The sequence below is a fragment of the Malaclemys terrapin genome, chromosome 8 (genome assembly GCF_027887155.1).
Source record: "Malaclemys terrapin pileata isolate rMalTer1 chromosome 8, rMalTer1.hap1, whole genome shotgun sequence".
NCBI classification, from domain to species: Eukaryota; Metazoa; Chordata; order Testudines; family Emydidae; genus Malaclemys; species Malaclemys terrapin.
In genome coordinates, this window is record NC_071512.1 from 39,002,111 (window position 1) to 39,072,493 (window position 70,383).

Sequence of the window (70,383 nt, forward strand, 5' to 3'; positions counted from 1 at the left end):
CCATTGCTCACAGGAGGGGAGGAGGAGGAGGGTCCGACTGACCCATTGCTCACAAACGGGAGGGGGAGAAGGGAGCAAACTGACCCATTGCTCACAGGGGGAGGAGGGGTCAGACTCACCCCATTGCTCACAGGAAGGGTGGGGGATGAGGAAGAAACTGACCTATTGCTCACAGGGGGCAGGGGCAGACTGATCCATTGCTCACAGGAGGGGGGAGGCAGAAGAGGCAGGTAGCTAATGATGTCCACCAGTTCTCCTTTATTCCCTAGTTTGCCGACACGTTCCATGAGCTCTACTGGGCGGAGAGACTCCATTTCCCTTGCAGAAGCTGTGTTAGTTTGGTCCCACTGTACCCCTCTGCTTGTTTCACCTGTCTGCCTGGTGCTGATGGGCTTGCTGGTCCGCAGTGTCCTGGAGCACCCGCCCAGGGCCAGCATCCTTTACGGTGAAGACTGGTGCAAAGATCCATTCAGCTCCTGGGGGCTGCCCTTCTCCCCTGCTACGCCGACCTCCCATGGCCCAGCCAGTTTGCTGGCCCCCTGCCCAGGGCACACTGAACCCAGGGATTCTTTGCTCTTCCTGTTGGCTCTTTGCCCTCCCAATTTCCACCTGGGCTGTTTCCTGCCATGATCTGTGCCCTCTTTGTTACCCTTGTGTGGGCAGTTTCCATTTCTAGAAGGAGGCATTTGGCTTGGCTAAGCTGCAGTTACCCACTTCTTACTTTCCTGCTGGCGTCCCTGTCACTAGCCAGGCCTCCTGGGACCTCCCTGCTGCCTGGAAGGATGTTAGCACCTCCCTTTTCACTCTAGACCCCTTAGACAAGCTTCCTAAGTGAATGAAATGTCCCTTTCCAAAATTCACTGTCACCGGGCTAGTTTTTGAAACAATCCCTCTCCTATGCAGTGTGAGCATCTTTCCCAAAGGGAAAACGTGGGACTGGCCCCGCACAGGGCTCTCGTTGGAGCCCAGCCTGCTCCCTGCATGGGGCTGGTGTCGCTCCTCGCCCGACTCCTGTCTGCCCCCCACGTGGCTGTTGCCCGAATCCTGTCTGCCCCCACGTGGCTGTTGCCTGAACCCTGCCTGACCCCCATGTGGCTGGTGTCGCTACTTGCTGGAGTCCTGTTTCCCCTCCCCCAGGCAGGGCTGGTGTCACCGCTTACCCCCGCATGTTCCTCTGCACCCGACTAGGGGTGCATGCCCCATTTTTCTGGCAAAAGTGGCCATTTGTCCCATTTGCTCTTGCCAACTGATGTTGACCAGTTGCCAAGAGCAAATGGGACAAATGCCCACTTTTGCCAAAAAAGTCAGGCTGGCCGGAACACGGCTTAGAAAAGGGACCTTTCTCAGCCCAAACGGGATGCATGGTCACCCTACCGCTAAGGATACTGAACTGAATTCTAATGAGATCACTGTTGCTTAGTGAGTCAATCCTAGTTACTTCTTGAAACGGTTCCTTGCTGTGCCTCAGGATGACGTTGAGCGAAGCCTCTTGCGTGCACTCCAGAACCAGCCATTCCACAATGCAGCCGGGCAAGGGGTCAAGACATTGCTTCCCTAACCCTTGTCCTGAAGTGAACTTGGGCTGGTTTATATGTGGGTTGTCGACATCCCTGTGTGACGTGCTGGTGTGAGCTGAGTGCTCCTCAGTGTCAGCTGCCTTTCCTCCAGCTCCTGGCTGACAAAACCCCAGACCACAGTCATTTTCTGTGCCAGGAGCCTGGTTCTCTCTGGCTAAAGTGGAGTCCGTCCCTCCCATACAAGCTCTCCCTACCCCACAGCACCCCTAGTATCTCATGCATTTAAACACCCCCTCGCTAAACACAGTGAACTGCTGCCGCAGACATCTGGGTGCTGCTTGTGCACCCTGGGGTGTCGCTCCAAAGAAAGCACTCTCACACCCCAATTCCTTTATTGGTTTGGTAGAAATCACAGCAGCAGCAGCAGCAGCAAACACAGGAGGAGGATCTCTGGGAGAAACATTGGTTGGAGCCCAGTGGTTTGGAGAGCAGCCACCCTGCTGGGTCCAACTCCAGGACTCAAAGGAAAGACCAGACCAGCCTCCTCTCCCCCCCACCTCCCCCCACATGTGCTCTCAGGGCCCCAGAATGGAGCTGGGCTGGAGTAGTCCCACTGAGTTCCCAGGGGATGGCCAGATGCCAGGGGTAGGGCTGGGGAGGCATCCCTGAGCTGAACAGGTAACACAGGGCTGGGAGCACTGAGGTCTGGGAGGGGCCATCCTGTCTATGTGAGCTGCTGAGTGGGAGGATGGGAGCAGAGAAGGGAAATACAGGCCCAAGTCATCCCTGTGCTGCTGCAGAGCCTGGCACAGGGACAGATGGTGGCGGCTTGGGCCTGCCCTACTCTGAGCTGCTGGGGCCAGTCCATCCCCCTCAGGGGATATCCAGCTGCCTAGAGCCCCACTACGTCCTGCAGCAGCCAAGGAATAGCCAGGAGTAGGAATGCTGATGCCTACTCCCTGCTCTGCCCTTGCCATCCCCAGTCCCCCGAGAGGCCCTGAAACACCCCTGCACTGGGGCCCCTTCTTACACAGCCAGCTCTGTATCTCTGGCCAGGGCATCCCCAGGGGGGGCTGGGTGGCGGCCCAGAGATACTTTGGTCAGGCAAAGTAGGGGCATTTTCCCCCGAGCAGAGGGCTCTGTGTGCCAGGTGGGTGGGTCGGGGCAGTTCTCTCTCCCCCCAGCAGAGGGCTCTGTGTGCCAGGTGGGTGAGTCAGGGCTGTTCTCTCCCCTGAGCAGAGGGCTCTGTGTGCCAGGTGGGGGGGTCGGGGCTGTTCTCTCTCCTGAGCAAAGCTGTGTGCCAGGTGGGTGGGTCGGGGCTGTTCTCTGCCCTGAGCAGAGGGCTCTGTGTGCCAGGTGGGTGGGTCGGGGCAGTTCTCTCCCCCGAGCAGAGGGCTCTGTGTGCCAGGTGGGTGGGTCGGGGCTGTTCTCTCTCCTGAGCAAAGCTGTGTGCCAGGTGGGTGGGTCAGGGTAGTTCTCTCTCCTGAGCAGAGGGCTCTGTGTGCCAGGTGGGTGGGTCGGGGCTGTTCTCTCTCCTGAGCAAAGCTGTGTGCCAGGTGGGTGGGTCGGGGCTGTTCTCTCCCCTGAGCAGAGGGCTCTGTGTGCCAGGTGGGTGGGTCGGGGCAGTTCTCTCCCCCGAGCAGAGGGCTCTGTGTGCCAGGTGGGTGGGTCGGGGCTGTTCTCTCTCCTGAGCAAAGCTATGTGCCAGGTGGGTGGGTCAGGGTAGTTCTCTCTCCTGAGCAGAGGGCTCTGTGTGCCAGGTGGGTGGGTCTGGGCAGTTCTCTCTCCCAAGCAGAGGGCTCCGTGTACCAGGAGCAGGATGAAAAGATGCTGAAGAATACATTCACACTAAGAACACTGGAGACAAATTTGTAACTATGCCTCCAACCCACTGCCAGGCTCCTGTGGGTGCTGAATGCCCCTGAGCATGCAGTGGAGGGGCAGGGGCATGGCCTCTCCCCAGGCCTGCTGGCAGGCGCGGGGCGGCTGCGGGCCCCGTTCAGGCCTCATCATCGCTGATGTGCGTCCTGTCCTCAGCCAGGCCACTCTCATCAATGTTCTCCAGGGAGTCGGCGTGCTGCAGGGACAGCTCGGCCAGGCTGATGCTGGGTAGCGTGTTCTGCTCTGGGTACACCCAGGGCTTAAAGCCAGGCTCGTGCTTCTGCTTCCACTCCAGGTACTTCAGCCCCGCCTTGTAGATCTTCTTCATGGCCTGGAGGGGCAGAGCAGCCCCAGCCTGTCACCAAGCCCCATTGCCCATCTGCCCATCCCCCTGGGACCCAGGGCTGGAGCCTGCCCTGTAGTCTGTTCCCATTGGCCGGAGCTTGCCAGGCCTGGGCAATGCCCTTGGGTGCTTTTCTCCTGAGCCCCTCTCCAGGCTCCCCTGGCATGCTGAGGGTCCCCTAAAGGGGACTCTGGGGTGGGGGGCGGAGGTGGGAGTGGGAGCCCTCTCCTGCCTGTGGTCTCACAGCCATGCTCACGTGCAGGGTATTGACTTGGCTCCAGCCCCACGCACAAGAGGTGGGATAGGAGCCCTGGGCTGCGTTTGCCGTGGAAGCCCCATCCCCGCTCTCATGCTGCCAGCCAGACTGGCATTGTAGCCACTAGGATTAGAGACCCAGCCCCATCCCAGAGCAGGGGAACACCTCTCTCTGCCCCCACCGCACACCCAGCTGGGAAGGAGAAAGGCCAACACACTGGAGGGTGAGGAGAGGAGACCCTGAGTGCCTCAGGGGAGAGGGATGCCCCTCCCAGCATCACCCATAGGGCACAGCACTCCCCACCCCCTTCCCAGAAACCAGGAGGGAGGGGCCGGGAGGGCTGGTGCCATGGCACCCCAAGGCTGGGTGTGGGGTGACCTGGGGGTGCCCCAGCAGGGGAAATGTTCTGCCTTGAGTCCCTGCTGTTGGTGTGTCAGGCTGGCTCAGCTCCATGCTCCGAGCATGTCCTGACATGTAGTGCATACAGCACCACAGTCTCTGAACTTCCTCCCTGTGCCCACCCCACCTGGGCTGCTGCGGCCACTTAGAGACAACTCAGCTCCATAGGGAGGGGCAAGTCCTGGAGCAGGCCTGAGCGAATCAAAGCTCTGGATGCTCTTAGCTGCAACAAGAGGCCAGTGAACTCGCACCAGCGGGGTGGGGCGGAGGCATGTGCATGGGATTGAGTCACAGATGTGCTGTGCCCACAGTGCTGGGAGCTGCGTGAACTCACAGCCACACTTAGATGGTCCACGGCCCAGGCCTAGGCAGCTGCTCACCACTGACCATGTGTCGCATACAGGGCCGGCTCCAGGGTTTTGGCCGCCCCAAGCAACCAAAAAAAAAAAGCCGCAATCACAATTGTGATCTGCGGTGGCAATTTGGCGGGAGGTCCTTTGCTCCCAGCGGGAGTGAGGGACCGTCTGCCGAATTGCCTCCGAATACCTGGACGTGCCGCCCCTCTCCAGAGCAGCTGCCCCAAGCACCTGCTTGCCAGGCTGGTGCCTAGAGCCGGCCCTGGTCGCATAGAATGCACCTTGACAGGCACTACAGGGCAGTGGCTTGGACACACTGAGGTCTAATTGATCTTCAAGGCTGCAGCAGTGTTGCTGCGTTATATGCATGGGGTGACTGGATCCACCAGGACGGGGAGGGACTTCCCAGAGCAATTCCCTGTTTTCTGCTGCGCTGGTGGGATCTGGTGGACACACCCATGCCATTGGTATACCATGGCTGCACAGGCTGGCCTAGCTTAACCTTGTCTCTTCTTGCTTTGCCCAGCTGTATTTCCCTGTAACTGCCCTGCTCCTCCCTGGGCCCGCAGGCACCTGTGTATAAGGAGACTGTTATCCCCTTAGTAAAACTCAGTGGGGTTTTTTTGGTTGGCTAGCTCCCAGTACTAAAAGTAAAGGGAAGGGTCAATAGGAAATCAGGACTAGTAGGGTCCTGTGCTCCGGGTGATCGGGAGCTGCCCGGGTCACAGAGTGGGGCCAAGTTAAGGAGAGAGCAGGGGCCCAAGATGAGCAGCGGAGCAGAGCTGTGCCAGCCAGAGGGGTTAGAAAAGCAGCCCAGGAAGCAGGTCAGTGCTGGGAGCAGAGCCACAGAAGCAGCCCAGAGAGCAGACCTGTGCTAGGAGGAGAACTGCAACAACCAGGGCCAGAGGTGCCAGAGAAGCAGCCCAGGGAGCTGGAGGCAGAGCAGCAACAGAGCGGAGCTGGAGCTGAGGCAGAGTGGAGCTGGAGCTGGAGTAGTCCGGAGCCAGGTGCGGTGATCAGGCGGGGAGGGCAAGGGGGGACCCTGGGCAGTGGGCCCAGCACAGGGAGATGTCTCCAGCCAAGAGGCCCTGCAGGCCGGACTTGGAGGAGGATCGTAACCTCAACGGGGTGGGGGTGATGCTAGAAAGAAGGGTCCTGCCACCTAGAGCCTGAGGGCGTGTCTGACCCACAGCATCTCTGCAGCACAGCCAGGGCCTGAGCAGGAGGCCTGGGATGTGTGAGGAGCAGACTGTGAGCTGCCCTGACATTCCAGCCATGGCTGGTTGTGTTATTGCTGTTTGCTATGTGCTCCACAATATCTGTGAGAGTAAGGGGGAGACGTTTATGGCGGAGTTGAGGCAAATCGCCTAGCCGCTGCTTATGCACAGCCAGACACTAGGGCAGTTAGAAGAGCACAGCAGGGCGCACTGAGCATCAGAGAAGCTAAGTAGAGTACTGACTCGAGCGGAGAGGCAAAACCATTCACTGGGCCCTGCGGGGCAGATTGGAAATGTTAAAGTGGGCAGAAAACAGAAGACAGTTATTCCTCCTCGGAGAAGGAAGATCCTTGATGAACACTGCTGGGTACCAGGAAATACCAGTAGATATTGAGCTCTTGTAGAGCCTACATCTGGGGCAAGCCTACCTAATGGGCTCCAGCCAGCCAATGTACCAACTGATACCATCAAAGGAAGAGTACCAGTGAGTCTTCTAAACTCAAGTTTGAAGGCTGTGGAGTTGCAGCCTCAAAACAGAATTGCAGAGGTACACTGGCCTGAGGGAGTGGTTCCACAGGTGAAGGTAACATTTGTAGAGAATGAAAATGAGCTGCGGGTGACAAGGAGGGAGAAGGGAGGACAAGTTGCCTTTGAGAAAGATGCGGTGAGGGATTGCCAGTTCCAGTTCAAGTGGCACGCCAAGGGCTGATTCCTGCACAGGTGGCTAACTTAGGGGAGTTGCCAGAGAAGCATCAAGAAGTCTTTTCTAAGGATAAGGTGACTAATTTTGATGACTGGGTTAAAGGTGTCCATGACAGGCCAAAGAAAGCCAGTGAAGTTGCTCTCAGTACAACTAAAGACACAGCCCAAAGTGGGAAAAGGACTTATGATCGCAAGTCCAGTGGGGCTCTCATCAGATCTGGTGACTGTGTACCAGTTCGTAGCCATAGATGCAGGAGGCGTAATAAAATACAGGACAAGTGGGAGTCAAATCTCTGTACTGTGGTCACCCACAACAATCCTGAACTGCCGGTTTACACTATCCAGCCTGAACGAGGAGGTCCTGAGAGAGTGGTATATAGGGACCAGCTAAACATTGGACTTTTAGTCTGACCAGGGCTCGTAGGAGGCATAGAGTAGCATGTCCCGACTCCTGAGGAGACTGAAACCAATGGGGCAAACCCAAACCCTGACGAAAATGGTCAGATCCCTCAAATTGACCTGGTGTTACCCGGGTACAGGGGAATAGAAAAATGGGTAATGAACCATCAGTCTTAAGAAGATCCCAGAGAACTACTAAAGCTGTACTGCCTGTTAAACTTGGAGATGATTGTTACTGGTTCTATATAGTGTTTCAAATAATATTGTCATGTATAGTATGAAGAAGTAGACGTAGAATGTTAAATATGTTAAATATTCTTTTGATAATTATTAATGGGTTTTTTATATGACATGATGTGGGTATATGTTGTTAATATGAAACCAGGATATACTGGTGTGAATATTGTGCCTGTGGCAATATTTTAGCAAGGGGGAATGTAAGGGGACTGTTGTCCCCTCACTAAAACTCAATGAGGGCTTTTTGGTGGGCTAGCTCCCAGTGCCAAAAGGAAGGGGAAGGGTCAATGGGAAATCAGGACCCTGAGACTGACAGTCCCCAGGGGCAATGGGGAGAGGCCAATTCTCCAGGTCAGCCTGATTGACAGGTCAGGCAGGCTAATCAGGGAGTCAGGAGGCCAGTGTGGGTCCCGCCCTCCGGGTGAGCTGGAATTGCCTGGGTAAGAGAGAGTGCGGCCGAGCTAAGGAGAGAGCAGGGGCCCATGCTGAGCTGGGGAGCAGAGCTGTGCTAGCCAGAGAAGCAAAGAAGCAACCCAGAAAGCAGGTCAGTGCTGGGAGAACTGCAGCAACCAGAGCCAGAGGGGCCAGAGAAGCAGCCCAGGGAGCTGGAGGCAGAGCAGCCGCAGTACTGAGGCAGAGTGGAGCTGGAGCTGGATCAGTCCGGAGTTGGGTGCGGTGAGCAGCTAGGGAAAGTGAGGGGGGACCCAGGTTAGGGTGACCAGATGTCCCGATTTTATAGGGACAGTCCTGATTTTAGGGTCTTTTTTTTATATAAGCTCCTATTACCCCCCACCCCCTATGCTGATTTTTCACACTTGCTGTCTGGTCACCCTACCCTGGGTAGCGGGCCCAGCTCAGGGAGATGCCCCCAGCCAAGAGGCCCTACAGGCCAGACTTGGAGGGGGATCGTAACCCTGACAGGGTGGGGGCAATGCTGGGAAGAAGGGTCCTGCCACCTAGAACCTGAGGGCGTGTGGCCACCGCCAGAGCAAGTGTCCGACCTACATCATCCCTGCAGCACAGCCAGGGCCTGAGCAGGAGGCCTGGAACTTGTGAGAAGCAGACTGTGAACTGCCCTGACATTCCAGCCATGGCTGGTTGTGTGTCCTCGTGCCACAGAGTGGGGGTGACATGTTTTGCTTTAACCATTCCCATTTTTCCTTATCTTTTAAATCGGTTGCTGCTTAATAAATTGTTTTTGCTTTGAACTGCATGCAATGATCAGTGGGTCAGGGAAGCATCCAGTGCAGAGAGTGCACCCCAGAGTGGGGACACCCTAGCCCCTGCCCTAAGTGACCATGACAAGGTTGGGGGTCGAGCAGCCCAGGAATCCTGGGCCCTGCCTTGTTGGGGTTACGAGGACTCTGCCAGACAGGAGAGTGGAAGGGGAGTCCTCAAGGGCAGGGAGGCCTCTGGGTAAAGGAAGTGGGAGCGAGGACTCAGATCCTTCCGCTAGCCCATTTCACCAGGGTAGTGTATAAGCCAGGAAAGTTCCTCATAATAACGGGACCATTCCTGCATTTGGTGTCTATTTGCTTATGGGACACTGATGTGAACCTGGTGTGAGTTCTAGACAATGACCTGGGCCAGGTCTATACTGTGAAGTTTTGCTGGCTTTCCAGCTCTGGGGCTGGAGCACCCACGGGGCAAAATTAGTGGGTGCAGCCAAGCTCCCCACCGTGCCCCACCCCACCTCCTCCTCCGTCTCCTCCCCTGAGCACACCCTGTCCCCACTCCTCGTCCTGCCTCCCAGTGCTTGCTGCCACCAAACAGCTGTAGCAAGCTCTGGGAGAGAGGGGGAGGAGCGGGAACATGGCACGCTCAGGAAAGGAGGCGGGGCTGGGGTGGGGATTTGGGGAAAGAGTCGGAATAGGGGCAGGGAGGGGGCGGAGTTGGGGTGGGGACTTTGGGGAAGGGGTTGGAATGGGGGTGGGAGGAGGCGGGGGGCAGAGCACCACTGGCGCCAGTAGAAGTTGGTGCCTATGTGTGTAAATGCAGCTTATATCAGCAAAAGAGTGGCCATACTGGGTCAGAGCAATGGTCTAGCTTGCTCAGTGTCCTATGCCAGGTGCTTCAGGGGGAATGAACAGAACAGACAATCAAGTGATCCATCCCCTGTCTTCCACTCCCAGCTTCTGGCAGTCAGAGGCTAGGGACACCCAGAGCATGGTTTTGCATCCCTGCCCATCTGGCTACTAGCCCTTTGGGCCTATCCTCCATGAACTTACCTCTTTTTTTAACCCAGTTATACTTTTGGTCTTCACAACTTCCCCTAGCAATAAGTTCCACAGGTTAACTGTGTTGTCTGAAGAAATGGAGATATCCCATCTCCTAGAACTGGAAGGGACCTTGAAAGGTCATCATGTCCAGCCCCCTGCCTTTACTAACAAGACCAAGTACTGATTTTGCCCCAGATCCCTAAGTGGCCCCCTCAAGGATTGAACTCACAACCCTAGGTTTAGCAAGCCAATGCTCAAACCACTGAGCTATCTCCCCCCAGTACTGCCTTCTGTTTGTTTTAAACCTGCTGCCTATTAATTTCAGTGGGTGATCCCTGGTTCGTGTGCTATGTGAAGAGGTGAATAGCACTTCCCTAGTCACTGTCTCCACACCAGTCATGATTTTATTGCCCTCTATCATAGTCTCGCTCAGTCGTCTCTTTTCCAGTCTTTGTAATCTCCTTTGCTGGGATAGCTCATGCCCCTCAGGGTGTGACTATGCCGGCAGAACAGCACCTTTCACCAGTCACGCTGCACCCAACGGGGCACACCCCTCGGCTGCACTAGCCAAGCTGGTGCTGAGAAGACAAAAGGCCTTTTTGCCGTTGCAAGCTGTTGTCACTCGGGGCCTGCGGCTGGTGTAGCTGTCCCTGCAAACCCTTTCTAGTGTAGCCAAGGCCTGGGTGAGCAGCCTGGGGGCACGGCCAGGCCAGGTCGGAGGCTGCTCCATTCACCAGGCCTTACTCTGATAACAGCCTCCAGGCGTAGCTGTCACTCTGCTAAAGGGGAGCGGTGCTGCTAGCTGGATGTACCCGCTGGCGCCTGCTGCTCCTGCCAGCATGCAGTAACACAGCCGCCTCCGCACCCAGCTTACCTTTGGCGCCACAAACTGCGACATTTTGTTCACCACCCACTTTGGTAACGAACCTAGAACAAACCCGAGTTACTCAGGACAGCAAGTGAGGCAGCCCCAGCGCTCCTCCGGGGCTGTCTGTCCCTCTCCGTCCTTATGTCTGGAAGTGTAAGGGTGTAAATACCAGAAAGGCAGCTTGGCAGCAGGTAGTGTACACTCTGTGGGGCCCAGTCCCTCCCTGGCGCCGATGCCCCCTCACGAGGGCTCTAAGCTCCTGTCCGCACTTAGTTTCTTGTTAAATCTCCTGTAACAGCAGGGCTGGAGCACTAGTGTAGACAAGGCCAGTGCTCCCCGGGGCTCCTAGGCCTGCCTGCCGCACAGTGGTCTGGCTTGGTCTCTTCCCCCACCCCAGAAAGTCAGTAATGCTGCAGACACCACCAGGAAACCGGCTTATGCATAAAACCGATGGGCAGATTTCCCAGGCGCCACCCCATGGAAACTGCCTGGCCCCCAACAGCAGCCTCCAGAGCTTGGGGGGGCAGGGCTGTGGGGCTGGCAGTACCCTGGGGATGGGGTCAGAGCTTGGGGGGGCAGGGCTGTGGGGCTAGCAGTGCCCTGGGGATGGGCTCAGAGCTTGGGAGGGCAGAGCTGTGTGGCTAGCAGTGCCCTGGGGATGGGCTTGGAGCTCGGGGGGCCGGGCTGTAGAGCTGGCAGTGCCCTGGGGATGGGTTCAGAGCTCGGGGGGCAGGGCTGTGTGGCTGGCGGGTGCTCCAGAGATGAGCTCAGACCTTGTGGGGGGGCAGGGCTGTGGGGCTGGCAGTGCCCTGGAGGTGGGCTCCGGGGCAGGGAGCCAGGGGCTAGTTCTGATGAGACGGCAGGGAAGAGAAGGCTGCAGCACATAGAATCATAGAAGGTTAGGTTTGGAAGAGACCTCAGGAGGTCATCAAGTCCAACCCCCTGCTCAAAGCAGGACCAACACCAACTAAATCATCCCAGCCAGGGCTTTGTCAAGCCAGCCTTAAAAACCTCCAAGGATACAGATTCCACCACCTCTCTAGGTAACCCATCCCAGTGCTTCACCACCCTCCTAGTGAAATAGTGCTTCCTAATAGCCAACCTAGACCTCCCCTGCTGCAACTTGAGACCATTGCTCCTTGTTCTGTCATCTGCCACCACTGAGAACAGCTGAGTTCCATCCTCTTTGGAACCCCCCTTCAAGTAGTTGAAGGCTGCTATCAAATCCCTCCTCACTCTTCTCTTCTGCAGACTAAACCCCAGTTTCCTCAGCCTCTCCGTGTAAGTCATATACCCCAGCCCCCTGATAATTTTTCTTGTCCTCTGCTGGACTTGCTCCAGTTTGTCCACATCCCTTCTGTAGTGGGGGGACCAAAACTAGACACAATACATAACCAGCTTGCGAGCCGGGTGAAGCCAAGCACAGGGCACAGCAGCTGGCAAACACTAACCAATGGGCCAGGCCACCCAAGGTGGGCACAGGAGTGCAGCAGTGTCCGCAAGGGAGCCCCGTGGAGAAAGGGGATGGGGCAGCAGGGGGAGTGGGCAGCAAGCCCCACCAGCCCTGGGGCACTGGACAGACAGGTGGAGCTGGGTGTGTCCATCTGTCTGGCTCTCACATAGTCTACTGCTGTCCTACTGATGTCCCCTGAGCTGCCCTGCCCCAGCTGGGACGGGAAGGGAAGCAAAGGGCTGGCTGCTCCCTTAGGGACAGTCCGTGTTCTTTCCCCACTGTTCATCACCAGCTTTGTATTTGGGGGGTGCTGGGAAATTGGCCCCATCCCTTTGGGGGGGGTGTCCCCCCCCAGGTACAGCATGTCAAGCAATACTTCCCCCTGCACAGGGCTGCCTCTCCCCCAAAAGCTGCCTCTGCCCCGCCAGGAGGAGCTGCAGCATTCCCCTTGGCTCATGTGCCATGCTGGGCACTCACCTCGGGGGTCCACCTGGGTGAGGTAGTAGAGGGTGCAGCCGTGGGGGCCATTGGCCTTGACTAGGTAGCCCGTCTGCAGGGACACGGCCCTCACAAAGTCCTTCCGTGGTGGGTACTTCTGTAGAGACACCACACACAGATCAGTGCCTGCTGTGCACCGGCTCACCGGGCAGCCACGCCACACAGGAGCTGTGCTCCAGCCCGCTCTGCCACAAGTTGTGCCCCCTGTGGCTGGAAGGCCAGGTCCGGAACCAAGGCTTGGCCTGGCTAGGCCTTTCCCACCAGCATTGCCCTGACCCCCACCCCTGAGCCAAAAGGCCAGTGCCTGATGCCAGGCTGGGGAGCTCGGTAGAGGCCTGGCACCTCTGCGTGGTGCCAGGCAGCAGGAGAAGAGCTGCGGTCAGCGGAGTAGGAGCTCACTGGGTGCTTGACGCTGTAGTTGATGATCATGTAGTCGTTGCCCAGGGGCAGCCAGGAGCGCAGGGTGACAAAATCCCTGTTCTTCAAGGGGCTCGGGCACTTCCCTGCAAGGGAGAGAGTCTGTTATCCTGCAAGCACCTGCAGGCACGTCCCCCAATTCCCTCCCAGGGACACCCCGCCCTGGGTTCACTCGCACAGCTAGGACCTTTTGCAGGGCCAGGTACGGTTCCCAATTTTCTAATCACACAAAACCGAATAACCCTGCCCCACTCCTTTTCAGAGGTCACGCCCCCTGACTCGCTCCATTCCCCCCCCTCCATTGCTACTCTTCTCCACCCTCACTCACTTTCACTGGGCTGGGGTTGGGGAGAGGGAGGGGGTATGGGCTCTGGGCTGGGGATGCAAGCTCTAGGGTGGGGCCGGGAATGAGGGGCTTGGGGTGCGGGAGGGGACTCTGGGCTGGGCTAGAGGATTGGAGTGGGGGGTGCAGACTTGGGGTGGGGCTGGGGATAAGGGGTTTGGGGAGCAGGAGGGGGCTCCGGGCTGGGGCAGGGGGGTTGGGAGGGGGTGCGGGGTCCTAGCAGCACTTACCATGGCTCCAAGGGAGCGGCTGCCAGGTCCCTGTGGCCTCTAGGCGCATGGGTGGCAGGCACGTCTGCGCGGTGCCTTCACACCCTCAGGCACCGCCCCCCACAGCTCCCATTGGTCACGGTTCCTGGAACAATGGGAGCTGTGGAGCTGGCACTTGGGCGGGGGCAGTGCGTGGAGCCTCCCTGGCCGCGTATGAGCCACAGGGACCTGGTGGCTGCTTCCCAGAGCAGCGCGGAGCCAGGGCAAGCAGGGAGCCTGCCTTAGCCACGCTGCGCTGCCGACCGGACTTTCAACGGCCCGGTCACTGGTGCCGATCGGAGGCTCCAGGGTCCTTTTTGTGGTCGAAAACCATATGCCTGGCAACACTAGGCCCTGCCTGACGTGAAGGGTGGCAGGTGAGGGGCCCAGGGGAGGGTAGGAGTGTTGCACTATCTCCCCAGCCCCCCGCTGCCCCCACTCACAGGCATAGTATCCCACATCGGCATTGGCTGTCAGGCGCCCAATGTCATAGGTCTCAATGACGTTGGAGTCCCATTTCTTGCGGTAATGGGTGTCGTGCAGCACGTCATAGAGTGTCGCGGCCGGTACGTCCTTGCAGGCGATGCGCAGCTGCAAGGGGAGGATGGAGGGAGGGCTTGCAGTCAGCGAGGCTCTGACAGGAGCCCAGCATGCCCACACGGGCCTGGGGGCATGGGCAGGGCGCGCCAGAGGCAAGTGTGAGAGAGGGGCACATGTGTGTGACAGCAGCTGTCTGCCCATGAATGTCAGGTACATCGGCACAAAGGAGTAGTGTGGCTCATCGCGGTTAGTGTGTGGATATGTATGGGGGGTGGCCCAGCAGAGTGCGTGCTAGGATAACAGCAACCTAGGGCTGGAAGAGCCCTCCAGAGGGCATCTAGTCCAGCACCCGGCACTGAGGCAGGACTAACTATTGTGACAGACCCAGACCAGTGGGGTACAGGAGTCTGGTAGAGGACAAATATACTGGTCACTGGATGAATAGTTTTCTGTTCCCTGAGTGACCAAAGCAGGGGCTGCACTAGAGTAATCAGGAACCTGCTAGAACCAGTTAAGGCAGGCAGGCTAATTAGGACACCTGGGTTTTAAAAAGGAGCTCACTTCAGTTTGTGGTGCGAGTGTGAGGAGCTGGGAGCAAGAGGCGCAAGGAGCTGAGAGTGAGAGGGTGTGCTGCTGGAGGACTGAGGAGCACAAGCGTTATCAGACACCAGAAGGAAGGTGTTTGGAGGAGGCCATGGGGAAGTAGCCCAGGGAGTTGTAGCTGTCATGCAACTGTTACAGGAGGCACTATAAACAGCTGCAGTCCACAGGGCCCTGGGCTGGAACCTGGAGTAGAGGGCGGGCCCAGGTTCCCCCCAGACCTCCCAATTGACCTGGACTGTGGGTTCTCCCAGAGGGGAAGGTCTCTGGGCTGTTCCCCAACCCACATGGTGAATCTCTGAGGCAAGAAAATCCGCCAAATAGCGCAGGACCCACCAAGATAGAGGATGAACTTTGTCACACTGGTGTCAGGGGTGGGATCTTGGTGTGCACAGTGCGGCGGAAGAAGGAGGGTGATTTAAAAAAAAAAAAAAAAAAGGGGGAGAGGGTTTATTTATTTATTTTTATCACAATGGATGACGTAGTGCAGGCACTGATACAAGCCACAGTGGCCCAGCAGGAGGCTACCCGTGTCCAGGCAGCTGCCCAACAGGAGGCAGTGCGGCTGCAGCAAGAGACTAATCACCTGCTGATGGACCAGGCTGGCCAAGACCGAGCTATGTTGCGGGAACTGGTAAACCAGGTAAAGACCCTTACAGAGCTGAACCGCGGCCATGATGGGACGCGGCTCATACAGGCCAGCCATTGGCTGCAGAAAATGATGCGAGAGGATGATGTAGAGGCATACCTTCTGGCCTTTGAGAAGACAGCTCTTCGGGAGGCCTGGCCTCGAGATCAGTGGTCTGGCATCCTTGCCCCATTCCTGTGTGGAGAGGCCCAAAAGGCCTACCATGATCTGCCTGAAGAGGCTGCAGCAGACTACCCCCAGCTGAAAGCAGAGATACTGGCCAGATCTGGGGTAACGACCGCAGTGCAGGCCCAGCGGTATCACGGTTGGAGGTACCAGGAAGACAAAACCTCGCGGTCCCAATTGTATAACCTCATCCATCTCACACGAAAGTGGTTGCAAACAGAGTCCCAGAGTCCGGAAGAGATACTAGAGGTTCTGGTCATTGACCGATACATGAGGGGACTACCGCCAGACCTTCGTGCCTGGGTAAGCCAGAATGAACCCGCCACCTATGCCGAGGTTGTTGCCCTGGTAGAGAGGCAAAGGACAGCAAGGGAGCTGACCCGACCAGTTAAGGAAGAGGCACCCCGGGTTAAACTAGCAGCACCAAGCCCTAAAGTTCGGGTGACTGGGCCACCAGGAGGGCCCAGGTGGAAAAAGAGAGGCTGAAGGCCCATCAGAGGCCATAAAGAGTCAGAGCACTGAGGGAGAAGAGGATCGTGATGTTAGACTGCCCAAACCAAGAGACTGGGGAATGCCTAGGGCTCCATACAGATGTTATGCCTGCGGGGAGTGGCGACACAAAGCTGCACAGTGTCCCAATGCTGAGGAGCCTATGCAGTCTAACCTGGGGAACTGGGCAGATCCATGCTCCCTAACCCCACATATGTATACCAGACCAGTGAAACTAAATGGGGTAGGGACCACGGCACTGGTTGATTCAGGGAGTGCTATCACGCTTATCTCAGGGAAGCTCGTGAAGCGTAGTCAGCTGCTGCAGGCTAAACGTACGGGGATAACGTGTGTCCATGGGACAGTTAGTTACTACCCCCCCATCCCAGTAAAAATCGAGATCCAAGGGAACACTACTGAGGTAGCAGCAGGTGTAGTCCCTAAACTCCCATACCCGGTGCTCATAGGGAGGGACTTCCCAGGGTTTGGAAACTTACTCCCAGTAGGGGAATTGGAGAAAGATGGGGACCCTAAAATTGATGAGGCATCCACAGCAGACTGTCAACCCCCAATCTTCTCTGAAATATCCCCAGATTTGTTCTTCACTCCCAGACAGGGTAGAAAGACAAAAAGGGAAAGAAGGGCAGCTAAGGTGTTGGGAACCCGAATACTGACCCAAAGCCAGAGGGTCGCTCTTGTAGGTAGGCGGACCCACGCAGCTGAAAAGGAGACCACGCAGGAGGGAGAAGCACCTGAGTCTGACCCCCACCCTAATGCTTCTGAAACAGTAGAGGCAACAGAGACTTGGCCCATAGATCTTGGGCAGATTAGCCCCGGGAGAGGAAATTTTGGACGGGATCAGGCAGAAGACCCAAGGTATGACAACATTAGGAAGGAGGTGACTGAAATAGATGGGGTCCCCGTGGAAGGAAAAACCCAGGGACCAGGACCCTACTTCATAATGAAGAAGGATCTCTTATACCGGGTTGCACCAGTACAGGGGCAGAAGATACAGCAGATCCTAGTACCTCAAAAACACTAGAACGCTGTATTAAGTCTTGCTCATAGTCATCTTTTTGGGGGGCATTTGGGGGTAGAGAAGACCCTGGCACGAGTCCTACGATGGTTCTTCTGGCCTGGAGTACATGAAGAAGTACGGAGGTATTGTGCCTCCTGCCTGGGGTGTCAGCTGCACAGTCCCCGTCCCCACTTGAGGGCACCTTTAGTACCCCTTCCCATCATAGAGGTCCCCTTCGAGCGAATAGCCATGGACCTAGTGGGACCCCTGGAGAAGACGGCTCGGGGCCACCAATATATACTTGTTGTTTTGGACTATGCTACTCACTACCCAGAAGCCGTCCCCCTTCGGAACACGGCCTCTAAAACTATAGCCAAAGAGCTGGTGGGGATCTTTGCCCGAATGGGGCTACTGAAGGAGATATTAACCTACCAAGGAACCCCATTTATGTCGAAGCTAATGAAGGACCGCTGTATGCTGCTCCATATACATACCCTGAGAACTTCGGTCTACCATCCACAGACTGATGGGTTGGTAGAAAGGTTTAACCGAACCCTCAAGGCTATGATAAGGAAGGTGGTAAGTCGGGGTGGAAAGGATTGGGACACCCTACTACCCTACCTTATGTTCGCTATCCGGGAGGTACCACAGGCCTCAACTGGGTTTTCCCCCTTCGAGTTATTATACGGGCGTCACTCCCGTGGCATACTAGATATCGCCAAAGAGATGTGGGAAGAGTAACCCAATGAGGGGAGAAATATAATAGAGCATGTAATGCAGATGCAAGACCGGATAGCCCGGGTTACCCCTATTGTATGGGAACATTTGGAGAAGGCACAGGAGGCCCAGCGAACCCATTACAATCACCAGGCAAAAGTGTGACAGTTCCAACCAGGGGATCGGGTTATGGTGTTGGTACCCACGGCAGAAAGCTTCTGTCCCAATGGCAGGGGCCCTATGAGGTGGTTGAACCCATGGGGGAAGTAACCTACAAGGTGCGGCAGCCAGGACGCAGAAAACAAGAACAGATTTATCACGTTAACCTTCTGAAACCCTGGCATGCACAACGGTCCAAAAAGACCTAACCCAGGAAAACAAGCCTTCCAAACAGGTGAGAGTGTCTCCCGATTTAACACCAGACCAGAAGAATGAGGTGTCTGAGATGATCTTCCGGAATCAAGATGTGTTCTCAACAAAACCGGGTTGAACAACCGAGACATATCACCACATCGTCACGAACCCTGGGGCCAGAGTAACAATGAGGCCCTATCGGGTGCCAGCGGCAAAAAGGGAGGAAATAAAAGCAGAAGTAAAAAAAATGCTGGAGTTGGGGATCACCGAAGAATCCCACAGTCAGTGGTCCAGCCCAATCGTGCTGGTGCCCAAACCTGATGGCACCACAAGATTTTGCAATGACTTCTGGCGACTAAACGAAGTATCCCAGTTCAACACGTACCCCATACCTCGCATAGATGAGCTAGTGGACCGTCTGAGTAATGCCCGGTACTTGACTACCCTAGACTTGACAAAGGGGTACTGGCAGATTCCCCTTGCAGAAGACGCAAAGGAAAAGACTGTGTTCTCTACACCAGAGGGTCTTTTTCAATATACTGTCCTCCCTTTTGGACTACATGGGGCCCCAGCTACCTTCCAGCGTCTCATGGACAAGCTATTACGCCCGCATAACAGTTATGCTGCTGCCTACTTGGACGATGTGATCATTCATACCCCAGACTGGGAAACCCACCTGGAGAAGGTGGAGGTGGTCCTCGATACCTTCAGGTGAGCTGGCCTTATAGCAAACCCTGCTAAGTGCACTGTAGGGTTTACAGAGGCCAAATATCTTGGCTACCTTGTGGGAAAAGGTCTGGTAAAACCCCAAGTGAACAAGTTAGAGGCCATCCAAAATTGGCCCCGACCAAGTCGCAAGAAACAAGTCCGGGCGTTCCTAGGTGTGGTGGGGTATGACCAACGATTTATCCCCCACTTTGCCACAAGGGCAAGCCCCCTGACAGACCTAGTGAAAGCCCATGGACCTGACCTGGTGAGATGGTCTGACACAGCAGAGGAAGCATTCACAGACCTACGGACTGCCCTCTGCAATAACCCCGTACTGATAGCCCCTGATTTCACCAAGGAGTTTATCCTGCAGACGGATGCATCGGAAGTAGGGTTGGGGGCCGTTCTATCACAGATGGTCGGGGAGGAGGAACACCCAATTTTATACCTCAGTCGGAAACTCCTTCCAAGGGAACAAAAATATGCAGTGGTGGAGAGAGAATGCCTCGCTGTAAAATGGGCCATGGAAACATTGCGCTACTACCTGCTCAGGCGCAGATTTGTCCTCGTGACTGACCATGCCCCTCTTCAATGGATGCAGTGGAACAAGGAGAAGAACACAAGGGTGACCAGATGGTTCTTATCCTTCCAACCTTTCCAGTTCCGTGTGCAACACAGAGCAGGGAGCCGTCATGGCAACGCCGATGGCTTGTCATGTGTGCACTGTCTGGCGTCCCAAGCTGCCCAACCCCTTGGCGTTGAGCAGTGGGAGGGATATGTGACAGACCCAGACCAGTGGGGTACAGGAGTCTGGTAGAGGACAAATATACTGGTCACCGGATGAGTAGTTTTCTGTTCCCTGAGTGACCAAAGCAGGGGCTGCACTAGAGTAATCAGGAACCTGCTAGAACCAGTTAAGGCAGGCAGGCTAATTAGGACACCTGGGTTTTTAAAAGGAGCTCACTTCAGTTTGTGGTGCGAGTGTGAGGAGCTGGGAGTGAGAGGGTGTGCTGCTGGAGGACTGAGGAGCACAAGCGTTATCAGACACCAGAAGGAAGGTCCTGTGGTGAGAATAACGAAGGTGTTTGGAGGAGGCCATGGGGAAGTAGCCCAGGGAGTTGTAGCTGTCATGCAGCTGTTACAGGAGGCACTATAAACAGCTGCAGTCCACAGGGCCCTGGGCTGGAACCCGGAGTAGAGGGCGGGCCCAGACCTCCCAATTGACCTGGACTGTGGGTTCTCCCAGAGGGGAAGGTCTCTGGGCTGTTCCCCAACCCACATGGTGAATCTCTGAGGCAAGAAAATCCGCCAAATAGCGCAGGACCCACCAAGATAGAGGAGGAACTTTGTCACACTATACATATAAAAGATGGGGTCTAAATTAGCTGTTACCACTCAAGAAAGCGATCTTGGAGTCATTGTGGATAGTTCTCTGAAAACATCCACTCAACGTGCAGCGTCAGTCAAAAAAGCGAACAGAATTTTTGGAAATATCAAGAAAGGGATAGATAATAAGAGAAAATATCATATTGCCTCTATATAAATCCATGGTACGCCCACACCTTGAATACTGTGTGCAGATGTGGTCACCCCATCTCGAAAAAGATATATTAGAATTAGAAAAGGTTCAGAAAATGGCAACAAAAATGATTAGGGGTATGGAACGGCTTCTGTATGAGGAGAGATTAATAAGACTGGGACTTTTCAGTCTGGAAACGAGACAACTACAGGGGGATATGATAGAGGTCTATAAAATCATGACTGGTGTGCAGAAAGTAAATAAGGAAGTATTATTTACTCATAAAACAAGAACTAGGAGTCACCAAATGAAATTAATAGGCAGCAGGTTTAAAACAAACAAAAGGAAGTATTTCTTCATACAACGCACAGTCAACCTGTGGAACTTCTTGCCAGAGGATGTTGTGAAGGCCAAGAATATAACAGGGTTCAAAAAAGAACTAGATAAGTTCATGGAGGATAGGTCCATCAATGGCTATTAGCCAGGATGGGTAGGTGTGCTGTCCCTAGCCTCTGTTTGCCAGAAGCTGGGAATAGGTGACAGGGAATGAATGACTTGATGATTACCTGTTCTGTTCTTTCCCTCTGGGGCACGTGCCATTGGCCACTGTGAGAAGACAGGATACTGGGCTAGATGGACCTTTGGTCTGACCCAGTATGTCTGTTCTTATGACCATCCCTGATGAGTGTTTGTCTAACCTGCTCTTTAAAATCTCCATTGGCAGAGTCCACAACCTCCCTGGGCAATTTATTCCAATGCTTAACTACCCTGACTGGTAGAGAATGTTTCCTAATGTCCAACCTGAACCACACAGCCTGCAATGGAAGCCGATTGCTTCTTGTCCTTTCCTGGGGCTAAGGAGAACAACCGATCGCCCCTCCTCTAGGTAATGGATTTCTAAAGCAGGATTTTCAAACATCCGACTTTCCAGGACAGCCGAGGGGACCCTCCCAGTAGCCACACTGCCATTAACACTTCCCTGAGTCTGGGTGCTCGCCTGCCCAGCTCTGCCTCAGCTCCCAAACCCGCTCTTCAGTCACACAGAGCCAGGCTGGGGTGGATTCTGCTGGGTGTGCAGCCAGCTGGCAGTGCAGTGGGCTTATGGGAGCCTGAGATCGGGGGGGGGAGGGGTTGGCCTGGGGAATTAATGTGTGACACCCAGGGATGCTGGCTTTGTTCCCTTGCCCCAGTCACATGACCTGGGCCAGGGATCCCAAGGGGCTGCCTCTGGCACCTGGCAGAGGCTGGAATTAAATGCATATTAAGAATGCCAAGCCAAGCCAAATGCCACAACTGAGCCCAGCCCCAGCCGCAGAGGGCACTCAGGGAATCATAGAATATCAGGGTTGTAAGCGACCTCAGGAGGTCATCTAGTCCAACCCCCTGCTCGAAGCAGGACCAACCCCAACTAAATCATCCCAGCCAAGGCTTTGTCAAGCCTGATCTTAAAAACTTTTAAGGAAGGAGATTCCACCACCTCCCTAGGTAACCCATTCCAGTGCTTCACCACCCTCCAAAATTCATTCATATGTAACCCTTCTGCCTGTCTGAGTTGGCAGCAACAAGGGCTGGGTTCAGTTTCTAGGTGTTCCGTTTCAATAACACAATGCAAAACCAGCTTGAGCCCCCACCCAGTGACCTGGGACAATTACATACCACCCCCGGGCGCCTCTAAGAGGTAATACTTCTCATCTCGCAAGCACGGAGTCTGAGTGTAGCAAAATGCTTTTAATAAAGGAGGGAAACAATGCAGTATTACATTGGGGAAACACCACAAACAGGATTCATAACACAAACCATGAGCAAAAGACCCATTCCCAAGTAAGTTTGGCAGTGTCCTTTTCCACTCAGGGTCTTAAGTCCAGCAACCCAAAAAAATCACCCAAAAGTCTCTGTCCCTGGTCAGTGCAGCCCCAGAGTTCAAAAGTTTATCTGCAAAGTTTTACCTTCCAGCCTAGGTGGAAATGGGTGGGGGGGGCACCGAGGTGTTAAGGGGCACCTTACGTGGTCCGAGACTGACTGCCTCGCCTCTCCATGGGGCCATGCTGCAGCCTTCACCGCAAGCCACTCCACCAGCCATTCTGTGAGCCGCTCCAGCTATCCTACAAACATACTCCACTCCACCGGCTGCTCAGCAATATATCTTCAGCCCTTTCCCACAAGCACCCAGCAATTTTAGCTTTTAGTAGTAGGGGAGCCTCAGTGGTGGTGCACTATTAGCACAAAGTGACTTCAGCTTAACAGCCTATAACTACACTCTTAATAGAATCAAAATTAGCTCTGATATTCCACAACAGAGACAGTGCAAATAGTGTTTCACACCCACAAACAGCTCCCCTACTATCAGATACACATCCCTAGCCCCAGCCTCTCTTAATTCACTGGGTTTTAGAACCCATGTCCCTTGTCTAGCGAGTGCTACTTAGTTGATGGCGAGTCCCTCTGTCATAAAACAGTTCCACTGTCCTTGATTCACATAATCAGGGTAACTACACTTTATTCTTCCTGCCCCAATAACAGTGAAACTGGGGATCCCACAGCAGCCAAAGTGATCATTTGGGCTGCTGTGGACTCATGCTAGGCTGGGTGGGTATGCCTATGCAAATAAGATCAGCCCCTGAAGTTCTCTTGCACAACTCGCCACAATTCACCACCAGATGTCAGGGTAGAGCTCATCCTGACTCTGCTTACACATATGTAACTGTAAGCATCTTCGCCTCAGTCACCAGCAGAGTTTGAACTCAGAATTTCTGGGTGCAGTGCAAACCTCTACCACTTGAGCTAACAGAGGAACTGTTTTGAGCTTTGGTCTCTCCTTGGACATCTGACCATTCCATCTGGGCTCTGAGCAGTGCCCCTCATCGAGGTCTCTGGCAGAAACAACCATCCCTGCCCTCTGTGGGTCTGATCATGTGGCTCCCACTTGTGCTGGGATCAGGTCCTGCTGCTGCGGCCTGGTCAGCGGCCGTGCTGGGTCTTCCAGGGCTGGCGCTTCCACTAAGTGACCCTAGGCGGTCGCCTAGGGCGGCAGGATTTCGGGGGGCAGTATTTTGCTGCCTGCGGCAGAAATTCAGCGGCGGGAGGTGTCACAGAGTCCCCGGGCGATGCTCTGGAACTGCTCGCCACAAAGCCAGTCAGGACTTTGGGGAGCCTCCTCTCCCTCGGAGTAGACCGTCTTCAGGGCAAGAAGCTCCCACGGCTTCACCTCCTGGGTCTCTCCTGGGAGCATTCAGCATATGTCCCTCCGTGCGCTTCCCACAGCGAGTCTGCCCCGGAGGCGTCCTGGGGAAGCCAAAGGGTTCTGCACCCTCCACTTCGCAGTCAGACATGACTCTCAGCCAGCCAGTAAAAACAGAGGTTTATTAGATGACAGGAACATGGTCTAAAACAGAGCTTGTAGGTCCAGCAAACGGGACCCCTCCGCCGGGTCCATTTCGGGGCCCAGCGAGGCAGACCCCCGTCTGCCCTCCCTTCCAGTCCCCAGCTAGTTCCAAACTCCAACCCCCGTCCAGCCCCTCCTTCTCTGGGCTTTGTTTCTTTCCCGGGCCAGGAGGTCACCTGATCCCCTTGTCTCCAACACCTTCAGTTGGCACCTTTGCAGAGGAGGGGCCCGGCCATCAGTTGCTAGGAGACAGAGTGTCGGGCATTTATGTGCCCTTTGCTCTGTAGCAACCATACACCCTTATCCCACCACCTAGATACTTAAGAACTGCATAGGGGAAACTGAGGAAAACATTAAGAACAGCCCCACTTCGTCACAGGAGGTCCTACTCCGGATCTTTGGCAGAAATTCGGCGGCGGGTCCTTCAATCACTCCGGGACCCGCCGCCAAAGTGCCCCGAAGATGCGGAGCGGAAGGACCTCCGCCGCCGAAGACCCCAGGCCCTCTCAATGCTCAGAGGAGGAGTGCTGCTTCCCCCAGAGCCTGTGTTTGCTGTTTCTGGTGCGTCTCACTGTCAGCGGCAGGGTGGGCAGGATGGAGGGAGGTGATTGGCAGGAAGTTCATGGGATCCCAGTCCTGCTGAGGCTCTGCTGCCTGCCTTGAGGTTGTGGGTTTCTGCTCTGTTCTCTGGGCTGGGGCTCTCTGTCCCCCTCCAGGGGCTGATGCACAGAGCACTCCACTGGGTAGGAGCTCATAGTGGGTCTGGTAGCTCAGACAGGCGAGGCTCATGTGCCAGGTCCAGAGAGGGTGGGTCCATTCCTACTGCTGCTGGCAGGGCAGGAAGCCAGCTGGTGGCTCCAGCTCCTGACCTAGCTGAATGGGGGGCTTTTTGGGAGAGTCCTGGAGCCATCCCACCCACCTTCACTGCAGGGGGACAGGCCCCTGAGGCCCTGCAGGGGCTGGGGTATTTGGGAGACTCGCTACTCTCTCCCCCAGGAAGGTGTGGGCAACGAGCACTGGCCCAGCTCCCGGGAGATAGAATCTATGCACATAGGCTGGCACTGGTGCTGGGATGGCCCGGAACTGTCAGAGCGCTTGCCTGGGCATGCCTTGTTTTGCCCAATGGCTTGGCCTCTCACTCCCTGAGACAAGGGGCAGCTGCATGCTGGACGGGAGATCTCTGCCACCAGGTGAGGGTGTGAGAGGCGAGCATCTCCTGGGCCCTGGGGCCGTGAATGCTGCAGGCAGCCAATCTCCCCCCGCCCCCCACACCCCACCAAACCCTCTCATCTGAAAACAGATCCGGCCATCCCCGTGCATTGTCCCATCCAAATCACACTCCAGAGCAAGCAGGGTTGGGTTTCTCTCCCTGGCCCCTGGCTGGGCGCTGTGAGATCAGCGGTAACCAAAGCTATTAACTGGTAACCCAAGCTGCAGCGCGGTATCAAATCCTCAAGAGAGCGGGTGCATTATTGATGAGCCCACCCAGCCTGGGTGCACCTCAATGCTGTGTGGCTGCAGCACCGGGTGGGCTGATGGAGACGTCTATGACCCCTCATTAGAGGCCCTGCATTTTTGATGAGGTGCTCAGCAGCCGCCAGGTAACTAGAGACAGTCCTTTGTATAGGCTGCCATTGTCACCCCCCCATTAATCTCCAACAGCCTGCCCAGCTCCCCTCAGCAGTCCCCCACAGGCACCTCGTGGCCCGGTTTGTTTGCAGAACAGATGCCCCGTAACAGCGCTGGTGAAACATTATTGTCTCTTTCCTCTCCTCCTGTGGGCAGGCGCTGGGATGTCTGGCAGCCTGCTGACTGCCCCCATCGCACATCCACCTCCTAGGCCTGCCGCCTTTGACCCCTGCCCTGATGGGCACTGCTGGGTGCATGGTGAAGCTGTACCTAGGACAGAGAGGCCCGGGCCCCCTCTTCTGCTGTACTGCCTGTGCAAGGCCAGTGAGGATACGCCCAAAGTGCACTTGGCCAACTGCGCAATGCTGAAAAGTATCTGAGCAACAGTGTGGTGGGGTGGGCAGGTTCCAAGCCCCCAGCTCTGCAGCTTGACTCAGCTAACTGGAGGTGTTGAGAGGTGGGCTTAGCAGAGCTCAGCCATAAAGATGCTTACAAGAACTCCATGCATTAAAGCATCCCTAGCTCACTGGGGTTAAAGTTTCACAGCTGGGAAATTGGGGCATACGTCTCTGCAGCTTCCCCCTGTGTCAGCTCCCCTTTCCCCGCCCACCAGGAACACCCCAGCTCCCAGCCAGTGGATCTCCACGGCTTTTCCAACAGAGGCCAAAGTCCCCAATTCAGCCCCTCTGCAACCCAGCCCCTCTGCAAAACACCATCCTGTTCCACAGAAACAGGTCCCTCCCCAGCCCCCGGCGATCCAGGGACCCCCAGACTGTGCCACATAGATGTGAAACCCCACTTGGCCTGCACCCCCTTGTTCCCAAGCCGTTCACAGGCTCCATTGCAATCCCCCGTCCTGGCGAGCACCGGGGTCCGACAGTCACAGACACACTGAAGCCCATGGCCAGAATCGGGAGGGGGAGCAGCTGCCCCACATCCCACAGACTGGGCAATCAGTGTATATAGAGGCAGCTCAAGAAGTCAATATTGAATCTCAATGAATCTCCCCAGCTAGCACTGGCCCATAATGCACTGGGCCAGACACCGTGGGAGCCCATGGCTGATGTATTTTTTTCTGCCCTCTGACACCCTGCCTGATGGATGCACATCACACATGAGCAGTGCAGGAGAGCTAGCCCAGCAGGCTGGAGAGATGGTAAAAGCATTCATAGTTAGGAATGACCCCTGTGGGGCAGGTACCCCCATGCAGAGATACTCAGGCCCCAGTGGGGCAGATATCCTGTACGGAGATACCCAGGCACCCTGTGGAGGGTATCCCCATGCGGCAATACCCAGGCCCCTGTGGGGTGGGTATCCCCGTGCGGGGATACCTAGGGCCCCTATGGGGCAGGTAACCCCTTGCTGTGATACCCGGGGCTCCTGTGGGGCAGATGCCCCTGTGTGGTGATACCCAGGACATCTGTGGGGCAGGTACCTCAATGCGGGAATACCCAGGGCCCCTGTGTGGGGAATACCCCTGTGCGGTGATACCCAGGGCCCTGTGGGGAGGGAACCCCCGTGTTGTGACACTCGGTGCGGGGTGGGGTGTGGAGGAATGAGTAACAGATGGAAGATGAAGAATTTGGTTTGCACCATTAATAAGCAAGTAGCAATTTTTAAATTCCCTTTCCCTTCCTACCCACTAGTATGTTACTGCTATCCCCCCGCTCCACCCATGGGACCTGTGCTGCCCACAGTGCCAGGTATATCGACCCTTCTGCTGCTCCTGGCCGTGTGCCCGTCTGCCCATGTCGGTCTCCCCAGGTGATGTCCTGGTGCCTTTGACAGTCCCTGTGTCACAGACATGGCATGGCAGCTGTGCCATGGGGCCAGCTCTGTCCTGGTGACCTCACCAATGGCAGGGCCACTCTCCTCCTGCCCTGCGATCACTGGCTGGAGAAGATGCAGAACAGCTGCTCGTCTACAGGACTCAATGCATTTTCTGTTATTACCCTGAATAGCCCCCGGGAGCGTCACCAGATTCCCCCTTGAGCCTTTGCTGACCACAAGGCAGGCTGCGAAATCCGTGCAGCCTCAACTGGAGCAGAGCAGTCCAAGGGATCCTCTCCCTGGGGATAAACATGCTTCTGGGAACACCCTGCCCCTGCTGGCTAGTTAACCCCCGGGAGCCTTCCCAGCTACTCTAAGGTGCTTGCGCTCCATACTAGTTCCCACATCCAGGGCTTGCTGCGGTTGGGCTCAGGCCAGTCCCACAGGAGGGAAATGCCGCCAGTGGGGATCTGACTATGGCAGCCTGCTGTGGGCTCCAAGCATCCATGTGACTCTTGGAATGCTGGCAGCCCCCGAGCATGCCATGGGTGGTGTGTATGCCCATGTGTGGCTAGTGCCTCAGCCAGCGCAGCATTAGAGCGCCCCCTGCTGCACTGGGGCCAGCTCAGATTTGGAAGCACAGCATAGAACCCTGGACAGCACCTCACTCTCCTCTCAGAGCATGAGCCCTTCTCCCCTTCGTGCCTAGCAGAGCCTGCACGGGGCCATGGCACTGACTAGGGATCATGGGCTGGGGGAGGGCGGTGGAAATCAGCAGCTGCTCCCCTGGGCTGCACTATGTGGGCACCATCCATGAAAGTGCTTTGGTGTTCCAGCAGGACAGGCCTTGTATCTCAGCAGCTCAGTATCACTAATGCATAACTCATGGACTCCTTTGCAAAGCCAGACAGAGCCCTGCCATGCAAAAAAAACGCACTTGCGATGACATGTTTTCTGAGCTCATGCAGTCCTCCCGCACTGATAGGGCACAGCTTAATGCATGGAGGCATTCAGTGGCAGAGGCCAGGAAAGAATTAAGTGAGCGCGAAGAGTGGAGGCAGGATGTGATGCTGAGGCTAATGGGGAAGCAAACGGACGTGATAAAGCATCTGTTGGGGCTGCAGGAAAGCCAACAAGAGCACAGATCCCCGCTGCATCCACTGTATAACCGCCTCCCCTCCTCCCTGTGTTCCATAGCCTCCTCACCCAGATGCCCAAAAAGGCGGGGGTGGGGGGTGGGGGCGGAATTAATAAAGAAAGAATGCATGGTTTCAAAACAATAGTTACTTTATTTTGAAGAGGGGAGGGTGGTTGGCTTACAGGGAATTAAAATCAACAAAGGGGGTGGGTTTGCATCAAGGAGAAACATACACAACTGTCACACCGAAGCCTGGCCAGTCATGAAACTGGTTTTCAAAGCCTCTCTGATGCACAGTGCACCTTGCTGTGCTCTTCTAATTGTCCTGGTGTCTGGCTGCTCAAAATCGGACGCCAGGCGATTTGCCTTAACCTCCGACCCCGCCATAAATGTCTCCTCCTTACTCTCACAGATATTATGGAGCACACAGCTAGCAGCAATAACAATGAGAATGTTGGTTGCACTGAGGTCTGACCAACAGTGCCAGCGAGCTTTTAAACGTCCAAAGGCACATTTTACCACCATTCTGCACTTGCGCAGCCTAAAGTTGAACTGCTCCTTACTACTGTCCAGGCTTCCTGAACGGATCCCCTGAGCAGGAGAGCAGAGTTACAACGGAAACGTTGGACAAGGACAGTTAGCAGTCCTACTGCACAGTCTGCTGCCAGCAGCACCCAGGAGGACCAGAACGGATCCCCTGAGCTCATCGCTGGGGAGCAGGAGAGCAGAGTTGCAGCGGAAGCGGTGAAGCCATCAGAGCCGCCTGGGGGGGGGAGGGGGGGCGGGCGGAAGTGGGGCAATTTGCCCCAAGGCGCCACGAGAATGTCAGAGGCTCCCCCACACCTTTGGCTTCCCCCATCCCCCAGCGCCTCAGCACATCATGTCCAGGAGCAACCCTGGACAGCGCTGCAGCGGCGTGGCTTGGGCGGGGCCCGAGGTCCTCCTGCTTGGAGCCATGTGGTAAGGGGGTGGGGCTGCAAGCTCCGGCGGGCTGAGTGGCAGGAGCTCCTGGATGCGGCTTGCTGAGGCTCTGGGAGAGGCGGGGGTAAGCAGCATGGTAAGCCCCTCTGAGCCGGGCACTCCCCTGACCCCATCCCCCCACAGCCCTGACCCCAGCTCCGAGCCCAGCCCCTCTGAGCCGGGCACTCCCCTGACCCCATCCCCCCACAGCCCTGACCCCAGCTCCGAGCCCAGCCCCTCTGAACCGGACACTCCCCTGACCCCATCCCCCCCACAGCCCTGACCCCCAGCTCTGAGCCCAGCACCTCTGAGCTGAATACCCCCCGAACCCAGCCCCCCCAGCCCTGACCCCCAGCTCCTCTGAGCCAGACACCCCCGACTCCATCCCCCCACAGCCCTGACCCCCAGCTCCAAGGCCAGCCCCTCTGAGCCGGGCACCCCCCAACCCAGAGCCCAGCTCTCCACCCAGCCCTGGGCAACAGTAGCCCCACCCCCAGGCAGCAACAGCCCATTGGCACCAACCATCACCATCACCCAGCAACAGCCCATTATGTAATTGCAAATGTATACATACCATTAAGGCATTTAATGTTTCTAAATAATGTATTTTAAATAATGTATTTTCAATTTATTAAAAATTAACTTTTGAATGTATTTCACTGGTTATTTTTTACATTTCCAAATACATGTTACTATAGTATTGCAACTTTTTTTATGGAAGGGGCCCCCAAAATTGCTTTGCCTCAGGCCCCCGTAATCCTCTGGGTGGCCCTGGGAGCCGTACACCATGCCCTGGAGGTTGCTAGGAGCTGGGCAGGGAAGACGTTCCCAGAACCCCCGGCCAAGCTACATGTCTGATGAGGATGGTTAGCAGACCTACTGCACCGTCTGCTGTGAAGCCAAGGGGCTGCTGCTGTGTAACAATACCAGCTGCTGCAGGTGCTTCTGTGTTGAATGCTTGGAGGTCCGGGTAGGGCAAGGTACCTCGGCTAAGGCAAAAGAGCAAGAGCCCTGGAGCTGTTACATGTGTCAACCACAGAAGTGCTACGGGGTGTTACAGCGCTGACCGGACTGGAATGTACGGCTGCAAGACTTCTTCACAAGCAACAAAGGACAGGAATATGATGCACCTAAAATCTAAAAAGGCCCGCACATTTCCCAGAGTCACTACCCTTGATGACAGAACGTCAATGATTGCATTGGCTACTTGGATCACAGCAGCCCCCACAGTAGACTTGCCCACAACAGCAGCAGTGACGGTGAGCTGAGTGGACTCCATGCCTGATAAACAACTAGTGGGGCCACTGGATGATCGAGATGCTAACGGAGCATTCAAGGACAATAAGACCATTACAGAGAAACGAAATGAATTCTTTGCATCTGTCTTCACTTCTGAGGATGTGAGGGAGATTCCCAAACCTGAGTCATTCTTTTTGGGTGACAAATCTCAGGAACTGTTCCAGATTGAGGCATCATTAGAGGAGATTTTGCAACCAATTGATAAACTAAACAGTAATAAGTCACCAGGACTAGATGGTATTCTCCCGAGAGTTCTGAAGGAACTCTGTAGCAAGGAGATGCGGTCTCCTGCCCTGTCAGAAGGAGAAAGACCCGAGATTGCCCCCTGGTGGGCAGAACCAGCCCATCTGCAGCTGCCCCGCTGGAAGCAGAGGTGTAGGACAGGAAGCAGGACTATAAAAGGCCAGCCTCCTAGCTCAGGCGGGAGAGGGCTGCCAGAGGAGTAGGATATCTCTTCCTTGCTGCTGGGGCCCAGAGCTGAAGGAGATGGCTGCCCAACCAGAGGAGTTACCTGAATTGCTGGAGACCAGCAATGCTGACAAACTGCTGGGGCTGCCATTGGCTGTTTACCCCAGAGAGACCCAGGATGACCCCAGAACCCAGGTGCCCCAAACTGGGGAGGGTAGGAAGGAGCCCAGGGACACCAAATAGGGTTTGGCTGTGGAACTATTGTGAACTGGCCAGCATGTTGTGGGCAGATCCCCGCTGACCTAGCGGCGAACTACCCTGCCACTAATAGGGCCCTGGGTTGGGACGCAGTGGAGTGGGAGGGCCTGCGTCCCACTACCAGTGAAGGGTGGCCACCTCCCCACTAATAAGCCAGGAGGCCTGAATTGGTCTGGCCCCCACTGAAGCTAGGGCGCCAGGAGCATTTGCTGTCACTCTGAGTTGAGAGCTAATTCCCAACCCTGAACTGCTGGGCTGTATCATAGGGACTCAGCCTGAGCTATAAACTGTGAATTGCCCTGATTGAGGGACTGGGCAGAGAGACTAACTAAGGCCTGGGTTGATTGTTGGCCAGGCCTGCTAACTGCTTACTGCCCTGATTGAGGGATTGGGCAGAGGGACCAACTGCTACTTGGATTAATCACCAGGTGGACTCACCAGCTGGGAGCTGCGCCCTAATTGAAAAACAGCGAGGCGGCCTAGCCTCCCGCCCTGTCAGAAGGGGAGAGACACACGCCCCTCCTTACAAACTCAAATGTGAAATTGAAGAACTACTAACTGTGGTATATAACATCATTTAAATCAGCTTCTGTACCAAATGACTGGACGATAGCAAATGTGACGCCAATTTTTTAAAAAGGCTCCAGAGGTGACCCCGGCAATTACAGGCCAGTAAACCTAACTTCAGTACCGGGCAAACTAGAAAAGAATTATCAGACACATAGATGAACATAATTTGTTGGGGAAGAGTCAACATGATTTTTGTAAAGGGAAATAATGCTTCACCAATCTACTAGACTTCTTTGAGGGGATCAACAAGCATGTGGACAAGGGGGATCCAGTGGATATAGCGAACTTAGATTTTCAGAAAGCCTTTCACAAGGTCCCTCACCAAAGGCTCTTAAGCAAAGTAAGCAGTCATAGGATAAGAGGGAAGGTCCTCTCATGGATCAGTAACTGGTTAAAAGACAGGAAACAAAGGATAGAAATAAATGGTCAGTTTTCAGAATGGAGAGAGGTAAATATTTCCCCCGGGGGTCTGTACTGGGCCCAGTCCTATTTAACATATTTATAAATGATCTGGAAAAAGGGGTAAACAGTGAGGTGGCAAAATTTGCAGATGATACAAAACTACTTAAGATAGTTAAGTCCAAAGCAGACTGTGAAGAGCTACAAAGGGATCTCACAAAACTGGGTGACTGGGCAACAAAATGGCAGATGAAATTCAATGTTGATAAATGCAAAGTATTGCACACTGAAAAACATAATCCCAACCAGTGTTCCCTCTAATCACCTTCATATTGGTGCACATAACAAAATTCATGTGGTGGCGGTGGGGCCGAGGGGTTCGGAGGGTGGGAGGGGGTTCAGGGGTGGGGCAGAGGGTTGGGGATGAGGGGCTCAGGACTGGGGCAGAGGGTTGGGATGCAGGGGTGTGAGGACTCCGGCTGGGGGTGCGGGCTCTGAGATGGGGGCAGGGATGAGGGGTTTGGGGTGCAGTAAGGTGTTCTGGGCTACAGCAGGGAGAGAGGACACCCCCAGCTCTCTCTCCCCTCAGCAGCAGCTGGGCTAGGGGAGAGAGGTGCCTCTCCCCGCTGGGGCAGCTCTGGGGTTGGAGCTACAGGATAGGCACCCCACCCTCGGCCCCGCAGGTCTGGCCAGGGCTGACTTCAGGGACGGGTGCCCCGGACGCAACAGGTCCAGGCCGTGCCGTGCTGCCACGGTCCAGGCTGTGCCGCCCGGGTTCGGGCCGGGCAACCATGGCTGGGTCTGGGCCTGAAGCACACTGCCCTGGCTGCGGCTGGGTCCAGGCCATGCCGCACCGCCCCAGCCGGGTTCGGGCCAGGGTAGGGGCACCCCGGGCGTGGCAGGTCCGGGTTGTGGCATAGTTGGGGCCGGGAGGCCACCCCGGCTGTGGCAGGTTGGGGACCGGGCTAGTGTGAAAGTTACTAGTGACCCCCACTTAACAGCTAGTAGCCGTTATGTCAGCCAGTGGCCATTAGGGGGAAGCAGACACCTTAAGTACACAGTAGCCTGAACTTTTCAACTGTTTTCCCTTTCAAGGCCTTAAGGTAGTTGGAGCTGGTCCCAAGCCGGTTTTCACTGACCAGATAGCAAAAGCACGGGTCTGACAACCACCAATCAAGTGTTAACACGGCAAGGGCCTTTGTCTAAATGTGTATAAAGGATCTGTAAAATGTGCAAATCTCTCCTTTCTTCTGCAGAATAAAGCAACTCTTCCTTATCCCTGTCTGGCTGTTGTTGGCTCTCAGCTAGGTGGACCCGATATTTCAGTGACAGTTTCTGGCGACTCCGCCGGGACTCTCCTAGCTCGGACATTGGACTCCGGATGGCTGAGGTGAACTGGGAACGGCGCCAACGGGGTGTTTTGCCCCTTTTCTCTGCTTCACCACGGCCCTGGGGTTCGTGTTCCGATAAGGTGAGTCCTAATAGGATAAGGAGACACTATTTGGTTCTGGTTCTGGTCTGGTTCTGTTCTGGTTAACCGGTTAATGAATTTCTGTCTTATACATTTGGGCGTTAGGTGTGTGGACTGAACTGAGCCTCTCATTCATAATTCCTCAGAGTGGAAGCCATCGCGTGCGATGAAGCTCTGAGGTCGAATTGGGATCCTTCTGTCTCGTCCCCTGTAGCGGTCAGTATTAGTAGAAATTCCTGTAATAGGATCCTATTAGGCCATAATTCCCTCTGTTCTCTGTGTAATTCTCTGTTAGAGTGTCAGCAGGCAGATGGGTGGGTCTCTGGTAAAACCCTCTAAGGATAACCCTTTGAATTATATGTTAAGTAAATGGCCTTTACCCGGTGTTCAAAAAAAGAAATAGTTACACCTTGTGTAAAAATTGATGTGACTCGTGTTGTGGAAATTGAATTGTGGAGAGGATGTGCATTTTCCCCAGAACATGTGCAATGTATATTGTAGTAGAGGTAAAAGAAATGCAAACCTACTAATATAGGTTGTGTTGTCTTTTTCAAATCACTGTATGTTTGAAAGCAGAAGTTAGAAGTAAAAGGCAATCAAAAGTCTGGAAAAGTTAATTGTGTCCCTTTTTAAGTAAAAATCTTTAAGCTGTGGATAGCTTTGAATCTGAAAGCAAGCCAGAAAGCATCTGTATTAATGCAATTTTCTAACTAATAAGGTAGAAACCACTGAAACCTGGGCTGCCTATAAAACACATACAAGGAAATATGGGGTAATTCCTCTGTTTTGCCTAAAATCAACAAAAGTATGTGTATATAAAAAAAATATTTTAAGCAATGACTGACTGCCCAGAAGGGGTAGACCTCTGTTCTTTTGTCTTTCAGATCATCAGAGAAAATGGATGCCAGCTGAATAGCATTCAACGTACCATGCATTTACTAGCACAATAGAAATTATTTTTGTGTTCTATGGCCAAAATTGTTATTAAAATTTGCATACCAACAGTCTTTAGAAGCAAGGACATGGAAGGTTAACCCACTCCCCATATTGCCCATGGGATCCTTCTGGCTACCTCAGATTTCTAGCCAAAGGGCTGGGAAGGGAGGAAAGCTATTGGACACCAGAGGTTGTACCGAGCGGACTCCTCAAAAGTATGTGTGCTTGTCCTGGTTTGTTGCTCCAAAGCTCTGTAATAAAGTTATTTTACTAGAAGGGTGTACATGGCATACATTAAGTAATAAAACTAATGTACTGTATAATGGCAATGTGTATGTGTTCATTGTTAAAAAAAGGTGTATAAGTAAAAAGTGAAAGTTTCCTTTGTAGGTTAAAACAAGCCAAAAAGAAGGAGAAGAAAAAAGAACAGAACGAGTTAACTAACAAAAAAATATAGCTAGCAAGCTCAGTCCAAAAATAAGATGCTGGCCCCATCCAAGGACATTGCCCACAGCTAAGACTTGGCTAACAGCCAAGAAAAGGGGGGCCTGAATGTGCCCAAGCAACTATAAAATCTGCAAAACACTGCCTGGCATTAATGAAATGTGTTAGGTTTCTTTTCTCACAAATAAAAGAAGTGCTACCCAAAGACCCTAGCAGCCCTGCAGTTCATTGAAACAAGGAGACTAAGTCTATGTAAAGATCCACCGACGAAAGACTGCTTTGGCTCCATGCTGGAAAGGCCCTTTCCAAGTCCTGTTAACCACCAACACCGCTGTGAAGTGCCAAGGACTGCCTACCTGGACCCATGCTTCTCACTGTAAAAAGACCCCTCCACCTCAGGAGGACTCTCCGACTGATAAGCCTATTTCTCCTTCTAGCTCTGCTGTGCCTTCTGGACAGCAGGAAAAAAAAAAAAAAAAAGAAAGAAAGGTAAAGTGCTAGTAACCTCTCCCTTATCCACTAACAGACCTACTGTGCCTTTAAATTTAAAAAAAAAAAAAAAAAAACTCAAAACCATTACAGGGTAATGTGCTAGTAACCTCTTCCCTGTATAATGCTAAACCATAACTGTTTCAAAAAATAAACAAACAAACAAAAAAAAAAACAAAACAAACAAACAAAAAAACCACATTTGCTTCATTGGAACCACCAAAGTCCAGGAATTCCTGCCTACAAAAAACATTAAAAACTGACCCTGGTAAAAAAACAAAAAATTATACACTGGTAGGAAGAAACTTGTGGAACCCATACTTAAAAATGTGGTATAGTACTACACCAAAAAAAAAAAAAGTATTAAAATATCAATAAACTGTAATTAACACTACACTAGGAACTGTTAAATTTTCATTACCCTTATCCAGTTTCCAGATCACCTCTACATACCCAAATTGCTCACAGGGGGCTGCCATTAAATTAGCACAACAAAGGGCTTGGGTTATTTCCTCTTAAAAAAAAAAAACTTAACCAGATCCCTTTGGGATGGGGCCAATAGTGCAGCAGCAGTTTAAAATATTTTTAAAAGCCAAAAACATAATAAAAAATTAAAGCAATTAGAAAAGGCCACTAGCCTTATTTTTGGAGCACAGCTAATCCAGGTACAGGCTGAAATTGGTGAGTTACATGTTATCTTCGCCCTTAGTTCTATAACCCAGAAGTTGCTAACAAAAATGGTATTAAATATCACTAAGGCTGAAAAGGCATTGCTGTAAAATCTAGCATGTTCAGGCTTGGCCCACTGCCCTTACAAACACATCAGGAGTACTATCTAATCTGTAGCCATAAAAACATACTTGGAAACTTTCTGGGTAAAAGTGCAAAAGTTCTCAATGCTCCTTCCAAGCATATGGACCAATTAGGAAAGTGTGGGCTCCCACATACCGAAACCCGCCAGGTCCATAAAAAAAATGCATGTAAAATTAAGTAATTCACCAAAACATCTAAAAAACGGAACTACCGCCGATGCCCTGGTGGACTTGGCAACTGCACAAAAAAAACCTAAGGCAAACGGTTCTCCAGAACCACTTGGCTCTAGATATCTTTCCCTCCAGCTTAATCACAAATTGCGTAACGGGCCTGACAATTTGGATTTGTCAGGCCCGAAGGGGGAACTGTAAAAGTTACTAGTGACTACCCTTAACAGCTAGTAGCCATTATGTCAGCCAGCGGCCATTAGGGGGAAGCAGACACCTTAAGTACACAGTAGCCTGAACTTTTCAACTGTTTTCCCTTTCAAGGCCTTAAGGTAGTTGGAGCTGGTCCCAAGCCGGTTTTCACTGACCAGATAGCAAAAGCACGGGTCTAACAACCACCAATCAAATGTTAACACGGCAAGGGCCTTTGTCTAAATGTGTATAAAAAAATCTGTAAAATGTGTGTAAAACAAAGTTTTTGTACCAAGGTGCAAAGCTCTCCTTTCTTCTGCAGAATAAAGCAACTCTTCCTTATCCTTGTCTGGCTGTTATTGGCTCTCAGCTAGGTGAACCCGATATTTCGGTAACAGGCGAGGTTGGGGCTGGGGGAAGGCCACCCCTCCCCTGGCCACGGTAGGTCCCTGGGCGGGTTCCCTGAATGCCCGCACAACACTAAATAGGCTGCTGCATGGCTGCACAACTGGGCAGCTTACAGGAAACTTAGATCCCAACTATACGTATAAAATGATGGGGTCTAAATTAGCTGTTACCACTCAAGAAAGATCTTGGAGTCATTGTGGCTAGTTCTCTGAAAACATCCACTCAATGTGCAGGGGCAGTCAAAAAAGCTAACAGAATGTTGGGAATCATTAAGAAAGGGATAGATAAGAAGACAGAAAATATCATATTGCCTCTATATAAATCCATGATACACCCACATCTTGAATACTGCATGCAGATGAGGTCTCCCCATCTCAAAAAAGATGTATTGGATTTGGAAAAGGTTCAGAAAAGGGCAACAAAAATGATTAGGGCTATGGAACAGCTTCGTATAAGAAGAGATTAATAAGACTGGGACTTTGCAGCTTGGAAATGGGGGGATATGATAGAGGTCTATAAAACCATGACTGGTGTGGAGAAAGTAAATAAGGAAGTGTTATTTACTCCTTCTCATAACACAAGAACTAGGGGTCACCAAATGAAAATAATAGGCAGCAGGTTTAAAACAAACAAAAGGAAGTATTTCTTCATACAATGCACAGTCAACCTATGGAACTCTTTGCCAGAGGATGTTGTGAAGGCCAAGACTATAACAGGGTTCAAAAAAGAACTAGATAAGTCCATAGAGGATAGGTCCATCAATGGCTATTAGCCAGGATGGGCAGGGATGGTGTCCCTAGCCTCTGTTTGCCAGAAGCTGGTAATGAGTGACAGGGGATGGATCACTTGATGATTACCTGTTCTGTTCAGTCCCTCTGGGGCACCAAGCATTGGCCACTGTTGGAAGACAGGATACTGGGCTAGATGGACCTTTGGTCTGACCCAGTATGGCCATTCTTATGTTCTTATCTACAAGACAATGGACAACTCCAGACACATCGCCAAACTCATCCCTTTCATCCTCACCCATAACAATTTTACATTCAACAACAAACTGTCCAAACCATGGGAACTGTCCAAACCTGGGTACTAGGATGAATCCCCAATATGCCAACCTCTTCCTGGTCTCTCAAGGAAGAATTTCTGGACAAACACACCACAAAGCCAATGATATACCTGAGATACATCAACGATATTTTCATCCTCTGGACAGATGCCCTAAACTCCTTCACAGACTTCTACCACAACTTCAGCAACCACCAGCAATCCATTAAAATCTCTCTAAAACACTCCTGCATCAGCATTAATTTCCTGGACACTAGAACCAGCTTCAGCAATAGAATCCTACAGACATCTATATACAAGAAACCCATGAATCATCACTCTTACCGTCACAGATCCAGTAACCACCCCTCACACTCCAAGAAATCTGTTATCTACAGCCAGGCAGATCCCACAGAATATGTGCTGAGGAGGAAATCTTAACACAGTGAAAACCACCTTCACCAAACAAGGATAAGCCACCAGAGAAGTAGATCGCATCATGGACTGGGCCACCCAAATATGTTAAGAGAGTCTGCTGCAATATGGAAAAAAAACAACCCTCTCCAGCAGCACAGCCCTCATTGTCATCTACCACCCCACAATGGAACCCATACAAGATATCATTAAACAATTACAACCCATACTCAATAGCAAAGAATTTTAATGAATCTGTAAACTTGGGGGTCATACCCTATGACTGGAGAATTGCTAATATAGTGCCTACTTTTAAGAAAGGCAAAAAAGGTGATCTGGGAAATTACAGGCCTGTTAGTTTGAGCTCAACTGTATGCAAGGTCTTGGAACAAATTTTGAAATAGAAGGAAGTTAAGGACATAGAGGTTAACAATAACTGGGATAAAATACAACATGGTTTTACAAAAGGTAGCTCATGCCAGACCAACCAGATTTATTTTTTGAGAAGATAACTGATTTTTTAGACAAAGGAAATGCAGTAGATCTAATGTACCTGGATTTCAGTACGGTATTTGATACAGTTCCACATAGAAAATTAGTAATTAAATCTGAGAAGATGGGGATTCATACGAGAATTGCAAGGTGGATAAGTAACTGCTTATAGGGGAGAGACTACAATGGGTCATACTGAAAGGTGAACTGTCAGGCTGGAGGGAGGTTACTAGTGGAGTTCCTCAGTGATCGGTCTTGGGACCAATCTTATTTAACAGTTTATTACTGATCTTGGCACAAAAAGTGAGAGTGTGCTAATAAAATCTGTGGATGACACAAAGTTGGGAGGTATTGCCAATATGGAGGAGGATTGGAATATCATACACAGATCTGGACAACCTTGTAAACTGGAGTAGTAGAAATGGGATGAGATTTAATAGTGAAAAGTGGAAGGTCATGCACTTAGGGACTAACAACAAGAATTTTTGCTATAAATAAAAAATATAAATATCTGAGAATCCATCTTAATAAATAAATTAAAGACACAATAACAACATTTGCATGGAAAACTTATGTCAGAACATTCAGATCACCTCGACAACACACGATCAGTACAGTTACAATGTACATTGATGTAGGAGAACTACAGTACATGGATATAGCTACTTATCTCTATCTACTAGAAAATAAGATATAGTCTCTTATCCCAGTTAAGATGGGTCATTGCTAAAGTCATCAGAACACGATATTGCCAGGAACACAGTAGTTATTGTTAAATCAGCTGCACTAGATACGAGTTGGAGATACCCAGCTGGGGATGTATCAGTTGGAAGTGACAGAGGAAGAGAAAGACCAGGATGTATTGGTTGATCACAGGATGCGTATGAGCCACCCACATGATGCAGCCATGAAAAAGGCTAATGCAATCCTGGGATGCATCAGGCGAGGTATTTCCAGTAAAGACAGGGAAGTGTTAGTACCATTATACAAGGCACTGGTGAGACCTCATCTGGAATACTGTGTGCAGTTCTGGTCTCCCATGTTTAAGAAAGATGAATTCAAACTGGAACATGAGCAGAGAAGGGCTACTAGGTGATCAGGGGAATGGAAAACCTACCTCATGAGAGGAGACTCAGACTTTAAGGTCAGAAGGAACCATCATGATCGTCTAGTCTGATCTCCTGCACATCGCAGGCCACAGAACCTCACCCACCCACTCCTGTAATAGACCTCTAACCCCAGGCTGAGTTACTGAAGTCCTCAAATTATGGTTTAAAGACTTCAAGTTACAGAGAATCCACCAAACCTGCAAGTGACCCGTGGTGAAACCAAACATTACTATGCTCTCAAATTAACTTATACAAAAAAAAATGATAAAAGACAAAAACACCCTATCACCTGTGGGTGAACCCTCTTCACAAAGCGACCACTCTACATCTGACTTGCCCCTCCTTGTCCTCAAAGGAAACCTGCACAAGACCTTCAAAAGACAAGCCTGGGATTTTAAATTCATAACTTTGCTAGACACTAAGGCTATGTCTACACTACACAGCTTTTAGTGACATGGCTGTGTCGCTACAGCCATTCCGCTAAAAGTCGTGCAGTGTAGCCGCTGACATAAAACTTCCACCCACAATGAGCGGGGTTTGCATTGTCAGCAGGAGAGCATTTCTGATCACAAAGCGCTGTTCACACTGGCACTTGTCATCGGCAAAACTTTTGTCTTTCGGGAGGGGGAGGATTAACACCTCTGAATGAGAAGTTTTGTCATTCAATTGCCAGTGTAGACATAGCTTACAAATCATGGTCTTGCAGAGACACTGGATTTATGGCTTATTACAACAAGCTGTAACCCACTAACCCCCTTTTTGCCCTATGACTACAGAGGTGTGAACTGGCCACTTCACCTTGAAAGGTCCATTACAATATGAGTAATCTACTTATGCTAAACAATCTGTTCCACCTTATATTTAGCTGTGAGACTCTGAGTACCTTTCCCAGCCCTGAAGAATTCTGTTTAAGCTCGAAAGCTTGTCTCTCTCCCCAACAGACATTGGTCCAATAAAAGCTATTCCCTCCTGCACCTAGTATCTCTAATATCCTGGGACCAATGCAGCTCCAACGGAAGAGATTTATTTATTAGCCACAGTGGAACAGCTTTCATGGAGAGACCGAGGAAACCCTAGCAGAATATGCCACAGCTCAGTGCTTAGAGCACGCTCCTAAGCAGTGGGAGACCTCTGACCTGGAGGTGGAGAGGAACTGAACCCAGGTATCCCATATCCAGGTGAGTGCGCTACCCATTGGGCACCACTACTTCCTCCTCTAGCCAGATTCTGAACGGGGCACACTCCAACCGTGAATAAGCACGCTTACTGACACAAGACAGGCAGGTGAAACCTTGTCTCCATAGGCATGGGAACCAAGGCCGTTGAGAGCGGGTTTGGGCCCCGGTGAAAATTTTTTTTGGGCCCCCCAGCAAGGGCGGATCGGCTAAACAGGGCCGACGAGAGGGGGGGGGAAGCCGGGCCCCCGGCCCCATTCTGGACCGCCAGGCCCTGGTAATTTGTACTGGCTTCCCTCCCTCTCGTTGGCCCTGGTGAGAACTAGGGTGTGGGGGATGCTGCAGCATTCCCAGTTTTGTGTGGGGTCCTGGCCCCGTGCCCTGGGGTCCACTACTGGCCCTACATGTAGGGTTCCGGCTGCCGCTGGACCCGTGCCCGGGGCTCTGCTCCCAGACCTGAGCTGTCAGAGTGCCTCCATTCCCTACCACTATACTATCAAGGAACCCGTGAAAGTTATGTATCACAGTTCAGCCTCTTGCATATTTTGTTTCCCCTCAGAGTTAGCAAAATATGCTTGCCATGGGTACTGGAAATGCTTGTGGGAAGCATGAGGATAGTAGCTTCTCTTGCAAGGCAAATCTGAACAAACCTGGTCAGTGATCTCCCCACTGCCAAACTTTCTCCTACCGCCCTGCAATGCAGGCTGGGTCATTCAGGCTGACTGAGTGGGTGGCACAAAGAATGTGCCAAAAACTGCCCTGTGCAATGTGGTGGTTGGGAACTGGAGGGGTGGGGTTTGCGGGGAGAGGTGGGCACTAGTGCATAGAGGTTTCCTGTTAAATTCGGAGATAGTGGAACCTACAAGATGACTTATACACGGTCTAGATGAGGGGCCTCAACTGTCCTTTCACTATTTGTTGTGCTTTAAGAGCTTTCTTCTCAACATATATGGAAAGTGGAAGTGTCTTACAGCTATAAACCTGCTCCCTCTAATATGCAAGTTGTCTGGTGATTTTGGAAAGAGGACTTTTCCTGTCAAAAGCTGAAGTGGCAGCTCAGTCCCGGACCTGCACTCGGGGTCAAGAACGGCGCCAGAGTTTTTGGCGCCCTAGGCGGGGGTCCTTCCGTGCTCCCGGTCGTCGTCAGCGATTCTGTGGCGGGGGGGTCCTTCCGCGCTCCCGGTCTTCGGGGCACTTCGGCGGCGGGTCCCGAAGCGAGTGAAGGACCCACCGCAGAATTGCCACCGAAGACCTGGAGCATGGAAGGACCCCCTGCCGCCGAATTGCTGCCGAGGGCGGCAGAATGCCGCCCCGCCAAATCCTGGTGCCCTAGGCCACTGCTTAGGTCGCCTAAATGGAAGCGCCGGCCCTGCTCGGGGTTCCAGCTGCTGGCCCCATACCCGGGGTCCTGGCTGCTGCTGGTCCCTCACTCAGGGCTCTTTTCCTGGCCCCGTACCCGGGGTCCTGGCTACCGCCGGCCCCTCACTCAGGGCTCTTTTCCTGGCCCCGCACCCAGGGTCCTGGCTGCAAGGCCCACACCTGGGGCTCTGCTCCCACCCCCAGCTGTGGTCCCAGTCTCAGCCCCCTTACCCCTGTCCGTGTCCCCCTCCTCCCGGAGCCAGCTCTGGGGAGAGGGGGCACAAACAGGGTAGGGGGGGCAAGGTAAAAAGATTGGGGACCACTGGCTTTCAGAATCCCCACTGTAAAAATTGTTCTAGCGCCACTGCTTGTCTTTCTCTGGTTTGTGAATCACTCAGAGCTTGCGGGGAGCAGAGTGGCAGCAGGGCTCATGCGCCAAGACAGACACTTAGGCACTGAGTGAGTTTAGGGGCCTACAGGGTTGAGGCTAATGTTGTGCAGTGGAGAAGCACATCTGAGATTTAGGTGCCTAAGTCGGGAGTGTAGGCACCTGAGTACCTTCAGGGCTCAGGGTCCGGGCCATTGTAACTGTAACAAGAGAACCGCAGGCACTTGAACTTGATTAATCTACATCGTTCAGCAACAGCAGCTCTCCCTGCTTCCCAGCAGAGTGTTCCAAGCCTTCACTATTCTTAGCAAGGCTTCTCCTGAACATGTCCCAGGACATCCCAAAGTGTGAGTTTAAACAATGAACAGGACACAGCCAGCTCCAGCTTGGCTCAGAAAGCATATGGCTCATTCTCAGGCCAGCAGGACAGGGGCGTGTTATGTTTGATTCTAAAGGAAATAACTATTTTTGTCCCAAAGCCATTCCCTGCATGTGTGACCCCAACATCATAGCCTTCAGAACCCTGGAATGAAACTGACGATGAACAAGAGGGAAACTGACTCCCACTGTGCAGCATCAACCCAGAGAAGACAAAGGCAAAGCCAAGAAGCAAACAAACAGCAGGCACCCGGGTGGGTGTTTAGACAATCTTAGCATGTGAATAGGCTACAATGCTCTTAGGGATGAAGGCAAAGAAACATGTTTGTTTCAAGCAGGATTTTTCACCTGACAATGTCGCTTTAAGACAACACCACAGAGGGGTGCCAGTGTAAATGAGCGAGTCTACTTTGCACCACAGTCCTCATGCCTTGGTTGTGTGGGCTCCAAGAGTGCCCAGATTGCCAACCCTTACTCCCCGAGGAACACCACTGGAGTCTATAGGGCATTGCGCTGAACAGCGACCCAGGCTTGCTCAGTTGCAGATTCCTTTATTTGCACTTGCTTCAGTTCTAACGTGGGGACGGGTGAGTTGGTAGGCAACAGCAGTCCCAAATGCCCACCAGCGTTTAATTTGTAATGAAAGAGATGCTGGGGCTCAAGCCATTTTTTTACATTCATAACTGATGCAGGAAGCCCAGAAGTACCAGCGCTCTGAACGGCCAAGCCTAGAGGTGCCAGTGCTCAGGCCTGGCACAGATAAAGCACAGTTGCCCGTAAATGGGTACTCATCAGAAAATGAGGCTGAACTACTTTCTGGGCGCTGTAGTGCTTCAGTGTAGCCATTCACTGCTGCAGATGGGAAGGGTTCTCCCATTGCTGTAGTTAATCTGCCACCCTGAGGGGTGGTAACTGAGTTGACAGAAGTCTTCCCTCAACCTAGTGCTTTCTGCACCAGGGGTCAGGTTGGCTTAACTGCGTCGCTCAAGGGGGCGGATTTTTCACACACCTGAGTGACGTAGCTGGATTGACCTAGCTTGTTAGTGTAGCCCAGGCCTAAGTGACACCAAGGCTTCCAGGAGTCTAGAACTAGCTATGCTGCAAACACATCTGTGTGTGCAGATGTTCGTATATGTGGGTGTGCATGCGTGTGTACATGTGTTTTCATGTGTGTACACACATGTAGAAACTTGGCACTAAGCAGCTTTAGTGAAACACGTCAAGGCAGATTTGTACCCTCCAAACACACAAGGAGATTGAAAGTGGCAGAGAGACCCCTGGCCACAGCGGGGATTTGCCCCAGCAGCACTGTGTCCAGTGAAGGGAGGGGATGAGAGTGGGTGCTGGTGGGGAGTCCCAGCACCGGGGGACAAAGCATGCTGTTGCTGTGGCACTGACTGCACCTGCACTGGGCTCTTACCTTGATTTTCTGCACTGTCCGGCTCTCCCCTGGTGTCTGGCTCCACACCATCACCCCACCCTTGTTGTACTGGCTATGCCAGCCCTCCAGGCTCTCGCACTGGTCCCTGAATGAGCTGAAGTCAGAGTCGTCCGGGATATAAACCATCTCCCCTCCTCTCGACATGGAAATGAGCTTTGCCAGATCCAGAGTGCTGTGGGCAGTGTGCGCCAACCTCCAGGGCCTGGAAAGTGGCTTTGCAGTACCAGGCACAGGACACGTCTCTGCCTGGCCTGCTCAGAAACTTCCAGCTGCTGTCCTGGCTCTGCTCAGCTTTGCCTTGAGCTGGCTTCTCCGCTGTGCTGTGTCCCTGCCCTACTCACGCTGCCGCCCTCGCCCCCAGAGCCTGGAGTCCATCCCTCTGCTCTCCCCAAACCTCCCCTTGCCAGGAGCTGTGCGCTGTGTCCTCCAGCAGACTCCTACTCTCTCCGTTCCATAAACTGCACTGTGCAGAGTAATTATTAGGAAGGTTCTTTCTCTGTAATTGTTAATGCAGCTGCTGGAAGCTCAGATATCAGATAAGCTCTGCCGACTGGTATCCCATTTCCTGGCCAGCAGGATCTCTGCTCCTCTATTATTCAGCAGGTAACATCATACAGGTGTCTCAGATTTCTGCCCCCCCCCCCTTCCTTCCCTTCACCGGCTTCTGTCTCACAGTCTCTGGGATTGACTTTGCAGCACTGAGTTACAGAATCAGCTGATCACCTGCTGGGAACAGCAGCCACCGAGTCTGATGGGACTCGCTGACTGCAGGGCATGGGTCAGAGGGGTCAGAGAGGGGACAGGCCTGCCTCGGCCAGCCTGCAGAATCACACCTGTCCAGGACAAACCACAAGGCTCTGGCAGTGGGTTCAAAGGCCAGGCTGTCTTTTGCCGGCACTGCCTGTGGCTGAGGGGCAGGGCAGTGCTGTGTTGTGACCCCGAGAACCCCTCAGCGCCAATTACAAAGGGTTCAAACCCTCTCAGCAGGGCCGGCTCTAGGCACCAGCAAACCAAGCTGGTGCTTGGGGCGGCACATTTTTAGGGGCGGCATGGCCGGCGCCAGAATGCCGCCCCTAAAAATGTGCCCCGGCTGCCCTAGCTCACCTCCGCTGCTGCTGCTCACGCGCCACAGCGCTGCTGCTCCCTCTCAGGCTTGAGAGCCTGGGAGGGAGGAGGAGATCCCGAGCGGCTGCGGTGTGCGAAACAGCTGATTCGCATGCCGGTGCTCCCCCTCCCTTCCAGGCTCTCAAACCTGGGGGGAGGAGGCAGGGCTGGGGATTTGGAGAAGGGGCGGAGCTGAGGCGGGGCCGGGGGTGGGGTAAGAAAAAAACGAGGGGGGGGGATGGCCAAAATTGTTTCTGCTTGGGGCGGCAAAAATCCTAGAGCCGGCCCTGCCTCTCGGGAGCTGCCACCTGATGTGCCAAGACTACCTCTGCTCCTGCCTTCCTGCCCTGTCAGCTTAGGACTTCAGTGCCCTGCTTGGTTTGAGCCAAACTCATTAGCCTGCTGCAAACCCAGACCCAGGTCTGAATCACGTCCCCTAACAGCAGTAGATTTACCTGAAAGCAGCTAACAGAAGTGTTCCTGTCTTTAACACTTAGATGCCCAACTCCCATTGGGGTCTAAACCCAAATAAATCCATTTTACCCTGTATAAAGCTTATGCAGGGTAAACTCTATCAGTGTTATAGAGGGCAAACAATTTGAGAGATATGCACAGCTGTTTGCCCCCCCGCCCCCCAGTATTAACACATACTCTGGGTTAATTAATAAGTAAAAAGTGATTTTATTAAATACAGAAAGTAGGATTTAAGTGGTTCCAAGTAGTAACAGACAGAACAAAGTAAGTCACCAAGCAAAATAAAATAAAACACGCAAATCTATGTGTAATCAAACTGAATATAGATAATCTCACCCTTAGAGATACTTCAGTAAGTTTTTTCCTCAGACTGGACACCTTCCAGGCTTGGGCACAATTCTTTCCCCTGGTACAGCTCTTGTTCTAGCTCAGGGGTAGCTAGGGGATTCTTCATGATGGCTCTCCTTTGTTCTCTTCCACCCATTTATATATCTTTTGCATAAGGAGGGAATCCTTTGTCCCTCTGGGTTCCCACTCCCCCCCTTCTCAATGGAAAAGCACTAGGTTAAAAATGGATTCCAGTTCAGGTGACATGATCACATGTCACTGTAAGACTCCAAGCCTTCATTCCGCCCAGCCTGACTAACAGGAAGGCCTGCAAGCAAACAGAGCAATCCACAGTCAATTGTCCTGGTTGATGGAAGCCACCAAGATTTCATTACCATTAATGGCCCACACTTTGCATAATTACAATAGGCCCTCAGAGTTATATTTCATATTTCTAGTTTCAGATACAAGACTGATACATTTATACAAATAGGATGACCACACTCAGTAGATTATAAACTTTGTAATGATACCTTACAAGAGACCTTTTGCATGAAGCATATTCCAGTTACATTATATTCACTCATTAGCATATTTTTATAAAATCATATAAAGTGCAACGTCACAGTCATGTAACCGCAGCACCTAACACACCTGACAAACTCGCTACACCTAACACATTGCTGTCATGGTATTTATCTACAAGGAATGTTGTGTAAGGCCAGACCTGCGACTGGTCGTCAATATCACTGTGAAATGTACGTACTGACACTTGCATGAGGAATTATGAATACTCACTGATATTATGCTTTATAGTCTGTAACCAAACAAAGGGAGAACCAGGTTTTCCCCCAGACAAGAGGGCGGAGGGTTACCGCCCTGTCTAGTGAATGTTTTTTAGCTGCTGCCTGTGTTAATCTCACTTATAACATCTGTATCCCATACTGTAAGGGAATATTTAAGCAGTTGTGTTGTGAATCCCTGTGATTGTGTAAATCCACCAGAGAGACATTAACTAGTGTGAAGGGCTGGTCTCCAACAGACAGATTAAAAAAAACATACATAAATAAATACAAATATCTTTTATTGGGTCACCTTCTGTGATCTCTCTCACCAGCAGTAGTTGGTCCAATAAAAGATATTACCTCACCCACCTTGTCTCTCCAACATCTCAAAGGTGTCATGTAAAGTATTGTGTGTAAACTGGTGACACAATGGTCTTGAAAATCATTGTGTGATATATGTCTGGGTTGAGTACAAAGAGTTACAGACGTGGGCTGAAAATATGTTCTTAAAATGTGTTTGGGAGGCAGAGCATAAAACGCAGCCTGCCCTAAACAAAGGAATGTATATTTACTCTCTGACCAACTTAGTCACTGGCAGAGGCCAATGGGAGTACATTTACATATAAGGTAAACAAAGCCATCAAGCTGAACAAGCAGGGAAGAACATTATTTAACAATCAGACCGGAGGACAGAATCTGCACCCCAGGAAGCCCTCCCAGTTCCTGAGGCAGAGACAATGGACTTTGAGTAACATAAGGGCAGCAAAAAAATCTTTCAGTGATTCATCACTGAGGAGGCATAGGGTACAGCTCCCTGAGAGCCCGGGAAAGTGGCTTCCTAGTCTGGAGGGCTGGGGATGCTGGCAACTTGGTGTAAAGAAGAAAACTGCAGAGGCAAAGATTATAACTTGCTAACATTAAGCGGTAGTCACTAGAAAGCCTGGTTTGTTTGGTTTGTAAACAGACCTGTCTTTTCTTCTCTTGCTTAGTATCACTTAAAGCTCTGCTCTTTGATAATAAACTTATTCTTGTTTTATTTCAAAACTGTCTCAGTGCTGGGGGTTAGAGTGAACTGTGAATCTTCAGCTCGCCTGGCAGGCTGATGTGTGCCCTGTCTCTTTGCAGGCTGTGAACCTATTCATTTCTGTAAGTGTCCAGAGAGAGGGACTGGACACTGCAGGATGATGTCTGTGGGGAACTTGGGAGCTGGGGTTCACTTAGACTGGCAGAGTGCAGCAGAGTTTGCTGGCAAGGTGACAGGCTGGCATGGCTGGGAGCTGACACAGCTTAGCCGCAGCAAAGCTCTCCCTTGCAGAGGCTAAGAGTGGTAACACCAGGGCTCACAGCTCTGGGTGTCCAGAACATGATGTCACACCCCTTCTATTGGAGACACTCCGTATTGCTACACTGACCAGACCCTCCTGTCCTTCTCTCCGGCCCCTTCCCTGTCTAAGGGCTCCTCAGAGCCTGGAGAAGCCACGGCCCTGGCACTGTGTGAGGGTGGAGGATTGAATGTGCACTGCCCAGCTGGGCTTTAATAATTGGTTTCACACTAATGTATCTCCAGTACAGTGTAGGGTGCTTCATGTGTCCTTCCCATGTAGGAGTTGCACCCTCCTGGCCTGGGGGGTGATTTATGTGCAGAGATATGGCAGCTCTGCCTAGTGATTCTGGGCTAACTAGACCCATAGGCCCAGGCAAGGGTGGGGAGTGGCTGTGCCCCATGTGCTTGGACTGACCAGAAGTCTGAACTACCAGCAGGTCTATTCCTGTGGCCTGAGCATTCCCACTGTAAACTGAACAGGGCCTGGCATGTTTCCATCCCACACAGAGCTGAGCGTCTGGACACACCAGTCCCCAGCCAAGCTGCAGAGATGAGCACGGACCCTCCACGCGTCCCTGGATGCTCTGCCCTCAGCCCAGCTGCGGAGACAAACATGGACCCTCCCCAGGTCCCTGGATGCTCCGCCCCCAGCCCAGACATGGAGATTAGCACGGACCCTCCCCACATCCCTGGATGTCTGTCCCCAGCCCAGCCACAGAGACAAACAGCCTCCCTGGGCAGACTGCCAAGCCTATTACAGTATTTGTGCTTTGGTTATTATGCAAAAATGGCCTCATGTTGGCACCTCCCCGTTGTTTCCGTTGAGGAGCAGCTGGTATATTTTGTGAGGGCTTCTTTCATTGTTGGACATTTGCAGTCCAATGCACAAAGACCTTTCCCTTCATCACTCCTTTCTTTGATCTTGTGCCACTCCCACCCAAGCAGCGCCCGCCTGCTTCGTCAGCGCATTTCTCCCCTAGCCATGATGCCCTCTGCATCCTGTTCAGTCCAGGGGACACTCATCTAAAGCCTTCTAGGGCCATCTTTCATCTGACCCCTCGCTTTGTGGTGCCTTTGCTGGGCATGGTTGGGGTCATCAGCTGTGCTGAGTCCATAAGGGGATTCTACTGTCCTCTGATGTGATCCCTGCTCCACTCATCTTGGCTCGCCTTCAGGTCATTCCCTATGGTCTCTGCCAGTGGCCAGGTCTGAGCACCACAGGAGGGTGTTTGTGTGTTGATGGGTGGGGCAGGAGATTGCAAGGGTTCAGAGGGTTGAAAAGGGCTGTTTGAACCCATGGAATCCCTTCTTTGACCCCAATGCCCTGACCCTGCAATGCGGATGGTGTGAGTGCACCCAACACCTGCACAGACCTCAGTGACGGCCGTAGTGGCCCAGGTAGGTTGAGGTTCCCCAGGGCACAGCCTGTGCAGGAGCCAGGCCAGACATTGTAAAATTCAACTTTGAAAAGACTAAAATGAAATTCTGGAACAAGTATTCAATTCCCCCCAATCTTCGCAATCAGGGAGTGGGCCTGAGGTTGGGACAAACCTGCAAGGTTTATAAAGATCTTCCTTGCCCCCCGACGATTCGCAGTGTTCAAAGCTGCCCCTTCGCAGCTGCTGCCACTGATGTCTGGGTCATGTTTCCCCAGAGTATTGCACTTGCATGGACATCCCGTAACTCTGAGCTCCAGCTGCAGTGTCGTGTCCCTTGGGAACTTTCAATGCATCTCTGCACAAGAAGAAGCAGGAGCCGGGTTCTGTCGTGTGGCCTCTTGCAATCTAGCATTTGACCACTGGGTGCCTCCCAAACTCCACCAAGAAAAAATCCTGATTTAGCTCCTCAACGGGTGCAGAAATGGGTCGCTCCCCTGGAGCCTGGGAGGAAAATGGCTGATTTATACCCTATGGCCTGGCCCTGGAACATTGGCCCCACTCAGTGCCAGCCCATCCCCTACAGGAGCTGGGTTCACAGGCCCCGTAAAGTGAGACAATCCCAGTACACTGCTGTCTGCAGGGCCCTTCTCCCACACTTCGGCTGCTGTGTCTATGCTGATTGGGTATGGTCTGTTTGTATAGCACCTGGCACAGCATAAACCTGATTCCAGCGTGAGCGTCTAGGTGCTACCACAGTAATGATACAGTCCTTTTCATTGGGTGATCTCAAAGGAAGTCAGTATCACTATCCCTAGTCATCAATGGGGAAACTGAGGCAGACTGGCCTATGATCACAGAACAGGCCTGCCCCAGAGTTGGGAATAGAACCAAAGTCCCCTTAGTCCCAGGCCAGCAAACCATGCACTAGGCAACACTGCCCCCTAGCAGTAAGTGACTGTACCTGCACAACACCCCTGTGAGGTAGGGCAGGTGTTATTTAGGTTCCAGTGCTCACCACAGCCCCGTGGGACAATTTCTGTGACAAGAGCCCCGTATTTTGCTGCAGTGTTAATTCCCTCAGGCCTGCAGTTGGTGGCTGCAAATTCTCACAATGCAGGTGTCACGGACTCATTCTCTCTCGGCTACGTATGGCCCCTGGGAGTAACCATCCTTCGGTTTGACAGCCTTCCATGAAGGTTGCATTCTCTTGCCGGGGTTAGGCCCTCTGGCCTCACTGTCCCTGGGACCGTACCTCTGAGCTTTCTGGACACCTGTCTCTCGCCGTGCAACCCCTCAGGGAGTCCATTCGCTTTGAATCCCCAGGGCCTCCACACCCACAAGGAACAATGCTACCCCGATCTCTAGCCTGTGCCAGCATAAAACAGAAGGGTTTATTGAACGTCTGAACCTAGCACAGGCGCTTCTCAGGGCCCTCAGGCCTAGAAACCCTCAGCACAGTACATCTAGGTCTTTCCCTCCTCAGTGCAGAAGCCCCCTTCTTCCAGCCAATCATCCTATAGCATAGGGTTACCATACGTCCGGATTTTCCCGGACATGTCCGGCTTTTGGGGGCTCAAATCCCCGTCCGGGGGGAAATCCCCCAAAGCCGGACATGTCCGGGAAAATCGGGAGGGAGGGAGGGACGGAGGGCTCGGCGGTGCTCGGCCGGGGCCTCTGGGGCTGGGGTCGGCGGTGTGGGGCTGGGCCGGGGCCGGCGGTGCTCGGCAGGAGCTGGGGGTGCGGGGCCGGGACCGGTGCGGTGCTGGGCCGCGGTCGCGGGGCCGGGCGCGCGGGGCCGGGCCGGGGGCCAGGCCGGCCCGGGAGCCGGGGTCGCGGTGCCGAGCGGGGGTCGCGGTGCCGTGCCGGGAGCCGGGGTCGCGGTGCCATGCCGGGAGCCGGGGTCGCGGCCGGGCCAGGAGCCGGGCCCGCTGGGCCGGGAGTCGGGCTCGCGGGGTCGGGCCGGGAGCCGGGCCTGCGGGGCCGGGGGTGCGGTGCCAAGCTGGGCGGGGCCGGGAGCCGGGGTCGCAGTACCGGGCCGGGCCCGCGGGGCCGGGAGCCGGGGTCGCGGGGCCGGGCCAGGCCGGGAGCCGGGGTCGCAGGGCCGGGCCAGGCCGGGAGCCGGGGTCGCAGGGCCGGGCCAGGCCGGGAGCCGGGGTCGCAGGGCCGGGCCAGGCCGGGAGCCGGGGTCGCAGGGCCAGGCCGGGAGCCGGGGTCGCGGGGCCAGGCCGGGAGCCGGGGTCGCGGGGCCAGGCCGGGAGCCGGGGTCGCGGGGCCAGGCCGGGAGCCGGGGTCGCGGGGCCAGGCCGGGAGCCGGGGTCGCGGGGCCCGAGCCAAGCCCGGCGGGAGGCGCTGGGGCCAGAGCCTCTTGGCCTGGGCAGGCCAGTGGCCGAAGGGAGCCACTCGGACAGGAGGGCCGGACTGAGCCGCGCCGCACCCCGCCCCAGTCTACCTGCTGCCTCCCTGTTTCAGGCTTCCCGCGAACATTTGATTCGCGGGAAGCAGGGGAGGGGGAGGAGCAGGGGGCGGAGCGTTCAGGGGAGGGGGCAGAGTTGGGGTGGGGCTGAGGGTGGGGAAGGGGCGGGGTTGGGGCGGGGCTGGGTCCCCATGGAGTGTCCTCCTTTTTAAAAACTAAAAGATGGTAACCCTACTATAGCACTTCCCCCAACAGCTCCTCCCCAGTCCTTTGTCTTCTATCCCAGGTAAACATTTTTGTTCCCCCTGGCTGGTCAGGTCGCCAGGGTCCTCTCTCCTCAGCTCTTTGTCCTCCCACTGGCCAGAACCAAGAGGATCCTGAGCTGGGCTGGGCCTCTCGGTCACCAGTCGCTAGGGTACCCCATCTCCAGGCCATTGTCTAGGGTCCCGGCTGCTAGGTGAGGTCACACCTTGCAACAACAAGTCCTCTCCCACCACCTTGTTAAATGTAAGCAGAGTCAGGATACGCTCTACCCTGACATCTGGTGGTGAATTATGGTGAGGGTTGAAAAGAACTTCAGGGGCTGATCTTGTTTGCATAGGCACAGCCACCCGCCTAGCCTGGGACAACAACAACTGAAAGTGGTTACTTTGGCTGGTGTGGGATCCCCAGTTTCTCTGTTATTTAGGGCAGGAAGAATAAAGTGTTGTTACCCTGATTCGGTGAATCAAGGCCAGTGGAACTGTTGTATGAAAAGTATCGGGGGTAGCCGTGTTAGTCTGGATCTACAAAAACAACAAGGAGTCTGGTGGCACCTTAAAGACTAACAGATGTATTTGGGCATAAGCTTTCGTGGGTAAAAACCTCACTTCTTCGGATGCATAGAGTGAAATTTACAGAAGCAGGCATTATATACTGACACATGGAGAGCAGGGAGTTACTTCGCAAGTGGAGAAACAGTGTTGACAGGGCCAATTCAGTCAGGGTGGATGTAGTCCACTCCCAATAATAGATGAGGAGGTGTCAATTCCAGGAGAGGAAAAGCTGCTTCTGTAATGAGCCAGCCACTCCCAGTCCCTATTCAAGCCCAGATTAATGGTGTTAAATTTGCAAATGAATTTTAGTTCTGCTGTTTCTCTTTGAATTCTGTTTCTGAAGTTTTTTTGTTCAATGATAGTGACTTTTAAATCTGTAATAGAATGACCAGGGAGATTGAAGTGTTCACTTACTGGCTTATGTATATTACCATTCCTGATGTCCCATTTGTGTCCATTAATTCTTTTGCGGAGAGTCTGTCCGGTTTGGCCAATGTACATAGCAGAGGGGCGTTGCTGGCACATGATGGCATATATAACATTAGTGGATGTGCAGGTGAATGAGCCCTTGATGGTGTGGCTGATGTGGTTGGGTCCTCAGATGGTGTCGCCAGAGTAGATATGGAGACAGTAGGCAACGAGGTTTGCTACAGGGATTGGTTCCTGGGTTGGTGTTTCTGTGGTGTGGTGTATAGTTGCTGGTGAGTATTTGCTTCAGGTTGGGGGGTTGTCTGTAAGCGAGGACTGGCCTGCCTCCCAAGGTCTGTGAGAGTGAGGGATCATTTTCCAGGATAGGTTGTAGATCGTGGATAATGCGCTGGAGAGGTTTTAGCTGGAGGCTGTATGTGGTGACCAGTGGTGTTCTGTTATTGTCCTTGTTGGTCCTGTCCTGTAGTAGGTGATTTCTGGGTACCCGTCTTGCTCTATCAATCTGTTTCCTCACTTCCCCAGGTGGGTATTGTAGTTTTATGAATGCTTGATAAAGATCTTGTAGGTGTTTGTCTCTGTCTGAGGGGTTGGAGCAAATTCGGTTGTATCTTAGGGCTTGGCTGTAGACAATGGATCGTATGATGTGTCTTGGATGGAAGCTGGAGGCATGTAGGTACGTATAGCGGTCAGTAGGTTTCTGGTATAGGGTGGTGTTTATGTGACCATCACTTATTTGCACTGTAGTGTCCAGGAAGTGGATCTCTTGTGTGGACTGGTCCAGGCTGAGATTGATGGTGGGGTGGAAATTGTTGAAGTCCAGGTGGAATTCTTCAAGGGCCTCCTTTCCGTGGGTCCATATGATGAAGATGTCATCAATGTAGCGCAAGTAGAGGAGGGGCACTAGGGGACGAGAGCTGAGGAAGCGTTGTTCTAAGTCAGCCATATAAATGTTGGCATACTGTGGGGCCATGCGGATACCCATAGCAGTACCACTGACTTGAAGGTATAAGTTGTCCCCAAATCTGAAGTGGTTGTGGGTGAGGACAAAGTCACAAAGCTCAGCCACCAGGTGTGTTGTGGCCTCATCAGGGATACTGTTCCTGACAGCTTGTAGTCCATCCTCATGTGGAATATTGGTGTAAAATGCTTCTACATCCATGGTGGCCAGGACGGTGTTTTCAGGAAGAACACCAATGCATTGTAGTTTCCTCAGGAAGTCAGTGGTGTGTCGAAGATAGCTGGGAGTGCTGGTAGTGTAGGGTCTGAGGAGAGAGTCCAAATAGCCAGATAATCCTGCTGTAAGAGTGCCAATGCCTGAGATGATGGGTTGTCTAGGGTTTCCGGGTTTATGGATCTTGGGTAGCAGATAGAATACCCCTGTGTAATAGGTCCTTGCCGGGGCTCGACCCTTCCGGCGGGAGGGGAGCCACACCGACTCACTACAGTTGGGGGTAAATAGACAGTTACTTCAGCAGCTCCGGCCCTCCGGTGCAGGGACGGAGCAAAACCGACAGCTAGCTAGGGAGCCCAGGCCCTAGATCAGGGCGGGGCAAACACAGTTCAAGCTCAGGCCCTTAGTTGCAGGGGCTGAGCAAGCAAGCAGTTCAGGAGCCCAGGCCCTGGATCAGGGCGGGGCAAACACAGTTTAAGCTCAGGCTCTTGTTTGCAGGGGCTGAGCGGGCAAGCAGATAGGTAGGGTACGCCTAGGCTTCTGTAGCCGAGCGTTGGGTGAGGGGGAAGCCTGCCACCCGTGAGCGGGGTGGTGGCAGGGGGGGACGCAGGCCCACCCACTCCACTGCGTTCCAGCCCGGGGTCCTAGCAGCGGTTACTGCTGCTGCTGGTCAGTGGGGTATCCAGACCGCAACACACTGACATTGGCTCACACTCGGTTGCAGCCGGACCGGGGTCGGCTACCCCCGGGCTACTTCCATGATCCCCCTCAGAGCCTACCTCGTTCGTCGCGCCGGGCTCGGGCCAGTCCATCTGCATGGGCTCCTCTCGGCCAGGGCTCGGTGGCAGGTCTGGTAGCTCTGCCGGGAAGTCAGGCCAACGGTTCTCGGGCGGCTCCTCCGGGTAGCAGCAGGGGCGGAGGGGTTCGGGTGCAGTCTCACCCTCAGGGTTGGTGGGGTGGGGCTCCCAGGGATTCTCCCAGTGACGGGCGCGGACGGGCTCCGGCGGCTCCTCCTCATAGCGTGCCCGGGGTAGCTCAGGCCAGTTAGGGCCCGGGCCTCGGAGGTCTCCTGGTCGGGAGCTCCCGGCCACACATCTGCTCCCTGTGGTGGCTGGCCGCCGACTGAGCTCTGGCGGCCGGTCTTTATACTTCCTGTCCCGCCCCTTGACTTCCGGGGGGCGGGGACAGGCAGCGGTGGCTCCACCCACTCTGGTGCCTGCATGTGGGCTCCCTCTTCTGGGCAGGAGGGGAGCCACACCGACTCACTACACCCTGGTCGGGGTTCTGGGGATGTGTCCATGTAGATTTGTTCCCGTTCTGTAGCTGGGAATTTCTTGAGCAGATGGTGTAGTTTCTTTTGGTATTCCTCAGTGGGATCAGAGGATAGTGGCCTGTAGAATGTGGTCTTGGAGAGTTGCCTGGCAGCCTCCCGTTCATAATCCGACCTGTTCATTATGACTACAGCACCTCCCTTTGTCAGCCCCTGATCATCAAAGGAAGTGGAATGGGGGCGGAGTGAGGGTGGGAAGAGGCGGGGAATGGGCGAGCACCCACCCGGCAGAGGGGAAGTTGGTGCTGTAGGGGTGAGTGGCAGGCGGGGTGTGTGTGAAGAGGCGAGCGAGCAAGCGGTGGGCGGGCGGGCTGGGGGTCAGGAGGGGAGCGGTGGGTGTGTGACGAAGTGGGGGGTTTTCTTGTTTTCTGTGGAGTTTCAATGGTTTGCATGCAGAGGGGGTGGGACTCAGTTTCCCTGGGTGTTACTGGTTTAACGAGGTGAGGGGAGAGGGAGTGTGTTTTGCAGAGGACCGGAGAGAGGACGTGGGGACCCAGCCAATGGCCGGGAGGATGGATACTCCAGCGACCGGTGACCTGGCGACCCGGAGGCCCAGCTGAGGAGACGCAGCCGGTTCTGGCCAGTGGGAGGACAATGGGCTGCAGAGTGAGGACCCAGTGACCTAACCAGCCGGTTCCAGCCAGAGGACAGAAGCAGGAGACGAGGCCCCGGTTTACGACCCTGTTTACATGGAGAGAAGACAATGGACAGAGGTGGGGCCTGGGGCCGGTGATCTCAGATGCCCAGCTGCAAGCAGGGGGGCTCTGGGCTGGAAAGGGGAAGCAGGCAGAGCCCACCTGGATGCAGGGAGACTGGGATGTGCTGTGCTGAGGGAGGCCAGGCCTGAGGGTCAGAGAGTTTCCTGTGCTGTGTTCAACTCTCAATAAACCCTCCTGTTTCATGCTGGCTGAGTGTCACTCCGGTCTAGAGAACAGGGTTGCATCAACCCCTTCGGGGGTGGAGGCCCCGGGGATCCAGAGCGAGTGGACTCCCTGAGGGGGCCCACAGCAGAGACAGACGTGCTAAGGCTCAGAGAGGTGTGGATCCAGGAGGTGGAGGGGCCTGACCCCGAGAGAGAGTGGACCCCCGAGAAGGGCTGTCTCACTAAAAGGGGCACCCCCCACGGACCGCACGGGGCCAAGAGTGGGCACAATCTGTGAGTCTGTGACAGGGTGGGGGACTGAGGAGGGATGCAGCAAGTCAGCGGCGGGCCGGGAAATAAGGAAGGGCGCGGTGGGGGAGGGCAAGTGGGGAGGGGGTGGAGCCTGGGGCAGAGTGGGGGCGGAGCCTGGGAGGATTGGGGGTGGACTGTGGGCGGGGCTGATGGCACCCCAATGTTACCCAATATTTTAGTGTGGTGATCTGGTCACCCTATTTTGGGCTGGGGGGTGGAGCCGAGGGGTTCAGATTATGGTAGGGGCCCTCAAGCTGAGGCAGGAGGTTGGGAGGGGGTATGGGCTCTGGACTGGGGGTGCAGGTTCCGGGGCGTGACCAGAAATGAGGGGTTCAGGGTGTGGGAGGAGGCTCTGGGCTGGGGTGGGGGTTGGAGTGAGGGAGTTGTGAGGGTTCTGGCTGGGTGTGCAGACTCTGGGGTAGGTCTGGGGTGAGGGGTTTGGGGTGCAGGAGGGTGCTCCGGGCAGGGGCTGAGGGGTTAAGAGGGCAGGAGGCGGATCAGGGCTTTCCCTGCCCCCTGCTCCGCCCCTCCTCCAAGGCCCCGCCCCTGCTCACTCCAATTTCCCACCCCCTGTTGCTTGCTCTCCCCACCCTCACTCACTCCCTCATTTTCACCGGGCTGGGGCAGGGGGTTGGAGTGCGGGGGCTCCGGCTGGGGGTGTGGGCTCTGGTGTGGGGCTGGGGACAAGGGATTTGGGGTGCAGAAGGGGGCTCTGGGCTGAGGAGTTCAGAGGGCAGGAAGGGGTTCAGGGCTGGGACAGGGGGTTGGGACATGGCGGGGGGATTAGGGCTCCAGCTTGGAGTGCAGGCTCTGGGGTGGGGCTGGGGATGAGGGTTTGGGGTGCAGGAGGGTGCTCTGGGCTGGGACTGAGGGGTTCAGAGGGCAGCAGGGGGATGAGGGCTGGGGCAGGGGGTTGGGGTATGGGAGGGGGCAGGAGTGCAGGGTCTGGGGGGTGATTACCTTAAGTGGATCCCCACTCCGATTCCTATGTGGAGGCATGGCCAGGGAGCTCTGCGTGCTGCTCTGTCTGCAGGCACTTCCCCCGCAGCTCCCATTGGCTCAGGTTCCCGGCCAATGGGAGCTGCAGAATTGGCGCTTGGGGCAGGGGCAGCATGCAGAGCCCCTGGCTGCCCCTACGTGTAGGAGCCGGAGCGGGGACATGCCACTGCTTCTGGGAGCTGTGTGCAGCCATGGCATGCAGGGAGCCTGCCTTAGCCCCGCTGTGCCCGCGACTGGAGGTTTAATGGTCTGGTCAGCAGTGCTGACCAGAGCCACCAGGGTCCCTTTCTGACTGGGCGTTCCAGTTGAAAACTGGACACCTGGCAACCCTAAGCCCAGCAGATGGCTCTGGTGTGGTTGGCCCAAGTGGGGGTGGGCCTGTGGCACAGCCAGAGGTAGAGCTGTGGGGTGTCCATGTCATGGTGTGTCTACGGTGCAGACGGCCATATTCGAAGCCTGGCACAGAGCTCTCCTGGCAATGCGGGGGGAGGGTTATGCTCCTGGGAGAATGCCTGGCATTGCTCACTGGAGTGCAAAAGGAACTGATTGCAATAGGGGCAGAAGAATTAGGGCTCTGGTATATTTTTTCTCTTCCAGTTGCAAAGTGCCCAGGGCCATTATTGGGCCACATGGGGTGCCTGAGTCCAGCAGGGGCGGTCGCTGCCACATTTTGGGAAGCAGTAGGATCCTGTCATGTGTTTCACCTACCAGGCCAGTAACACAACAATGTGCCCATTGGCCTGCATGGGGACGTTATGGGCCAATAGAACTTCTCAATGCAATATTCCAATGGAGGGGAATTTTTCCTCTTCCAGGGTTAAAACCATGACCCCTCCTCTTCCACTGGCTGCACGGGGGTGCCAGGGTTGGAAATGACTCTCTTTGCTATGTACAGGGACATGTGAATGCTTGCACCCTAACCCAACCCCCCAAAACCTAAGCCTGGCACCATGCCAGCTCTAATCCTACTCCCCAAATCCTAACACTAATCCTACAAACCTAAAAACTCCCCCCAGATCAGCACTGTCAGCTGACCTGAGCTTTCTCCCTCATCCCAACCTCTGACCCTATTGTACAGCCCCGTGGCCAGATTCTGAGCCCCTGACAGCCCCACACTCTGCTGCAGTGTTAACTCCTGGTGTTTGCCTAGCCCAACTTGCCGCTGATGGCAGGACATACTCATGGAGCTCTGACCAAAACTGGAGGATAAAAAACCCAAACATGAGAGAGCCAGAAAATTCTCTATTTTGTGTGGAAATGAAATAAAACCAGGACCTGCCGATATTGGCAAGTCTGGAAACGCAGTTAAGGTCTGAACCAAGCATAACTCTGCCTGTTCCTTGGCTGCATCAAAAAGGCAGCCAGAGTCTGGGCGAGGAACGCCAGTGTCACAGCAGATGGGCTTCTATGACAATCTACAATTGGAAGCTTAGCCAGGAAGCCAAGGCTCTGGGGATCCACATGTCTAAAGCCTGAACACTTTGGAGGGACAGTGGGGACTTTCAGAATTGTTACCTTTGCATGCAGCCCTCTTAACACAGGTCTGCTGCTGCTGCTATCGTCAAAGCCACTGAGGGATTAGGGGGGCTTGTGGAACCAGCTCGCATCAGATTGGGAATAGAGGGGGACACACAACACAACCCCACTGTGACAGCGTACCCCATAAGGCTTTATGGGGGGACGTTTATAAATGTATGTATGATATAACTGGCTGTATGCTTGCTTGATTTCTAAGTAAGCTCTGTGAGGCATTTGGTCAGCTTCTTTAGGAAGGAATTCACCAGGTTAAGTACCTGATCAGGAAACACTTGGAGAACAATGCATCTTGGAATGCTCCAATCCACATGAGAAGTCTTCCTGGAGACATGCAAGATGCCATGTGGACAATGGCGTCGGCCTGCAAAGACTGAGTCATGCAGGGGCATGTGACTTGCCCAGGTGACTCCAAAACTCCATCTTGGAGCTGGACTTTGCAGAGGAGGGAGGAGGGGGGTCTCCACCCACAAGAGAGAGTCTATTTAAACCCAGGGGAGACCCCTCCATTTTGTCTTCAGCTGGCTAAAGAAGGAGCCTCTCCACCCTCCCCCCAGGATACTTGAAGGAGACTGAAACAAAGGACAGTAACTGCAGGGGGTGTGAGTGATTGCTGGACCCAGGCTAAAAGGAGATTAGCCTGTAAAAGGGAGCACTCTGGAACTGGTGAGGAAATTATCTGTATTCAGTTTGATTAGGCATAGATTCGCGCATTTTATTTTATTTTGCTTGGTGACTTACTTTGTTCTGTCTGTTACTACTTTGAACCACTTAAATCCTACTGTCTGTATTTAATAAAATCACTTTTTATTTAGTAATTCACTCAGAGTATGTATTAATACCTGGGGGAGCAAACAGCTGTGCATATCTCTCTATCAGTGTTATAGAGGGCGAACAATTTATGAGTTTGCCCTGCATAAGCTTTATGCAGGGTAAAACGGATTTATCTGGGTTTAGACCCCATTGGGAGTTGGGCATCTGAGTGCTAAAGACAAGCACACTACTGTGAGCTGTTTACAGGTAACTGGCAGCTTTGGGACAAGTGATTCGGACCCTGGATCTGTGTCTGGCTCAGCAAGACAGGGTGCTGGAGTCCTGAGCTGGCAGGGAAAACAGAAGCAGGGGTAGTCTTTGCACATCGGGTGGCAGCTCCCAAGGGGGTTTCTGTGATCCAACCCATCACAGTGGCGTAGTCGGCAGGATCTGTGCACAGTTGATTGCTTTGAGATACTGGTAGTGATTTTAAGTGAGTTTTAAGTGTGGTGGCTGGAGAACAGACAAAGTGGTTACTGGTTTGTTATTTTCTGTTTGCTTATTTCGGGCAAGGGAAGTAGGGACAGAAAAGGAAGCTCTCTGTTAACTAAGAATCCCCTGAGCTGAGTGCATCTCAGTTTCAGTGAACTGCAGAGGGGTTGTGGCCCAGCACAAGAAAGCAGGACAATGAGTACTAGTGATCTCAGTTCCAGTGAACTGCAGAGTGGTTGTAGCCCAGCACGAGAAAGCAGGACAATGAGTACCAGTGACGCTGCTATTAAACTAAAGCTGGCCAGGTTGGAAGCAAAAGAGAGAGAAAGTGAACATAAGAGACGGCTGGAACTAAGACAATTAGAAATTAGTGCCATGGAGGCAGAACATGCAAGGGAAGAGGCTGCCCACAAGAGAGCTATGGAGGTCGAGGCAGCGAGGGTGGAGGCAGAGGCAGCGAGGGCGGCAGCGAGAGTGGAGGCAGAGGCAGCTGCCCACGAGAGGGCTATGGAGGCCCAGAGGGAGGCCCGGAAGCATGAACTGGCTGTTATGGAGTCAAAGAGACGAAACCCTCCCCCTGCTGGCTCCACTTCCCCAAAAATCCAAAAATGGGAGCGGCTATGTCCACAGTATGATGAGTCCAGCGATATCGCCGAATATTTCATCACCTTTAAGAGACTGTGCACCCTCCATGCCATCCCTGAAGATCAGAAGATGACCACATTGATAGCAAAATTGACTGGCAGAGCTCTGGACATATTCAATAAGATGCCTCTTGATGATGCTTCAAACTATGGTAAATTTAAGGAACTGGTTTTGAAACAGTTTCAGGTTACACCTGAAACCTACAGGGTTAAATTCAGGAGCCTTAAGAGGGGATCTGGATTAAGTAATGTGGCTTATGCCAATGAAATGAGAAATTTGGTAGATAAATGGGTGCCGGGGAGAGGCATTACCAGCTTTGAAGGGATGTGTGATCTGGTTACTCAGGAACACTTCCTGAATATGTGCAGTGATGAGGTTAAACAGTATTTGTGGGACAAAAAGGTAAATGCAGTGGGTGAATTAGCTGAGTATGCTGACTCTTATGAACAGGCCCAAGCCGCGATCAAACATAAACCACTGGCAGAGGGGTATAAGGTTGGGGGAAAGCAGAATCACTGTTTTACTCCGGGGTCTGGGAAAAAGGAGCCTGGGCAGTCACCCCCCCATTCTCCTGTTACTCGTCCCAAATTTCCTACACAAGCCGGGGATCCCAGAAGGTGCTTTCACTGCAATTCCCCAGGGCACCTGAGGAGTAGCTGTCCCAAATTGAAGGAGAGTAAACCTCCCTTGTCCCATGTTAGCTCGGTTGCCTTCAGCCCTGAGGGCACCCCCACCTCTTATCACACCAGCTTGGTGGACATGGGGCCTGGTGAAGCGGACAGGGAACACATCAAGGTCGTCAAGATTGATGGCATGGAGTGTCTGGGATGGAGGGATACGGCGGCTCAGTTCTCTCTGGTTCGACCGAGTGTTGTCCCAGACGCTAGTGTCCTGACTGTGCAGACGACCCACATTAAGGGGGTGGGGCCACAGAGGTTCCCTGTGCCCCTGGCTAAGGTTCATGTGGAATGGGAAGGTAGGGAAAGGGATTTACTGGTGGGGATGCTCGAGGACATCCCCGCGGACATGTTGCTGGGAAATGATTTTTTCAGCAGAACTAGGACTGTTAGTGTGGTAACTCGCAGCATGAAGAAAGGCTGTGAGGGGGAGGCTGTTCCGGCTGATGACTGTAGGTCTGATGCAGCTGAACAGCCAACCCCTCCTGCCCCAGGGAACATGGTAGTGGGTGACTCAGAGGGAGCCCCCAGGGATGGGGCGGGGACCTTGGAACCCATAGGGGAGTTGGGGGAAGGTCTCAGTGACAGGACAGTGTAGGGAGGCGGGGTACTTCCAAATATGGGAGAGACAGAGCCAGGCCTCTGTCTGGCTGAGGACAACAGGCTCCCAGGGGTGGGGGCAGGGGAGATGCAGTCAGTGCCCAGGGACGGGGACGCTATCTGAAGGGTTGTCTGTCAGGAATTTGCAGCTAGACAAAGGGCGGACCCCTCCCTTGAAAGTATAAGACAGTGTATCTCGGAGGGAACTCCAGGAAGGGAGGGGGGGGAGAAGTTTTTTGAAGAAGACGGGAAACTGTACAGGCAGGCCCCTGTAGGTAAAAACCAGGGTCCCGGTCAACCCTATAAGCAGTTGGTTGTACCCAGCCAACACCGGGGGGAATTAGTGCTGGTAGTGCATGACAGTCCCTTTGCTGGTCACTTGGGGGTACAGAGGACATATGACAGGCTGAGGAGGAATTTCTACTGGCCAGGGATACAGAACGATGTGAGGGATTATTGTAGGACTTGTGCGGTGTGTCAGGAGAGGAAGAAGCCGGGGGGACCCCAGAAGGCTCCGCTGCATCCCTTGCCCATCATCCAGGAGGCATTCCAAAGAGTGGCAATAGACATAGTGGGTCCTATGCCACGCCCCACTCGGAGAGGGAACAAGTATATCTTGGTGGTAGTAGACTTCGCCACTCGGTACCCTGAGGCAATTGCACTGTCTAACATAGAAGCCGAGACAGTGGCAAGAGCTCTGCTCACCATATTCAGCAGAGTGGGCTTCCCTAAGGAGATTTTGTCTGATCGGGGGGCAAACTTTATGTCGCAGTTGTTCAATGAGCTATGGAAGGTGTGTGGAGTGAAACAGCTTAAGACGGCCCCCTACCACCCCCAGGCCAATGGGCTGGTGGAAAGATTCAATGGGACCCTAAAATCCATGCTGGGGATGTATGCCAAAAAGAGGGGCCAAAGTTGGGATGAACTATTACCGTTCCTGCTGTATGCCTACAGGGAGGTACCCCAAGAGTCCACAGGCTTTTCCCCATTTGACCTTCTGTATGGGAGGAAAGTGAGAGGACCCCTCGATCTCATCAGGGATACCTGGGAAGGATGCAACACGGTAAGGGAGGAACCTGTAACTGAGTATGTCCAGAGGTTCAGGAGGGAGTTGAAAGACATGATGGAGATTGTACAAAACAACCTCCAGAGCAGTCAGGCCAAGCAAAAGGCGTGGTATGATAAAAATACTTGTAAATGCACTTTTGATGTAGGAGATTTGGTCATGGTACTCGGCCCTGCCAAAAAGTTCAAGATGCAAAACTCCTGGGAGGGGCCCTTTGAAGTGGTTGAAGTGGCGAATGAGGACACTTACAAAGTTAAAAAGCCCCTGGATGATGCGGTACCCCAGTTGGTACATGTAAACAGACTCAAGGCCTATCACAGCAGAGTGGCCGAGGTAAACATGATCTGTTGTGTCGAAGGGGAAACTGAGGCACACCCACTCACTGATCTGATGGCTGAATGCCAAGACGGGTCGTCCCTTGAAAGTATAGAAATCTGTAGTGAGCTGACACCACTCGAAAGGAGGGAAGCGTTGTCAACACTGCAGAAGTACAGTGAGGTGTTTTCCAATAAACCAGGGAGGACGCACTTGCTGTCCCATAGGATCCTCACGAAAGGGGCTCAACCTCCTCCTTCCAGGCCTTATAGGGCCACCGGCAAGGTGAAGGAGCAAATTCAGGCTGAGATACAAAGCATGTTGGACTTGGGGGTAATTAAGGATTCCGACAGTGCATGGGCTTCCCCTGTGGTCTTGGTCCCCAAAAGAGATGGCACCGTTAGATTTTGTGTAGACTATAGAAAACTCAATGCTGTCACTGTAACAGATGCATACCCCATGCCAAGAATTGATGACATGCTGGATGTGCTGAGCCAAGCCAAGTACCTTAGTACCTTTGATCTGACCAAAGGTTACTGGCAGATCCCTCTGGAGGGAGAGGCACAACAAAAATCATCTTTTATCACGGACATGGGGCTCTATGAATTCACAGTGTTACCTTTTGGTCTGGTAAATGCGGGTGCCACCTTCCAGAGACTGGTCAACAGAGTGTTAAATGGCTTACAGCATTATGCTAGGGCGTATATAGATGACATTGCTGTATTCAGCAACACCTGGGGTGACCACAAAGAGCACCTGGAAGTCGTGCTATCAAAGCTCAAAGAGGCTGGGCTAACTGTGAAGCCCTCCAAGTGCAAGATAGGGGCAGCCAAAGTCCCTTATCTGGGGCACTGGGTAGGGGGGGGTAAAATATCCCCCGACCCTCTTAAGGTGGAAGCCATCGTGAAATGGCCTGTACCCCAGACTAAAAGGCAAGTCCAATCCTTCATAGGCTTGGCAAACTATTACAGGAGATTTGTGGTGGGGTTCAGTGACGTTGTGTCCCCAATCACGGACTTATGTAAAAAGCATCAACCTAATAAGGTCATTTGGTCAGAGGCATGCCAAAAAGGCTTCAACAAGGTGAAAGCACTCCTGTCTGCGAAGCCTGTGCTGGCCAGCCCTGACTTCGAAAAGCCTTTTGAGTTGTGCACTGACGCGTCAGACACAGGGTTGGGTGCTGTGCTGATGCAGACAGGGGAAGACAGTAAGAAGCATCCCATTGCCTTCCTGAGCAAAAAACTGTCCCCGGCCGAACAGAATTACTCTGTCATAGAGAAGGAATGCTATGCCATTGTGTGGACCGTCAAACAATTAAGACCTTACCTTTTTAATAGGAGGTTCAGAATTCTAACTGACCATTCACCTTTAGTATGGCTCCACCGAACTAAGGGCACCAACTCCAAACTGCTACGCTGGAGCCTGGTCCTACAGGAGTTTGACATGGAGATTACTCCTATTAAAGGAAAGGAGAACTGGGTAGCAGATGCCCTGTCCAGAAAAGAGGAACTTTAGGTATACTGCCTCCGCCATGGACAGTGTCCAAGTCTCTGGCAGTAAGTTCAGGGGGAGGGTGTGACAGCGTACCCCATAAGGCTTTATGGGGGGACGTTTATAAATGTATGTATGATATAACTGGCTGTATGCTTGCTTGATTTCTAAGTAAGCTCTGTGAGGCATTTGGTCAGCTTCTTTAGGAAGGAATTCACCAGGTTAAGTACCTGATCAGGAAACACTTGGGGAACAATGCATCTTGGAATGCTCCAATCCACATGAGAAGTCTTCCTGGAGACATGCAAGATGCCATGTGGACAATGGCGTCGGCCTGCAAAGACTGAGTCATGCAGGGGCATGTGACTTGCCCAGGTGACTCCAAAACTCCATCTTGGAGCTGGACTTTGCAGAGGAGGGAGGAGGGGGGTCTCCACCCACAAGAGAGAGTCTATTTAAACCCAGGGGAGACCCCTCCATTTTGTCTTCAGCTGGCTAAAGAAGGAGCCTCTCCACCCTCCCCCCAGGATACTTGAAGGAGACTGAAACAAAGGACAGTAACTGCAGGGGGTGTGAGTGATTGCTGGACCCAGGCTAAAAGGAGATTAGCCTGTAAAAGGGAGCACTCTGGAACTGGTGAGGAAATTATCTGTATTCAGTTTGATTAGGCATAGATTCGCGCATTTTATTTTATTTTGCTTGGTGACTTACTTTGTTCTGTCTGTTACTACTTTGAACCACTTAAATCCTACTGTCTGTATTTAATAAAATCACTTTTTATTTAGTAATTCACTCAGAGTATGTATTAATACCTGGGGGAGCAAACAGCTGTGCATATCTCTCTATCAGTGTTATAGAGGGTGAACAATTTATGAGTTTGCCGGGATTAGGGGGGCTTGTGGAACCAGCTCGCATCAGATTGGGAATAGAGGGGGACACATAACACAACCCCACCACTACCCACTTGCCATTACTGCCAGAGAGTGTTACATGAGCATTGTGAAGAGATGTGGCTAGGCCTTGGAAAGTGCTGGTCCCTGGGCACCCGCGGGGCAATCTGTGGGGTACCTGGGATTAGAACTGAGCAAAATGTCAATGTTATTTTGGGGATGTTTTTCAATCCCCCCCTCCCCCCCGCCATCATGTTTTCAATAACAAATTTTAAAAATGGAAAACGACACCATTTCTTTCATGAAAGACCTTCATTTGTGGACAAAGGCTGATTTTTGACAGAAAAACTCCCACCAAGAACAACGCCCTTTTTGCCAGAAAAGCATTGCCCAGCCCATGTGTGACTCCTGTTCTGCCAGTGATCTCCACGGCCCCCATCTGAGCCATGGAACTGGAGCGCTGGGCCTCATGCCCAAGACGGTCGCCTCGCAACCCCAGCTCGGAGAGCTTCTGCTGTTCGTCAGGCTAGTGGCCTTCATTGGCCTGTGCCCAAAATGTCAGACTTGGGCATCTTCCTGTGATCAGTGGCCTGTGGTGAATGACTGAGCGGGCCTGGGGCCTGGCACTCACAAGGGCAGGACTTGCTGATAAGGAAGCAGGGTGACCAGTTGTCTGGTTTTCGACCGGAACACCCAGTCGAAAAGGGACCCTGTTGGCTCTGGTCAGCACCGCCGACGGGGCCATTAAAAGTCCAGTCGGCGGTGCTGCAGCACTAAGGCAGGCTAGTCCCTACCTACCCTGGCTGGCACCACGCTGCGCTCCAGAAGCGGCCAGCAGGTCCAGCTCCTAGGCGGGGAGGTTACAGGGCTCTGCACGTTGCCCCCACCCCAAGCACTGGCTCCGCACTCCCATTAGCAGGCGAGAACAGCGTGTGGAGCCTTCTGGCCCCCCTGTCTAGGACCCAGACCTGCTCGCCACTTCTGGCTGGGGCGCAGCATGGAGCCAGGACAGGCAGGCAGCCTGCCTTAGCCCTCCCACTGCGCTGCTAACCAGGAGCTGCCCAAGGTAAGCCTGCGCCCCAACTCTCTGCCCCAGCCCTGAGTGCCCCCCAAACCCGAAGCACCCTCCTGCACCCCAAATCCCTCAGCCCCACCCCAGAGTCCACACCCCCAGCCGGAGCCCTTACCCCCTCCTGAACCCCAACTCCCTGCCCCAGCCCCCTCCCTCACCCTGAACCCCTCATTTCTGGCCCCACCCTAGAGCCCACAACCCCAGTAAGAGCCCTTACCCCCTCCCATACCACAACCCCCTGTCCCAGCCCAGTGAAATTGAGTGAGGGTGCAGGAGAGCAAGCTACAGAGGTAGTGGGAATGTAGTGAGCAGTGGTGGGGGCTTGGGGGAAGGGGCAGGGCTAGGGTGTTTGGTTTTGTGTGACTAGAAAGTTGGCAACCCTATAAGGAAGCCTGATCACTTTTTGCTGACTGTGATGGGAAGGTCAGAGGTGGGCTGTCCTCACCCCATCCCACCACAGTCTGCCTGCCCACACCCAGTCCCACTGCAGCTATCCCCTCACCTCACTGTAGTTGTCTGCCACAGAAACTTCTGGACCCCCACACCCACGGAGGGGCTTCCCAGACCCCTCTCTTCTGGCACAGGAGACAGATGATTTCTCTCCATTCTAGCCAGAGTGGTGCTGGTGGTCCAATGCAAGCCACTGAACCACGTGTTCAGGTGTGCTCAGCAGGGCACAGGAATGGCTGATGAACCAGGTATGGCCAAAGCTATTTCTCCTTAAGTCTCTGGTGCCAGTGTCCCTCCCTTAGGTCTAGCATGGTACAAGGTACTTAGCTTTCCCAGCCCAGGAGACAGCCAGCCTGGCACCGTGGGTCTGCCACAGCTCTGGGGGAACCGTGTGCTCCTCAGAAACCAGTGCAGGGCTAAATGCTCCATTGGGCAGAGGGGCCAAGACAACAGGATTCTCCCACTTGCCGGAGACTCTTCAGTTACACTGAGCTCAGCACATCCTACTGTCGTTTCCCACCCCTTCTCAGCCACAAGGCACAAACTTCCTCAGCTTCCCCCAGGCTCTCTACTGGGATGTTTTCTGGCTGGGAAAATCCCTCCAATTCAGTGCCTGAGCCCAATACCTTTTGGTCACCTTACCTAGGCCTGACAGCGCTGTGACTTGTGGACCTAAACCCTCCAGCCTTTCCAGGGGCTGGCTGGCCGTGCTCTCCACATGCTCACCCAGCAACATAACCTCCTTTTCTTTTCTGGGTCCTGAGTCGCCTACTCAGGCCTACCTAACCTCCTTAACCCAGCACTAGGGGCTTGCTCTCCATATGAGGCAAATACCTTGTCTAGTTGGTTGCAGAGTGCTGCCAATGCCTACTGGGCTTGGCTCACTCCCCGTGGTCAAGTCCTTCCCAGTACCCAACCGGTCCCTCACTCTGAGGCTGCCCTGGGCCATATTTGTGGGGAGGGAGCACTGACTTTCCCAGCTTCTGTACGCAGTGCCAGTGTTCCTCAGGCGCAGGGCTGTCACTCAGGGAGCGGCTTAGAGGGGGATGAGCAGGGAGGCCAGGGTCTTTGGATCGCTCCCATGAATTTCCATGGGGAGGCCTTCATTTAACTGCTAGACCTGGCCATTGGCTTGTGGGGAGAAAATGGTGGCCACAATGGCTTGGCCTTGAGCAGGTTGTTTTAGATGGTCCCCTGGCGAGAGGGCACCCAGGAGAAGTCCTGCCGGAGTCCTTAGTGAGGGGCATCGCATGACACCGCAGTGACAGCCAGGAGGAAGGGTCTCCAGCATGTCTCCTCTGCCTGCTCTGAGCTGGGCAGCTCACTGCGGCGGGTCCTGTGGGACCACTCACTGGATCTCGGGGCCTCTTTGTAAGTTCCCGAGGAAACAGCAAGTACCCTTGGCTCTCTCCCTTGCCAGTGACCAGGGCTGAGCAGTGGGTTCCCTGCAGGCTGGTCAGGAGTGCCAGTGGGCATGGGCCCCTCTAGTCTGTGGGGCCTGTGCGGGCAGTTCCCCTGGAAGCTCAGGACAGGGGAGCCTGGCTCCCAGCTGGGTGACTGTCCCATCTCCCACTGCAGACCAGCAGTGCACCCTGACTGTGTTCTGTCGCCCAGCTGCTCAGCTCCCAGGCTGTGGGAATTTGCTAGGCTGTTTGCTGCTAGAGCAGGGGCTGGGTCCATTCTGAGTTATGGCTCAGCAGCCCAGAGCTGCCTCTGACCTAAGCTGCAGCCATGGGCAGCTTCTTCTGCCACTCAGGGGCCTGATCAGAAAATCTCCCATTTTACCAGCAGCTAATAACTCACCAGTGGAGCTCTGGGGAGAGGATTTGACAACTAAGCAGGGATTATTTCCAGTTCCCTTCTAGGGGGAGATCTCCTCCTCCGCTCCTGCATTCTTTACCTTCCAATAATGACATCTCTTTCCACTCCCACTTCCATTAGACACAAGCAAATGTTGCTTCTGCCTTCCGATTGTCACCTGTAGTGTCTGGACAAGTCCTTGCAAGCCTCCACTCCTCTGTCTATTCCCA

At 53.5% G+C, this 70,383-nt stretch overlaps 1 protein-coding gene and 1 long non-coding RNA gene across 4 annotated transcripts; one reads left to right on the forward strand and one right to left on the reverse strand.

Annotated features, from left to right (window-relative positions):
* Positions 1-1,895: 1,895 nt before the first annotated feature.
* On the reverse strand, positions 1,896-45,174 carry LOC128842484 (START domain-containing protein 10-like). The gene is made up of 6 exons (XM_054038523.1): positions 44,625-45,174; positions 13,797-13,944; positions 12,745-12,848; positions 12,325-12,442; positions 10,401-10,453; positions 1,896-3,729 (listed from the first exon to the last, which is right to left on the reverse strand). The coding sequence occupies exons 1-6, from the start codon at positions 44,787-44,789 to the stop codon at positions 3,517-3,519; spliced, it is 801 nt and encodes a 266-aa protein (XP_053894498.1). The 5' UTR covers positions 44,790-45,174; the 3' UTR covers positions 1,896-3,516.
* LOC128842485 (uncharacterized) lies at positions 7,740-34,657 on the forward strand. 3 transcript variants are annotated; one of them, XR_008446009.1, is made up of 5 exons: positions 7,740-7,851; positions 20,837-20,998; positions 33,182-33,396; positions 33,502-33,612; positions 34,281-34,657. It is a non-coding gene; the product is annotated as an uncharacterized LOC128842485 (long non-coding RNA). The 3 variants fall into 3 exon arrangements; XR_008446008.1 differs by having other exon boundaries at positions 33,502-34,657; XR_008446010.1 differs by lacking the exon at positions 20,837-20,998 and having other exon boundaries at positions 33,502-34,657.
* Positions 45,175-70,383: the final 25,209 nt, after the last annotated feature.

Coding starts and splice junctions, on each gene's coding strand:
- LOC128842484 (XM_054038523.1), bottom strand. CDS start 44,789: ATGTCGAGAGGAGGGGAGATGGTTTATATCCCGGACGACTCTGACTTC. Junction 12,849..13,796: donor CGATGTGGGATACTATGCCT/GTGAGTGGGGGC, acceptor TCTCCCTTGCAG/GGAAGTGCCCGAGCCCCTTG. Junction 12,443..12,744: donor ACTACAGCGTCAAGCACCCA/GTGAGCTCCTAC, acceptor GTGTCTCTACAG/AAGTACCCACCACGGAAGGA.